Here is a 72,089-nt window from a genome sequence, read left to right as displayed (position 1 = left end):
AATTACTGAACCACGGTTGATGGAACTGATGTAGTTCACTGGTTTTGTCTGTCGATTGTGCGCAGTCACCTTTATTGTGAAGTAGAAGTAGTGGTAAGGTGACAAACTGAATTCTTGGATTAACACCGTGGACAGGCGAACGGATTAATTTTTTTATTCCACTTCGTTTTAGCGACAAACTGCGATCGGCACATAAAATGCCACACTCACTTCATGCCTTACATTGTTCGAAGACGTGGTCTACCAACAGCATATCAAGTGGCTTCAGTAGGATAGCGCTAAAATTTACGCCAAAATTCACTCTTCCAGATTACATTTGTCTGATCGCTTTATTATAGGTAACCCGAGATGAGGATAACAATCAGGTAAGCTTGGCGGGTTTTACTTCACAAACAGGCTGATGTACCGTGAATTGGACCGTTCTCTTCAGCCTGTCCAACTCCGTTATCTCAGTTCTGGTTAAGTTCTTACTAGTAGTCTTTCGAAAGAAACATTCCAGTTTCAAACCTTGTGCTGTAAGCGGTGTGACAGAGACCCTTTCCGGATGTCCGTATCCAGCATATCCAATGAGTCTGTTTGCTAGTGATTTCTAACCGATTACGCTTCGTCAGCTAACGTTTGCATGAGACTCCTTTGTAATTCTTTGCAGCCTTGGAGTCGAAACCCAAAGACAAAACTAAAGCTGCAACCCGATAACTGGCAATATTTTCAACGCACTTTAGGGGACAGAGGATGGTTCACTTTTAGGACACCCTACTTTTGTGCTTGGAGGACAATAATGCCTAATTTACTGGTAATTCAAGGAGCCCCCTTACAGAGCACTTCTGACTTCTTTCTGGGTGCTAGGTGCATTTGATCCATACCTGCCGTGTTTCCCCACGGAGATAACACTTTGAGGGATGGCAAAGTGGCGCAAAGAGTTTCCCCTCGTAAGGAATGAATTTCGATTTGACCCCGATCGGCCATCAGTTGAGTCCGTCGACAATTTTTATAACTGCTTCCCCGTTACGCCATTCGATCCAAATACTTCGAGTTCATACCGAGCAAAGGACATCCAAACGGCCATATATGTTGCCCAGCGCAAACAGAATGCTGAACTGACCTGGGGCGGGCGAGTGTCCATCTTCATAGTCTGATCTGACAGGCATATGCAGGAACATAAGCCGACTCACCATATCCGCGGTATTCGTAACATAGATGCAGACTAGCGCAGCAGTACTTGTGGTCTGAGTCATTACAAGTGGATGACACCTGTGCTAAATGAACACTCATAAGGTTGACCAAAACCCTGCCGCTTTCGTCCCCCTTAGGGTCTCCGAATGTCCATCAACCTCATTTCCAAGTTGACCACCAAAATGGACGCATGTTGCCATTCAGTTCTTATCTGGTGTTGACGTGGAACTTGGCTGAATTCCACCTGAACTGATTGTCCATGCTTTTCTTCAGTTGAATATGTTGTACAAATACCGTTTCATATTCAAGTCGGAATGAAATCCAAAGTATCAAAATGTGGTTCATAAGGTCGATGAAAAGTGCGGACCAACGGTTTCGCCCTTCTTGGTGCTCATCAGATAGTTGGATACAGATGAAATTCAGCTGAGTCTCCCCCCAGCACCAACCTAATTTCAAAGTGAATGGTCATCGCAACAGACTCGAATGACAGTCATGTGGGTAACAGATAATTCTAAGGGGAACACATTATTTTTAAATAACAATTGAACTCTTCTCTACAGACCACTTTTAGCCGGTCTGTTGGGGCTCCTATCGAATTCCAAGCCCTGGAGAAACTTATATTTAAACCAGTACTTGAAGTATATTTTAGATGTATTCCCCTCAGAATAGCCTAGCAATTACCAGCTCTTCTTGTCTCTCATGAACTCCGGTGTTTTGTTCTTCGTCAATGCCGTTCTTTACCGTTTCTGAAGAAAACCACAACTTATCCTGGTTGTCTTAATGGCCGTCCTATACATAGCTGACTCCCTTACATTCTCCGTGCTCCTCAGGTTCACGGACAATTCCCACTGCATGATCTGATGGTGGAAGAAGCCGAGCCCGCATATAGCTTCACCGTGTTTTCCGGAAATCGATGTTTTCTTGTGGCTGCACCTTCCGACTGGCAGAGAGATCGTTGGCTCGAGGATATTTCACGGGCCATACTAGCGGCGAAAACAAAACCGTCACAGGCCGCAGAGAAGTCGGTGGAACCGATGGGGATTTTAAACACGGACTTCAAGAACACAGAGCTCACAAGTGGTAAGCAACTGTTTTATGCTTGATTGTTCGCTTGAGACCTATACCTCGGTTGTATGGACTTCCGAAATTACTCGGACAGGATCGCCTTCTTCGGCCCACCCTGGATTCGACAAACTGGCCGCACTATTCAGTACCCTGTTAGCTAACGACACTACTCAAACCCATACACATACAACTCAGTTTAGGGACATATTCTACTTCACCGACCCGATTCGGGTACGAAACCATGTTTTCAAAGGTAACGCTGAAAAAACTACAAATCACTTAGATGATTCAGTCAGTGGTGCTGGAGTCGAATTCAGTATTTCAACCACACGTTCAATATATTGCTTAACTCCGATTGTACTACTTATTGACAACTAGACAGAGTCGTTATTGGTCCATCAATTGGGCCTTTTAATCCGGTTCCTAATCACTTTCTGTTCCATCGACGCTATGAAGATAACATAATTGCCGTTATTGGCTCCAAACCAACCACCGGCTATTGCCTCAACAGTCCATACTCGTCATGTAGATTTAGCGCAGATCAAGAGTCTGCAGACAGCTTTCACTGGCTTTTAAGGGAAACACCTGTGGTACTGTGGAATGAAGGATCTATATGCAACCCATGAGAACTGGTCAAGTAACAGACTCTCATGTCGACGAAACATAGTTCTCTGTTAAGCAAATGGGACCAGAAGGATTCGCTCACATGACATTGTAGACAATGGACGTGCTACTGGAGCAAAAGATCCGCAACAGAACCCGCACTCTTTGAACTACACTAGGATACATATGAAGCGGTATTGGAGAAACAGCGCACCGCCAACAAATAGCTCATCGTCATGGCCGTCAGTCGTACAGTGTTCATAGCTGTCACAGTTTCGTTTGCCGATTATTTTGGGAGGTAGGGTAGAGCGCTATGCAAAGGAGGCGATAACTGATATAATTTATGCGTAAATACAGGGGTTTCAGTGAACTTTCTATTGTGGAGACTGGTATGACAGCCATTCATTGAAGACTACAGTTTCCATGCATGAACACCACCAAGAGCGCGACTGGGTCATATCTGATAATGTCTCTAACCTTGATGTGTCTTTCAGTGAACTTTCTATTGTGGAGACTGGTATGACAGCCATTCATTGAAGACTACAGTTTCCATGCATGAACACCACCAAGAGCGCGACTGGGTCATATCTGATAATGTCTCTAACCATTGATGTGTCCCGTATCAGGGTCCCCATCCAGGGAGACGGTAATGATCAAAGCAGCCGAGTTTGCCGGTAATGACTCGTATTTCACTGCTAAGTGATTGTTTCAGCTCCCCTGGCTCGTTTCCACCCTGTGCTTCGTTCTGCGAGAAAGGCACTGCTATTGGCACACACAACACATGTCCATATCAGTGGAACTTATGTAGTGTGATCAGTTCAGCTCTCGTGGGCTTACTTCTGCCTTACTGATCCCATCAAACTCCGTCAATGCTCCAAACCCATCGATGTTCAAACACTGACAGTTTTTTGACGTCCTTAGCGTATCGGTCAGGTTTCTGAAACGTATAACAATATGGAGGGCAGCACAGCGCAGCATTGTAAATTCAACCCGTGACAGATAAGTTGTTGCCATGTCTACACCACGAAAGCTGGTCTGGCCTTCCCAAACCGACTACCCTTTAAGCAATAGCGATTCGGAATGCATTACAGCCCGAACAGAACGCTCCTTCAGAAGAACGTTTACTGCTGCTGAGCCAAATCTTTCGTTTTACGATTCATTAATGTTCGTTACGAATCTGTCCTCGATTTAGCATTTGTGGTCAACCCATTTGTTTCCGTGTCCTCCCCAATCTGTGTCGGTCACGCAACCGGTCGCTTTTTACAGAGGACCAAACAGAATTGGCCTAGTTTTCTCGGGATGAGGACTGAGAAATCAGGCAACAGCGCAATTCTGAATCACCGAGTTAACCTGACTCATTCATGTGGTGTCATTTATTGGGTTCCAAACAATCGATCGATAATAGTTCGACAGCTGATACCGAGCGCTGCCGAATCGATGACTATCCGGCTACTGAGCCCAACTCGGTGTGCGCAGAAACAACCCGATTGAACTGGCAATCGATCGACCAACGATAAACAAACGCCTGACCATCATTCACGCTTTTGGCTGTCTGATTACTGACTGCGTTTCTGTTTCCTCTTTCTGCATTAACTTGGAGCTGTAGAAGCCTGTCGAAATCTGCCGAAAACATCTAGTTTCGCTAAACCCCGTATTCTCGAAAAATCATTGTTAGCAAGTTAACTACTAGGTTTCGTCGCATCCAATAGTTTTAGTCTTTCGTATCAACACCCTCTATCAAATTGACGCATTGTTCATTGATAGATTGTCCTCTATCTTTCTATTGCTAGAGGGCCTCAGAATCTCACATCCTTGAACAACCGTTGAACCCGATAGCACGGGTCGGTAACCTTAGACCAGCGATTGGTATGGAGTTTTGAGCTCAGTTAAACGTATCCTATGGCTAAATTGCGGACTGGAGATTTCTCACTCTGTGACGCTCCGAACCTGAAATCACTGCTTTAACCTATCGGCGTCATGTTCAATTTGAAAGCTGTTTGTGTTCTGTTATCACATCATAGTTCATGGAACCAATTTCCTTGCCAGTAAGGTCATGCTTGGTAACCTTCCGGGTGATGTCGATCAGATTAGTCCTTTCCTACATTGTACTACAGACTATTCACCAAGCCAGGTTAGGCCTGACTGTGTTTGATGGAAGGTTTTAATCAGTAAATTTATTCTGTGAAAATGGAATTTGGGACATGGGAAGGTAAAATCCCAGCATTCCTGTCTCAAAAGTGTCAGCTGGAGAAACTATGTGAGTGAATACTGGGCAGATGAAATAGTCGACAAATTGTATGTTTGGCTCGACGATTTCCAGTGACTTTGAATTGAAATGACTATGTTATACTCCGCCCACACGAAAAACTCAACTGTCGTTTGGTCTCCCTACATACAACGGTTACACAAAATATATGCTATAGTTTCAGAGCGCAAACTTACTGACCGAGGTCCGTGGTTCTACACCAACCTCACGATCTCAACTGCTGCCGTCTAGGCCTGGACAGCTTGGCATTATCTCAACCTCCTTGCTTCCTTCAGGTAGGATGGCAGCTATGCACCGAAAGCGTGTTACAGCTGAGAAATTATGTCTATTATTACTGCCGTAGTTTTATAGCGAGGTGCATCCATAGAGTTCATCGGAAACAGGTTAACTCAAACAAACTTGGGATGCTCCATAAAGCTGCTTTGATACAGCTATGCTCGGGTAGCATCAGTCTAACACACATACCATAAACGGGACAGCGGTAAATCAATCCTACTTTTCGTAACTGGGTCAAAAACGAATCAGAGGCAATACAATGAGTACAACTAAGATGCGCTAGGTTAACTCAAACAAACTTGGGATGCTCCCCAAAGCTGCTTCGATACAACTATGCTCGGGTAACATCAGTCTGACACACTTATACCATAAACGGGACAACGGGGGAATTTCGCTAGTTTTTCCAACGGTAAATCAAGGCCACTTTTCCTAACTGGGTCAAAAACGAATCAGGGGTAATGCGGAGTACAACTAAGATGCGCCTACTGAAGTCTCGAAAGTCCTTCTCAAAAATCGGTTGAGTTTTCCACCTTTTTGTGTTTAGCACAGTCGATCACACACAAACATCGAATATATTTACATGAATCCATAAACCGAACATACTTCACGTGAAAGAAAGAGGGTAACATTTTCCATACGAACTCTTCCTGATGTGATAACCAGATTAGGTATTGATGATATCCAAAACTAAGGACAGTCTTGAAGAGACATTCGTCGGTCTTTCAACCAACCACGACATCTCTGAATGTTTGCTACACCGTGATAATCGCATCCGTAGCACACGCTTAAGTCATTGTCATCACCAGAATTCCTCTCGATCATATTTATCCCCAAGATCTTCTGAACGTTGGTGAAGTGCGGTTTAGCGTCTTCTGATTTGCATGAGAGTTCATGATATTCTCAACGCTCGGTACCAAAAAATTTAGATGATACAGAAATATGTTACCTTTCGTGATCATGTGGATCGATTCGACTTGAGAAATTTCTATTTGCCCTTAAATGCGTGTACTTTTCTGGTGCGGGATTTTCTGTTCCATCGAGATTTGTGCTTGATGTTCATGACTGCGTAAAACTAAATCCAAATTCTCTTACTTCACCCTCAAACAAGCATATTTTTTCCACATATATTTCCGCTTTCCGGAAAATTTTCTTGAGATGTGACGTATGGAATTGACGTTAGCGAATCGATTAATGCAGCCTGAATATAATGTCGATACTTTGAAAAAAATTCACTCATTGAGAAGGAAGCAAATTGGAAATGATTTGAATAATCATTTTTAATATGGTATGTAGTTTAACTAGTTGCTATTAGTTCCACAGACCAAATGAAACAGATGTTGTTCAGATTGGTATTTTTGGGGGAAACTGTGACACCTGGCTAATCTGCCTCAAACCAGATAAATTGCCACCACTCGCGATGTAAAGTCCGAACACTGGGCGTAGAATCGTGGGGAACAAAAAGCTCTAAACGACCGCTTATCTTCCTGTCAACACAGACTCACCAATTCCGGCAGATATAAGAGAAACTAATGTGTACTGCTCATGAGCTTGAGTCACAGAAGTCCGAGTCCCAGTAGCCTGGCGGACAAAAAGCCCTCCATTATCCTTCGCCAACTCAGGAGCACAGCAGTGAACATCTTAGATAAAGCCACATAAAATACAGTGGCAAGCGAGGTACTGCTCATCGTCGATTGATTTTGTTTCTTACCCTTAACGTACCGGTGTTAAATATCTTTGTCCACGTGTTCGAGATTAACCCCAGGTGAAACGATACTGAGGCACGCCGAAACTATTTTCTTTAAGAAGGAAGCTAGCCGCGTCATTCAATTAAGCTCAGCATTTCATACTTATGGGGTAACCACGACAAAGGATACGGGAATATTTGTGTTTTTCCTATCGAGTCATTTTAACCCGAAACACCACAGGTGATAGTATGTTTTAGACACCGTCCAAGGATCAATGCAGTAAAATCCAACAGGTTGGCGTTTTGCTACCAAAGATGTGTTGTAATTCGTCAAAGTGTCTGCATAATCTACACCAATCTTGCTTTTTTATTATAAAACTATCAGAAGTCAGTTTCATTTCACCTGAAGTTTATAAGCGGCATCTATGATGCGGTTTGAAAAATAAGAAGTTTGCGCTGCCTATCTTTGATAAGTTGCACATAGCTGTCTATTCAGTCCAGCGCAAGTAATTATCGTGCGAGACCGGACTATCCGAGGTCACCGGAACCAGATGCGATTAGGCTCTACCGCATCCACTAAGTGTATCAAGATGGCTTGACGCACCACTGCAACCATGTACACTGGAGATCTACAGTTAGCCTAGGGTCTGAACCGAACGATGCAACTAGACGGAGCCCTGACACTGGGGTCGATATTTTGATTGCATACCTCATGAGCCTGCCCACGCGACTGCGCGAGAACGCGAAGACTTGGTACGACAATCGTGGTTTCTCTAGTACTGTGTTGTCATCCACTATGGTTAGGGATTGTGACGATAATGCTCATACTACTAATAACATTTAAAAATAATGCACAACAAGTTGGTAGTGGTTATGAACTGTCCTGGCATCATCGGTTCGGTCGCGAGACGGACGTTGTCCAAGAAGGTTCTGCTAGCTACATTCTTTTGCATAATTCCTGTTGATGAGAACTGCGGTCTATACCACAGTGTTGGGCCGAACGTGAATCAAACGTCCAAATAATTATTATGGTGCTTTCGATGCTAATTTTACTTTCATTCTTATGCACACAAAGTATCGATTTGAAGAGAACCCCGGGTTATCTAATTATTAGTCTTCCATCATATCCACTGTCACCTAGTTGATTTGTGTGTAGTATTCAAACTGCTTCCGAGCATTGTGCCTTGTAGATCCCTCGAAGATATAATTGTACGACAATAACACAAAAATCTGAATTTCTGAATCAGGCTGATCAGCGTATGCTATGGAACCTTTGTTCCACAATGTAGGTCTTGTTTCGGTGGGATTTTGACAAATGTAAGAAAATGGTTACATGGTTGCCATATCATCAGCTTTCGTGGGCTTAGTAACCGCCGACACAGCCTGGGAGAGTCAGCTTACGACAACGTCGCAACAACAGGGTGCAGCCGCGAATGTCTTTTTTCCCTGCGACATCCCTCACGAAGCCATCGATCCATTTTGGTGGACTTGTTCGTTTGGCCGCACTGTGTGCTGACTGTGGGCAATGGGTTGAATACGCATAAAGCGCTTGGTGGACCGTGGTGGTGTGAATACTCGACTTTGTCTGTCCGAAACACCTGTCAACATGACGTCACGCTGGGTGTTTTCTAAAAGCTTACAGCTAACAGCCGTTTCACGGTGGAATTCAGCAGTGCATCGCACCTGAAAAATGAAGTGAATACATCCCGTTGTATGATGTGCCCCATTGTTTTTTCGCCGGTGCTGTATTCTACCTAGGTAGACAGAACAATATGATAGTGTATTAATCCTATCCAAGAAGCACCAAAACACCGCCTCAACGACAATTTTTCCTCGTCAGAATGTGAAATCGAAGATAAGCTTTTAACATTTCCTGCACCAATACAATAGAAACCTAGTCGAGTATTTCTCACGACTTTTATCTACGACAGAACATTTCGCTTTTTCTGGATCGTGTGAGCTCTGTATACAACAGCTTCTTGCACATAGGACAACCTATGGATTGATGCTGGTACTGGATAGTCCTGACCTATCCCTAAAGTACGACCAACTGATGTGCTTGAGTTACACAAGAGGAACGCGGAACGGGAATCGACGATCGCTTGTTACGCACATGCGCATTGATTACTACACAGGCAACAGACGACCAGTTGGAACGCTAGGAGACATCAAACGGCCAAGGTTACTTTGCAAGGTCACAGGTCCCGCTAACGGGTAGCAGTGTGATTGGGTGCGTGTGGTGGACTACATCGATTTATGGGTGGTTTGAATGCCGTGAGCTCGTGTGAACATGGGACTAGGTCTGACAAACAATTGACAATCGATGGGGAAGTTATCAAGACGCCAGGGATGAGTTTAAGAATTATCATTGCAATAATGTGTGAATGTATGAGTGTATGTGATCACCAGACCCTGTCATCTGGGTCATTCTCGCACCATCTACCTAGACTTGAAAAAAACCGCAAAACAAAACGACGTATGGCGTTGAGTTGTTCATGCATAACATCGGTAAAATGAAGTGGACGAACATCAAGTGCTGCATTGGGTGTCCCAGCTTCATTGCCTTCAAAATGTGTGACACTTGCATTGTATTGATAGAGAAACTATCACACCTCCCCTGTTTGAATCACTGCGTGCCTTGCTACAACCGATGCCGTGGTTTCCGATTCTTGTCCAGATACTTGAGAATATGGTGCCCGTTGAGGTCTGCAATCTCAATGATCTTTTATCCTAACGCTTATGCAATGATGCCACGTGGAATCAATAAACCGTTGCTGAAAAAATAGGCAAGATCCGTAGAGTCAGGATACTGTAATAAAGCACGTAGCGTCCGATATTCGAAGAGGATGGAAGGATATATTTTGGCTGCCGCGTGTGTAGCATTCCGGTATTGCAGTGGCGGATTGTGCGCAAATCTATCTAGCTCATGCACAATCTGAAGATTGGCAGATATTGATATTCCGTTAAGTCGCCCATTGACAGCAAGTTGGTGCTACATTGGGCCTATAACTCCACTTACGTGCAATTTTGGCGTCCAAGCAACAAGTGAGGCTGGGGAAACTGGAGGATCACGTCTACCTGGTGAACCTCAAGAAGGACGAAACCGATAGTGGTGAGTTACCAAACCTTATGAAACTTATGAAAAGTACTGTACTGACAAAAACACTTCGACATCTTACACAGCGTTACGCATGAAAAATGAGGCTATATTTGTGTAGCAAACTCGCTGGGATACTGTCCTACACGAGAGACTCAGCTAATATTCCGTTAGCACAGTATACGATGTAGTATGCACGGTTGTATAGCTTAGCCAATGAACCGTGAGTAGCATCTATATGACTGATGAACTGCTAGTGGTACATTTGGTAGGTCACCGGTTCATTCACAATGGGCTACCGTTTGATCACTGGCACAGCGACGATGTTGCATCGCTCAAGAACATCTTGTCGTAACCAACCACCATGTAACAGTTGTCGCAGTCTCTTGCTTTCGCTTACTTCGTAAATCGAATGGATAGTTTACCAATTTCCGTTCGTTTTCAGTGCGCCAGACAGGTAATTCTTCACAACTGAAGATCTATTTATCCCAGTGAACAGATAAGACTCGGAAAATTGTTTGTGCTTACACAGTGGATAGTTGGACAGTCGGTTGCCATCTCTCCTACTTTGGGCATTTGTCATGAAATTGCAGACCGAGACCGATGGATGGCGCACGATTCTTTAAGCTTCAATTATTGGTATAAGGCACTATCCGACTGCGCATGAAATCAGCTTCCTGTTTGAGCTACTTCTGAATGTGTTTCTATGCTCATTCTGATGGCCTCGCAGCGTAATCAACTTTTCAACAGGTGGAATAGCAAAGACAGGAAGGTGCAGAGAATAAAGGCAACTTCCAGGACTTCGGCTAATGTTCTGGAAGGACAACACTGAATTGACCCGGTATTTCCTTGTTTATTAGTTCACTGTCAATAGTCCCTTTGGAGGATAGGTTCAAACACACCCGCTTTGATACACTTATTATGGAACTGAGTCCATATAGAGTTTGTACATTGTGATTGGTAAACCTATCCGAGGTATACAACTGAAAGTTTCACCTACAGTTCTAATCCTGATCTCCAGCCTGTTCGACGTTCATAATACCCATGCCCTGTGATCCCAGCAACAAATAAGGATGAATAACACTGGACAGAAGACTGTCCCGTCCACATCTCCATGAGGTACGCCCTCATCGAACTGTAATACCTGATTGTTTTTTTTTGGCTTTTGCACCCAATAAAAGACATTGCGTCGTCAGAATTTTCCTCCCAAAGGAAATGTTTGAATGTCCTGAAAACTTTGTTCACATCTCTGTTATTTCATAAAACCCAACTCGATTAGCGAATATCGGTTCCACTATGCAAAGGTCCTTACAAAACCTCTGCTTTTCGCACGGAACGAGTTTACTCGTACCAGGCACAAAGTTAAACACATCAGTTCATCCTATTGTATGAGGAAAAATCAGTTTGGACCGAATTGGACAGGTCTAGGTCAGTTTGGTTGTTCGAGCTACACTGGTAAGCGATGGCTCAACATGAGGCAGAAATAGTGAACAAGCCAACCGACCACGCACTGCTCATTCGCTCGGTTCTGACCCACCCCAGTTAAATCAGACAGTAGTTCCAGTGCGGGATGAAGCTATGGGCGACGCAGTCGTCTAATCAGACGTCTAATAGATGCTTTGACGTCTGGAAGTTCACTGCATAGCTAAAGTGGAACTCGAGTATGCGCAGGGCGTCGACGGGCTGCTAAACTGCTGGACTGACTATGAACTGATGTATGCATTCATGAATGGGGCTCGACCCACAAATACGAGACACCACTAGTCGATAGCACATGCTGGGTAAGGTCAACCAGTGTCAATTTATTTGACGCAAGACGCTAGTTGTCACACCCAGCGGATCCGAACACACCTAGACGAGTGCGCGAGAGCACGTGCGTCATTGCCTGCTACAGAGAATTGAACAGTTGTGGAAGAAAGCGATTTGGGTAGCAGTATCAGCACTGACACGCATGCTTATTTTAAAAGTCTTCAGGGGGGAACTAGACAGACGTCAACAGGGAACAGGCCTGATGCTTTACTTTCCAGAGTGATCTGTGTCATCTATTGTTCGAGTAATAATTTGGTATAAAATAAAGGGTTGGCGCAGTCTAAGCAACCCCTCTATTGAAGAATAGAAAGGAAAAGGAGCTGTTGTGACGGAGTATGACATTCTCCTGCATAGCAATGGATATTTTAATTAGTATGGCGAGACTGATTAAAATTCACTCACAGCCCACTACCGGGTTTGCCCCGCGTTGGATTCATTATGTGAACATAGTCCCCAAATTTCCGTCAATCTTCTCATCTCACGTGTATATCGTTCATTGGAAGTCCGTTTAAACCCCTCGTTTTGATGTGCATATAGTTTTTTTCAACCGGGGAGGTTTTTTTCTTATTTTCTAGGACGTTTGGCCAAAGAGGCAGAATCTTCCAGCTGTATGATGACGGCCATTAGGATTCGGTAGTAGTTCTGAGACTACTTCACTTGGTTAAACTTGTCACCCTTCGCCCGAAAAGGATGATAGGCTATAGGAAGACACGTTCCATGAACAAGTAGGCCCTTATATACACTGGGAATGGATCTGAGGACTGGAAACGTGTTCTTTTGTTTGCCGACAACATTGTGTTACTATCCAGTACGAAAGATCACAATATGAAAGTAGTGTTCAGTATGAAGATGACGTTCCTTTCTGGGAGGTGAACACTACCGGACAGAGGGGGTCTAACTCAGTTGGCTGTGACACTCAATCTATGTGCGGCCGTTTAGCTACTCGCTGAAACTTGATATTTGCCGTTACGAACTAACTAATGAAGGGACTGAACGAGGACGCAATTCTTCCACGTCTGCTTACATTTGGACTGTACTTGCAAGTCTTTAGAATTAAATCGGAGGGTGAATCCTCTTCGTGAAAATTCACTTTCACCGATATGAGCAGACTGTTTTTCTACTGGAGGCGACAGCTCACATTTGGTCGCTCTGCCCTCTTTATTAGCCGTTTGCTTGCTGAAGAATAGTTTTCATCGCTGACTGCTGGCTACTGAGAGGTGTCCTGATTACTTAGTAGGTGGTAGTAAGCCTCTGGGTGCATTATAGACAAGAGGCGGAGACTCTACGGATCCATATTTAACTCTCATGGTGTTTGAAATCCCGGTTATTTTGCTTAGAAGGTTTGACTCATCACTGGTAGTTTAAATTAAACATCTGATTTATGCTACTGATGATGTGCTGGTATTTGTGGCTTGGTGGTCAGAGCTCGTAATTAGTGACCGGAATGTCCGTGCTTCGAATCCGACCTCTGCCTCTCGACTTCCCCTGTCAAGGCTTGGGCATCTGGCAGTATTCCATCCCTCGTGCTTCCTTCGGATAGCATGGCAGCTTGTCACCGAAAGGGTGTCACAGCTGAATGATTTATTTATTTATTTATATAGCATTTTTGAGTGTTTGACTGTTCCATCCTCCAGATATGACCGTCTTCCTACTACGACCGAATCCACTCGGCTTTTCGGAGTTAAAAATAGGGAGATAGTACTGTATAATTATTTTTCAGCTAACAACACTATGTTTAACATCTGTATCAGCTGACAAGTCCCGGCAGTCTCAAATAACTCTTCACCCTATTAGTTTTCTTCGGCACTGCACGTGCTCGGCGCTCACGTCAAGTGATATACTTTGGCTCGAACACCTACTCTTTGTAGATATCCAAACGGATTGATTTTACGGAACACCTTTAATACCTTCTGTCTACTTGATTTCGAGATATCAAGCGGGGTTTAGACGTGTGTGCTTAACCTGGCATGCATGTGTATGTGACAGTGTAATTGTACAGAGAATACTGATGCACAAACCTTTTGTCGGAACGGTCACTAGCTGTTTTCAATTTTTACTCATTTTCTATACACTGCCGTTCAAGGTTGACTGCGGCGTGACGGGTCTCAGCATAATTATTGATCTTATGTCTTTCGCAAAATGTGCAGTTTGACTTTGAACAGGTATATAAGACCGAAACATGTTTATTTTGGCTTTCTGGACTCCTCATAAAGCCTATCCATCCTTCGCCCCATTGTTTTCAGCTTCTTCCGATTCAGAACTCTCCCAACTACTGCAGCGAGCTACCACAAGCGTTCATGTTTGCTGGCACAGGTGTTTCACCGTCTCCATGCAGGATATTCTCCGAGCAAACGAGGTAAGTTGAGCCGGTCACAGAATACTGTCTCGGGCTTTCACAACTGCGATGCTAGCATCCATGTAAAGATGCCGTTTCACCAGGATCAGACTTAGCGAATATACACTCATTTGCAAACTAATTTGTTTTTTCGAGAGACTAACCTGGAACCCAGCTGAATCTCTCGTTTGTGATGTTCTCAGACAACTGAATGTGCTGCACCAGGCCGCCTCGTGTTTCAGTCGCTACGATATTCGAGATGTCGCGATACATGTATATATTTGTAATGTACTACTCATAAGGTTGCTGATATACAGGTTCAGACCTAGTTTGAAAGTTTGTTTTCCGCTCGCCACAACGGTTTAATCCGCTTTTTCGTATCCATAGACATCAAGTAAACGCCAACAGTTTTTCGAACCCGATTCTGGTTGTTTCAAATAGAGTTTTACGCAGACCGTTTCACTCATGTTGCACCAGTCTGAGCCGAAGAAGCAGTGTAGGGTTATTGAAAACGATACCTCAACAGCAGACACAATAAGAGCCACACAAAGTGTGCACACCCTCGGTTTTCCGAGATTTTCAAAGAGGCACCTTCACTCAAAGGCCAGCAGGTCAGCAGAAATATAAAAAAGAACCCTGAGGCGCCCAACCCCTCTGGAGACCCTACAACTCAGGCTGTTTAGGTGGATTGCAGCCGTTTGTGCCAGTAGAAGTATGGAATTTTAAAATGTATTTCCCTATGAATTCTTGTTGCTCGGGCACGTGGAGTAATTCAGCATAGGTAGTCATTCAGGTAAGTATGGGCTGACTTTACTCCCACCTCATTTCTCCCCGTATGCTTATTCCCAACAGCAGACTTGCAGACGCTATTGAACATCTAGATAGTCATCATCATCATCATCAACGACAGCATGACATCAGTGCTCAACACCAATGCTTCACTGCCGTACAGCCATGACTTATTTGAAAGCCTTATTGTAAAGAAAAGAATAAAGGTGGATGGGGGAGGGACTTAGTGCTAGCTTAACACAATCATTCCGAGGTGCCTACACCTCCAGAAATTCACTCAGGCAATCTGGACAGAAACTGACAACAAGAACGCCACTGACATCGGGTGCCAGCCATATCTTGTAGTGTCTCCAACCAGGCACAGCGAGGATCACGCGGTCCCCATCCTGGAAGAAGAAATCATGCCATCGACCGGGTCGCCTTAATCCCCGAATGCAGCAGGATGGGGAAACGAAATCAGACAGTAACTTGGTTCTGACACCATAGCCTGTTTTAGTGGCGCGCTCGCCCAGTCGTATAATAGCACTTCGTACTTTGAGGGTGAGAGACGCAATTCGAAACGCATGGTAACATCACTTAGGTTATTTGGTGTGTTTCTTATCTGAATGGAAACTGAAAGAAGTAGCGCAACATTGGCCAAATATTCAATGAATTTAAGGGCTTCCCAGGAAAGAAGGTCCAAAATTAGGGTGAAAGACAACAAAAGTTTCTCACTTAATTAATCCACTATTAGGTTATGGAGAAAAGGTGACAAACAGTAAGCCTGAAGGGCACCACTTTTGGTCATGTTGGGAGAGTATTCCCAGCAGACCTTAACGCGCCCGCAGGTATATAGTATGATGGTTGGAGGACTGTGAAGAAAATGCGTGGCACACCATTGAAAGATAGACATCCCCACAAAGCAGCGCGACCGAGCCGGACATTACGTTCAGACATGAGAACAACAATTATTGTTTTTCTGTGTGACGATGCTCCAGCAGTTGTCGTGAGGTAGAGATATGGTAAATGCAGCCACGACCCGAACGGAACTCTGCTTGGTTTTCACGGCTCTCCTCACAAAGGTGCTGGTATTCCTGCGTGGGATCATATCTGTGGGCAACTTGGAAGCGATCATGATCAAACGGGCACTCTGATAATTGGCTGATATTCAGATATAACATCTATTCCCAGTTGTCTGGGACAGACTCCTTTTCCCAAATGCAAGCAAACAGGTCGGACAGGCGCTGACTGAGGACTTCACCCCCGTCTTTGAACAGTGCAGGTGGAAGGTCATCCGGACCGGGAGCTCGGTGGCGCTTGAGAGAACATATGCAGTCGTAAACCTCCGAGGCCGTAGGTGGTTCCACGTTCACCGTCCAGGGTTCTACTTCACCTGTGGGCTGTAGATGAGTGCTGGCTGGTGGCCACGACAGTTGTTGTTCAAAGTATTCAGCCCACCGGTCAAGGCGTTCCTCCTTATTAGAGATGGTCGTTCCATTCTGATGTTTGATGCTTTCACTCACAGGTGGTTTCCGGGGACCGGATCGCTGAGGTGCGCAAACCGTCACACCACGGTAAGGTCCAGTCTCTTCGTGACAGATCTAGATAGTCTGGATGAAGTCGATGTTTCGTCCACCAAGATCTGTCCCTTGTTATGCTACGCCAATGAATATTTTTCAGTGTTTCTCCAGCTTGTTGATCCCCGTGTGTATACCAATAAACCCGCAAATTTCCAACGGTATCGTTAACCGCACTGACTCACAAAACCCATTTAAACACTGTCGCACTGGATGCAGCACCCGTTAAGCTTTTATAACACACGGCTCATTTGGCAATTGGGTTAGTTTTGTTTATCTTATTAGCACTTTTTTGCAAGTCCCAGGAACCTCCTTCAGTCGGTCCTGAAGCATTGGTTGGGGTAGCACGTCCCAGTATCTATTTCGGCCACCTACATGGTCAGCTGATTGAACTGACCATGGATCTTTTGAGTTCATGCAGAACGTTAATTCACTGTAGCGACCCGCACACCAACGAATGAATAAAGTTTTGTCCTGTGTTGAGAGAAGCTCCGAAACCGGGACCGAGCCCAAGTGTATACGAAAGCCACAAAACATCTGAGCAACTTAACGTGTTGCATGATTGATGCTCAAGCTGGCGCAAATCCACAAATCAACTGCTCAATGCCCCTTTTTCTTAGTACTTGTGATAACACCGCAGCTAGGGCCGACATTGATAGTTCAGTTCTCCGCGTTGTTGGTCTGACTAGCCCAACTCAGACCTCGTTTCATAAGGGCTTGTTTGGGCAACCTTTCGCTTTTGACACAAAAGCTTCATCAGGCCAGTTGAGCATGTCACCAAACTGGCTAGGTTATTAGCCAGACGGGGAACCAGTCAGATTATCACACTAGACCAGTGTTGAGTGTCATTCAGCGGCTCTTGTCGGTTAGTGTGGTTATCAAAGTCCTGCACTGGTGGACTGGGGGAGTTTCAAATTAATTATTATCGGGTTTGGTTCCTTGATCTTCCACTTTTTCCAACTAACTCAAGCCTATTTGCAAATGTTTCATCACTCATCAAGGTGAAGTTACCGGTGTGTAGCTAGCGGATAAATGTGGTTCGGCATAGCACTACGCTGTCTGCACTCCCTTGTGGTGGTGCTGACAACAATGCCAGTCTCAGCACTGTCAGCTCTATGCGGCATGGTAACTGGCGTTAGCCCCGTCAACGGGACTCAGGAACTCCAGGGCAGGGACGGACACTGTCCCAGTTACTGACATGAAGTGAGTCATGCCTTGATCACTCTCCGCATAGTTGCTACCCTTCTCATCGTAGTCTCAATAAACGAGGCCTGACTTGACGATGTGGCCTAGACACATGCGGATGCGAGGAAGGAGCTTTGTAGCAGTGGCAGATTACTTTAGACGATGACCTCACCTGCCCATTTGTCCATGTCGCTGGCATTTCAGGACATGCCTGTATAGTTGTCGGGATGGATGGTGGGGTGGTGGGTAATTAATTACCCTGACTAGATGCGGCATTGGTGCGCCATCATTTGGTCTCCCAGATGCGAACTAAAGGACTGCGCAACGGCACGAAATGCATATTTAAACCACTTCACTCACCAGGCTTTTTCGACATGCGCGAACTCACCTTCCGAATGCATTCTCCGGGCATTACGACCCATTTTTTCAGATCTTCATTCAAACTGCTCACAATAGATACTAAATCATCCGAAACTAAACTGACTGTATTCGAGATGCTTGGCTGCAGTGGGTTTGTGGAAACTCTAGAAGAATTTTGTAATGCACTACTCATAAGGTTGCTGAAAACTCCTCAGCAACCTCATGAGTAGTGCCTCACAAAATATATATGTATCGCGATATCTCGAATATCGTAGCGACTGAAACATGAGGTGGTCTGGCGCAGCACATTCAGTTGCCTGGAAACATCAAAACCAAGAGATTTCCAGGTGAGTCTCTCGAATAACCAAATTGGTTTGCAATTGGTTCGCCAATCTAGAAGAATTCGCCTTGGCTACACGGCCCTTCCATCTGCTTCCAGTTTTATGGAATCAGATCGCTGGGTTACTTTTAAATCACACAACTTAATGGTTAGAAAGACCTCCAAAATACCGGAGACTTAGTTCTGAGCCTAGGAAGCGCCCCCGGTTTCGGCGGCATCCGATAAGATCACAGACACTCCACCCTACTTCTATGCGCTTTTTCAAATTTCAGCGTACATCACGTTCGTGTGGAGTAGTAAATTTAAACTTTGAATTTAGATCCATATTCCAACACAGCTTAGTTACGTTTTTGCGCGTATGGTTCAGTAGGAAAATGTTTATCAACCCACTGAATACCAGTGACAGGAAACTACCGTCTTCTCCTTAGGGGTGAGGGATTCAAACATTTGAAAGTGGCTTAGCGTCTTACTGGCAAACATCTTTCCCACAGCTAAGTCAGCTAACCCAGGGACAGTCAGACAAACCTTAGGTTAGATCAATCCACAGAAAAGCCGTTTTAAACGAGTTGACAGTTTCGATAGGACACAGCTCCAAGTGTTCTACTGCTCCTAAGTGAAAGTGTTCGGCTGTCGTCGGTGTATTTATTGATGGTGTTATACCTGTGAAGTTTTCGTAACCTGCCATCGAGGCCTGTCCATGCTAGCCACTATCCGAACGTTTCGGCAAATGAGTTTGATACTGCCAAATCAAAAATTTCGCACACGATCGGAACAACACCGAATCCCATTTTTACATGATTTGATTTTTCCATGATCGTATCTAGCCAACCGAAAATGTTTAGATCATTGAGATGCTGTCTGGAGGATAACATCACCGCCACTTTTCCCACCATCTAGTGTTAACTATGAAAATATGGAGTTGTTTCAACATAAACACGACTCATCGGTCAAAGCAAACACATTCATCTCCATTGATCCGTACGCAAACAGGAGTATGTTGTCTGTGGACGTTTGTCAATGTTTTGGATACTCTGTGAAACTGTACGGTGGTGTTCCTCCTTCCCAAGTGGAATTTTGAAGTGCCACAAAAGAATCAGGTGTTCTGATATGATGATTTTGAGCTCGTTTGACATTGCGTTTGAAGCACATGACATTGGTATATACTACCCTCTCGTAAGTCGTAAGCAGTATGTCAAAAAGTTGTAGCTAGGCCAACGGACCAACCATCTATGGACGCCCCTGACACATGTCTAACGATTTCCGGCCATGTGCGCCTTCCAACTACCCTCTACAAAGCAGATACTATGGTTTCCGACACATACTCTCATTTGCACACGAATGTGGTTTTGACAGGTGTCAGGGCGCTCCCAGACAGAAGAAAAAGCACATGTGCAGAGAGTGACGCATCCATTACCATCGCTTCGACACGTCCGGGAAGTAGGTGAGTCGGCAGCTCACACCAAACACGGCCTAGCAACACACGACCAGCGTAGTGGGCCTGAGAGTGTTCACGACCGGAACGCCACCATTGGCTGTATGGAGCGAACAAGTGAACGACCATATTTGACCGTTTAGTCATCCTATATATTTACGCAGGGGCTCTGTACGTTTTTGTCCTGGCAATACAGCCGTGTCCCCAGTTCTCTGTCTTCTCCCCATCGCGTAGTCTGGCAGGCTCAGTGCAGGCGTAACTAGCTCGCTCGACCACCACTACAAGACACAACAACAGGAGACTCAATTCAATCCGGCTGAATCCCCCATTTATGGTGGTCCGCTCCAACCGAATATATTTCACCAGGCCACCTCATGCTTCAGTTCGTATGATATTCGTGATAACGCGATACTTTGTTGTCTAGACGTGCCACGCTACTCATTAGATTGCTGAAAACTCTTCGACAGCCCAATACCGGTTTCGCCCTTCTTGGGGTTCATCAGGTAGGCATAGTTCCCGATTTTTACGTGTAGACGACAACGTATCGCGTTATATGGAATATCTTGCCAACTGAAATACGAGGCAGCCTGGTGCAACACATTCGTTTGGAGTAGACCATGGTAAACGAGGGATATAGCTGGGTTCAGTTGAGTCTCCTGTCGAAACCAAATTCGTGTGCCGAAATCTGTCCAATTCGGGTTCAGCTAGAAAATAAGGTTGACGAAAACTCATGGATGGCACCTACGTGATGAGCGCCAAGAAGGGTGAAACCAGTAGCGGAATGTCGAGGAGTTTTCAGCAACCTTATCAGTAATATGATACGTCTAGACAACTATTATGGTTCCTTCATGATTGCTCACAGAGATATCTTAGTACATATTGCCTGGGCATATAGGCGTGATAGTACGAGGTAGAGAGAATATCGTAGGTAGTAATACAAGGCCCCTGTCTAAACATCAGTTTCCATTATTTTCACTGTAAGTAGTACTCCTCATAGTGATAGCAGTTTGCGTGAATTCTGTACACTCCAGACCAGGTGACCTTTGTTTGTTCACTAGTAGCCTTGGACCAAATATCATCAATCTTCATTGAAGATAAATCCGCACTTAGGAAAATCGGTAAGCGCTTGACCAAAATATCAACTCGTGCCTAATATTATCTGCGAGACGGTTTGGTGGTTAGAGCGATAATTTACTCACTGGAAGGTCCGTGGTTCGAACCCAACTCCGGAATCTCGACTTCTCCTGTCTAGGTTTGGAGAACCTGGAAGTATCCCAGCCCTCGAGTGGCATGGCAGTTAAGCACCGAAAGGGTGTTACGGCTGAACGACTATTATTATTATTTTGTCTGCAGATACCATACCAACCTTAGTTGTTACACTGGCTGGGTAGACCTGATAGTGATTCTGTGGTCTGCGATAGGTTCCTTTCAGAAATAACTACTACATAAAGTGGACATTTGTACCTGGCCGTATTTTATGTGTCTACTCAGTTCAGAAAAACATTGAGCTGAATTCAGAATTTAATTGTCTCCTACAGTATTCCCCATTCTTTCGAGGCTTGAAAATGGAAACTTGACTGAATCATGACAAATCTTCGTTTCACATCATTCTAACGTAACTTCCAAGTGAGAAGCCCACGGTTTCAAGCATGTTTGGTCGAACTCTTTTCACCCACATTTCTTGCATGAATCGAGTAATTAAGCACTGAGCACAATTTAAAAAAAGGTCGAATGTGAGGCAGCAGTGACGTTTGTGTTTTTGATCCCGTCATTCATCCGCATACGTTTTTGGTTCGAACCCAATGACAAGTATCGAGAAAGATAAATTCACTGAGTTATCATGCCACCGTAAGCCAGTACGAGTTCATGAGCTTTGATCGTGGATGATGAGGCGCCCATGTGGGATCTAACCTGGGTCACCCAAGTGGAACCCCCTGATCTCATCCACTTGGCCACCCTGACCAAATCAACTAGATTTTCTATCGAATCGTCCGTCCACACTGGTTTCTCCAACCTTCTTGTTTTTTGTCATCTGGAAATGCTGTTGCCTGGAAATTGAGAATTTTAGCATCCTTTCGGTACCTAGCTGCTAATTCCCTCAAAAGAAGCACAAGGGCCAAGATACTTCCAGGTCGCTCAAGCCTGGACAGGAGTAGTCCAGATGCAGAGGTCGGGTTCGAACCACAGACCTGAGCCGCTGAACCAGCTCGAACGTAATATATTTATCTAGAGATGTATACTTGATGGAAAATAAATGATACCCGTGCTGGACCTGTCTCATATGCATTATCTAATAAAGTTGATTAATGGTGAGGACTTGTATATTAAAGATGGACTACCACTAACAGTTGGCATCCGTAGTGCCCTCCTAATCTGTTGGAAACATTCTTTCCCACTTGCTTTTAAAAAAGTACGAGACAAGTGGATATTTGTTGCGGAAATTCAAGAACAGCAACGGTTGGCAACGCTTGTGGGTTGTCTTCACACAAAACTGTCTGTTCTTCTACAAAACCTACCGAGACGACTGTCCACTTGCCAGCCTACCCCTTCTGGGTTACACAATCACCACTCCGTCAGCCGGTGACCAGATCAAGCGGGATAATGTGATCAAAATGCAGTTCAAAAATCATGTGTACTTTTTCCGTGGTGAAACACATCATTCTTTCGAACGGTAAGTCTAATATGTGTTTGTCACGGTCTTCCCCAATGTTCTATTTGGAATAATTGTTCTGAGGGATATTGAAGGTAATCGGTTGGGCATTCCGAACCATTCACAATCCTTATGAAGGACGTGATAAACACCAAGCTAGTGAAACCTGAAGTGAGATATGGTTTTTGTAGAAGCGGATTGTGGTTGGCCCCAAGGGGCAACCTATCGTGTGTGTTTTATCATGAGTGCGACCCGTCGACGGGACGAAATTGTTTTTTTTTCGAGACCAATCGTTATTCCCTCTTCGAAGTTCAGCTAAGCATCCGGAATGCCCTTTGATGTGTAGCCGTATGCCAAATGACCAGTCGTTGAATAATGCTTGCCTTTGCACCACTTTGCACCAGTTTAGGTGTGACCACCAGGTGACAGTTGAATACCCAGCCTCAGCTGGCTGTGTTGCTTTATCCACTTGACTGGTATTGATGCTTTTCTACAATTTTTTCGCTCCATCGACTTGACGATTGGTCTCTCTCTCTCGAAGTTTGTGAGTTTTGTTCGAGACGTTCTCGTAGTTTTGCAGCACATCGGACAAGATTAACTTCATTTCAACATGTTATTTACTTTACAGCTGAGAGGGTGTTATCAAAACAGCCATCAGTAGTTATGTAGTGCTTCTCATCCCGATATCATCTATAAACTCATCCCAGACCAACTCGAACCTCAGCAGCAAAGTTTGCTAAAGATATTCAGAATTCAAACCAGACCCCCGAGGAAGGCAATGCCCAGGTGTTGTTCCCAGATCCCGCCGATCGGTTCAATAACAGCCGCATCTCGAAAGAATGCCAAAGCCCAGTGGTCTTTAGTCCCCTAAACTTTGTTCGCCTTTCCAAAATATTGAACAAGATCATACCCCTTCTGCTTTGTTGACCACCTGAGTGCTTAAAATGATCGAGAAGAATATTTCTCCTCACACTGGAACCCTTTGACTATTATTTTGATATAGGATTCACATTCCACCCCAAAAATATTCTAAACACAGTTGTAGCATAGCAGTTTTTCTCGACTTCTTGGCTTTTTGATCACCTGATATTTATCAAGTTTCTTAGTTTCCCTTTTCCTCCCGAGAGCCGTGGATCAGTCGTGTTCGCCCATGCCTTTCACTGTACACTTAGTTCCATTTAGCCAACCTGAGTAATTTTCAGGACATTGCAGTTAACGACGAAAAATCCGTGTCTGCGTAGTCCCAGGGATTAAGCACAAGTTGCAATTGATTCAAAACCAATGCAGGGGAGGCCTAAGCATTCAAATCTGTGGTCCTCATTCCTCGTTATAATCTCAAAACTTCCCCTTATTGGTTAAGAACCACTACCATCGCCTTTATTGGCTTTTAGCCATCCACTCCACAAGAAACATTTAGATAAACGATAGTCTTAGTTTTTGGAATAGGTATTCTCATCAAAATCACCTTTAAGGGAGAGAATATGCTGGATGTCGCTGGCATGCTGTGGGCACATTATTGAAAATTTTGGGTGAATAATGGTCAAGCTGTAGCGAGGCCCTATTGAATTGAAAGATTAGTCTAGGACCCAAACTGTAGAACGCCGTTCCTACCATGATGTTTGCGTAAAATTCGACCGCTTACCTTTCAGCTTTGAGGACATCAACTGGTTCATGCTACTGAAATCGATTCATCAAGTCCTCTAAAATAAAATAAAATCAGTGCAGCTGGATAGCGCCGTCTACAAATGATCTATCCTTAAGCCAGGTTGTGTGGAATATTCCGCATTTTTTGTGCTAAACTAAGAGTAATTTTTACAACTTGGCGACGGGATGATCCAGGGGAAGAACGGGGAACTATGCCAGTGGTCATATATTTCCTGATTTCGTTGATAAGCATGAAATTTCATTAAATCTTTATTCAATCGATTCTTGAGGGACACTGTGACAGAATTTGGACAAAGTTTACAAAAAGTGAAGTTGATAAAAATAGCAAATCTGTAATTGTATTTTGAATAGTAACTTACAGCTGTATGAGATGCAACATGCGTATTCCCATGTTCACTGGTGGTAGTTAGGTTGCAAGGAGTTTGGAGTTTCAAACGAACCGCTACGTCCTACCAGATTGGTTGCTAAAGTGCTGAGTACATGCGATTGTGATGTTCGTTCCACCAGAAGTTCACTTCTGTCAGTCAAAAGTTCCAGGGCTTGCTTCCGCAATACTCAGACGTGCAAAACAGTGAAATTCAGTACACCTGCCTGCTGCTGCATAAGGACTGTTAAATTGCTCTAGTATTTCTATGGGTTTTCCCATCGAAGGCTGGCTTCGTTTTCCCCAAGGTTATAGTGTGACATGTGGTGGAAAGCAAGCAAACTGTGCTGCTTATCTTCGAATGATTGCTCTTTAGTAACCGTTCACCTTTTTGAGTCCAACGAATGACTCCATCAAGCGACTTCCAAAGGTCCGAAAACGAGTTTGACGAAACTTCAGGTAGTATCTAGTTTGTGCTGTGAATTTGCAAGGTAGGCCGAGCAAACGTTGTCACTATGGCATGAGAGTATCGCAATCTTCTGTCAGCCACACAAGATAGATACAGGTCTCTGAGTGTATGGAATTTTGCTGTTTCCTATCACTGCCTGAATATTTCCACAAAAGGTTGTTACCTAGACCGTAAGAGAGCCACAACCGTAGTTACCTTTATTGGATACCCAATCATCCCACTGCCACACCAAACCACCCAAGTCATCCTGACTGAAGTTTTCATCAGAGAATTTCTCTCGTTCATCAATGACAACTGAATCGCCAGACAGGCGAACGCTTGTCGTCATTCACACTAGATGTTCTCCGGGTAGTGTAACCGCTTTTTCGCTGCATGTGGCTTTCCATAGTCCCGAACAAATTGAGCACTTGCGAGGTCCAGTGTCCTGTAGCTAACAAGACAGTGACTCATCAAGTACCATTATGTATGTGTATTTTAGCTACTCTTTGTTCTAACACACTCAGTTTCGTCTTTCTGTTCTCTAGTATACGTCATTGTTAAAAAAGAAAGGTTATAAACCACACTAGATCAATGGACTCGTCAACCAGCCGGTTTAAGGACTTTATTACATAATGAGCGTCACTCCTCAACTCCTCCTTACCTCATTGCCAATTCCCAGTAGACCACTGAACATCACTAACGACATGGCTTGTGTCTTTGAGGTTGTGGGTCTGACTGCAAATCAGCGTGGCTTTATTAGCATTTCGCTCCCCACCTCCAGGAATATGGTATACATCAATGGTCATTATCGGAGAACAAGACATCAAATGCATGCTCCATATGGTCGATAAGTAGTAACTTTTGGTGTGTTCTTTCAGGTAAGCTGTTCATGGGAGGGCGACTGTATGAGCAGACTGCTGTGCTCGGTGTCACAGCGGCTGTTTAGGTTACAATTCAAGTCCTAATGTTATTCGGATTTTCGCTTGTCTCTATTGGGTTATTTTAGTCGAACTTGTTACCAGTTGTGTTGCCAGCTTTGCTTCTGACATGTCACTGCAAGACCAACAACCTTATCTGCTATATGTAGGACCATGGCTTTTCATGTGACCCAACAACAGGAGCGCGAAGCAGCACGGATGTTCACCGATAGTGTTACTCTCACTGAGGTTGGCTCAGATTAGCAACGCAAAACCAACGCTGCTGATGATCGTACTTACCTATTGAGCATGCTATGGATCCTTTTACGGGTATCTGTGTCGTTCGTTACTTGTTCGTAGCCAAAACCTCCCAATTCGTGCTTGCCGGAATGCGGAAAGTCACAGTTGAAAAATTGACTGCTGGTATTCTGGAAATGCTTGGACAACACAAGGATCAGGCAATTTTCGAATACTGGCCTATTCGCAAGTAATCGAGGATGTTGTTGGCTTCGTGAGACCACGAACAGGACAGAAATACCTTCATCCTCAAATCTCAAAGGAAATCCAGCTGTTTTGGCATTCTTCTGTACGACGCGGCGAATCTTTCACAGGAGCATTGCTCGTCACTGATCCCCCCGTTCAGGAAATTTTCGAACCTTGGAAACATTTCGAATCTTTCCAGCTTTCTATATTTCTATAGGCTTCCAGAATGGACTAATTCAGGTCTATTCAGGTTGATTGTATGACGACTGTCTTGGCAGCTTGCGCATTGTCACCCCGGGATCTCTGCTGTGTCAGAAGTTGCTATTATGCTGCAAAGAACTAATAACAAAGACATCAGTGAGACAACGAAGGGCTTACAGCTACATAGGTAACGACGTCTGATTGATGGAATACGTACCCGGTGAATCCAAGACATTTCTCCCAGACACAGTTGGACAAAGACGCTGTTCTCCTCAAAAAAGAAATCCTCTCATAAGGGTAGGACTTCCCTCGCGAACGGTTTTTAGCATAAGTACTGACCACGCGTCAGGTTGTTTGACTTAAAAACCACTTGCAGGCTTAGTGTTTACTGAGAGTTTTCTGGACAGCCAAACTGTCTAGACTTGACGGATATCAAGATAGTAGGTCACAGGAGCCTTATTGCTAAAAGTCCCTAGCAGACACGAAAACGAACCCAAGACGTTCAGCAAATGTGGAGAACACCCGTATCTGACCAATTGAGAGTGCCGGGTGAAAGCGCTTGACTCACGGTTGGACCACAAATTCACCGAAACAAATTTCACACCACACCAAATGGAATGGTGTACACGGGCAGGAGGATGTTGAACCGTAAGCTATGCTGTGAGCTTGACGGACGGTCCAGGATGTGTCCTGATGTAACCCAGCTTAGATCGGCCCACGATGAAGCGAGTAGATCAAAGGTCATTGGTTCTGTTCCTAACTGCTGTTCCGTACGGAATTCAGTGAAGGAGTAAACTTTTGACGGCTAATGAACTGAGTATTGGGAATGACAACTCCTGTCATTCCAAATACAAAGTGCTGTTTGGTTACGTTTTTAATGTTTTTTTACTCAAAAGCAGATCACTTGTGCCGTTAAGCTAACCTCCTCCAAACCAAACACTTGTTTACTTACATCCTTCCTGCTGGTATCAAGTGCTTTTTATATGAAAAACAGCTAAATGAACGGTAGCGGAATGGTCCAATGGAACCTTCACATGGGAAAGTGGTATTCTTTTGAAATAATTTGTGTGGAACGAAGTGATATAGTGATATGAGATATATCAAAAACAGCTAAATGAACGGTAGCGGAATGGTCCAATGGAACCTTCACATGGGAAAGTGGTATCCTTTGGAAATAATTTGTGTGGAACGAAGTGATATAGTGATATATATAGTGATATATATAGTGATATATCACTTTTGGCACTAGAACTTGCTGTACAGACTCTTTTTGGAGGTCAGCATGTGTCATCTGGACACTAGAACTAACCAGTAGTCCTACTTAAAATAACATTAATCTCAAAACTCTCAAACCGAAATCACTCACTTGATCCATCTGTTCTATCCTGATGGAATAATCCGATTACGGTAATTGCATTACGTCTGAGGAATCCTGACATTATCTGCCTTTCTGAGGAAAGTAATATACTAATCAACATGCACACAGACACCAAGCCATGTAATGTTTAAACTTGAATTGTCTTGGTTTTCAGATTTTTTCTCCCCCCTCTATACATTCACAAACTGGCACAGTATTTTGACTGCCTCTAACTTGTTTGATCGCCTATCGAAATCCCCATAGAATGAATCTGCACAGCCAACACTTTCTCAGGTCAGTCAGAGTTATACCTGCGGATGATGTAACCCAGAATCATGGAAACCAAGCAGGAACTGCTGCACTTTGTCTTTCACTAGTACGTGGAGTTTCTAAACGGTTCCAATGGTCGATAGACAGCATTGTCATTTCTCCCGGATTATATAACCGCTGTCGCATCATCATGATCATCAAAGACAGCAACATCAGTGTTGACACTGATGCTTCAATACTGTATTGCTCTCTTCATATCTGTTGTTTGCAACCAAGCTGAGGATAGCACTATACTAAAACACAATTCTGTCACACATTTTTTACTTCTGAAGAATTTCTACAAGTTTTCGACGCAAATCGTTCGTATGCTTTTGTTTCTTGAGGATGTTGCTGTGTGGGAGGATACTGTTTTTACTGTACATCACCCTGATGCATGGAATTGTAGCTAGAAAAAAGATCACTGAAGATTCAACTTTCACACTCTTTCCCATCTATAGGTGGTTCGAGTACTTGAGCAATGCGGCAGGAACGAGTCGCCGGCCGAAAGTTTGACGCATGGACGGACAGCGCCGAGTGTCAATTTCACACCCCTTGCTTCCTCCAACAACCCTTCAAAACACAGAGCAAAAGGGAAAGAAAATAACAAAATACTTCGTTTGGTTGTACATGCGTGATTAATATTACCAACAGTTTTCATCAGTTTACAACGTTTGTTCTGCTTCAGCTCATTGATGGAGGGGGTAAGTCCATCTAAGACTCCGGTACCATAGCCCACAGTAGTAGTTAACGTTGATAATCCAGTCCAGCATTACGAAAAGTAAACTTACTGCTAGTTGAATCGTATAGAAGATGGTGACCGGATGGTGACTAGATAAAAAAAACAAGTAAACCAAACGATGTGTGATTTCCCCCTATTTTCATGACAAACCTATAATCATCTCTATCATTTTGTCGCAGAGTGATTTGAAGACAATAAACCAAATAACTAATCTGAAGCAAGTCTGAAAATTCTGGTAAAACTACCACCATTCCCCTGAGTCGAATGATGTACATATCTCCTCATTCCTACTTCAGTTGATCGTCAATGGCCGCAGAAATTCATGGGGACTACGACAGATGCCACTCGCGTAAAAGATAGTTGACAGGCTAGAGAAGCGTTAACCGCAACTTGGATGTGAACATAGAACAGTATGGTTTCAGAAGAGCTTTGTGGAAAATCGGTAGTTTTCAACTGGATGACGTTTCGCTTCTGACACAAAAGCTTCATCAAGCCGAGTGAGCAGGTCACCAGTTCGGCCATGTTTTTTCGAAAGTAGACGGAGAACCACTCAACAAGGCCGCTTCAGATTAGCACACTAGCTCATTCTTGGATGTCAGTTGGCGTGGTTGTCTAAAACTTACAGTTGGGGGCTTTCGAATTACTTTGCTCGCGTTTGGTTCCTTAGTCTTCCGGTTCAAGTTTCTTCACTTGATGATTCACCTTGCTCGCTCGTGTGGGCTTGTAAGTGCTACGATAATTTAGCGAGAGGGGATGGGTGGGTGGGTGAGATCAAGTGCAGATGAGTCTCTCGAAAAACCAAATCAGTTTGCAAATGAGTGTACATTCGCGAGATTAAGTGCACTTTGGATACAAGCTACGTCTAGTGATAACCCCTCTTTCCGATAACCGCACACCAACAGGTGTCAGCTCGACTGATCAAAAGCCGTTCTCCACACGCTTGCCAATTCCACACCTATTCTATTCTATTTGCAATAGGGTCTTCGGCGATTTCCACCGCCTCGGTCATCAGTGTTTGTGGCGTGAACTGTAGTCCCCGCCTCAAAAGGTCAACATTTTCCTTATCTATTTTGTATCCCGTGTCCAGTGCATTCCCGTCATTGCTGAGCGTTTCAGTAACACTCGATATTCGTCTGTGTTCCTTGGCGGCCTGTTTATTATTATCCTGTGCCCTCCGATTCTGAAGAATGGATTGGAACTGCTGTTAGTTCAGATAAAACAGAGACGTCGGAAGTTATTCGAAGGATACCAAACAGGGCTGACATAAGAGTATCATTCCAGAATGGAAACACTGCACTATGCATTGGTGCAATTTAAGAATCGCCTCCCAGCGAACAGAACCAGGGATTGTCTACAAATGCAACGCTATATTGGGCAGACGATCAGGGTTCTTCACACCAGAATTGGAGAGCACAGGTTGCCGAGAAACGCAGACGAATATCGAGCGGTTTATTTTCATGAAGTAGGCCACTCAAAAGGTTGCTGAAAACTGTTCGACAGTCCATGATCGGTTGCGTTCTTTCTGGGGCTCACCATTTAGCCACAGTCTCCTACTTTCCGCCAGCCTTATGTCCTATTTGTAACCAGAATGGGTAGATTTCAACAAATATTCTCGTTCGGATATCGATTTGATTTTCACGGGGGGAATTATTGCTTGTGTTATTCTTCCTTAATGAGAATATTTATTACGATATCTCAAAAGTCTTACCCCTAAAACATGGGGCGGCTTTTGAGCAGCACATTCAGTTGAAGAAAGAATTAGCTGAACCTCCTGTGGAAACCAAATTGGTTAGCGGTTTAGTTCTTTTTTACATTTACACCAGGATCCAGGAAAGTTATCTCAAAGGATAGCGATGTGAAAAGGTTGTGACCGTCGACCAAAGGTAACAGCCTGTTGTGAAAAACATATACGCCATCTGTCCAACTGAACTGGTGCTATGATTCTGGAAACAGGTGGTGGTGGATTTGGTAACCTCATCGTCAGTCAAATAGACTTGAATAGTTTGAAAATGATGTCTTCATAAGTACAGATCCAAGGATGGAACATTCTCAGTCCCCACTTTTTCTCCAACGTAAGTAAAGCTGTACTTTGTTTGCCTATTGTCAAAAATATCGACAGGGATTCTTGCTTTTATGTAGAAAAAAAGGTTGGTGGAAAATTAAGGGCTGCGACTGCCTGATACATCTCAAGAAGGGCAAAACCGGTCCTGTAGTATCAAAGAGTTCTCAGTAACCTCCTGATATCTAGTCGTGGCACACTCATTATTTCAGGACCGTTGCCTCTCATCAAATTCTCATGAAATTCAGACAATCCAACAGAGCCATACCTTCAGGACCTTTTCATACACATGGTGTAAAAAAAATCCATTAAAATCACAGCACCGATATATGATTAACTGGGTGAACACTTACTGTGGTCGTGTGAGCCGAGAATTTCAACAGAATTCTCCGGAATTCCCATTTATTGATCGACCTCCCAAGCTACTAGACATTCAAAGGCATTTTTAGGGTGACTTAGAAACGGAGTGCCGCTAAGATGGCTGAAACGGTAAAACGTTAAACAGTTTACTGATTTTATTCGTTGTGTACTTAGAAGGTTTTGCTAACTTTAGCTGTCATTCGGGTCAGCCAATTCGAGTGCTCCCTAGCAGTAAACTGACTGTGTAAAACATCCAGCGCGAACGGTTCTGTTTGCAATATGCATGCTCTGGATGAAGAATTCGTAGGTGTTGAAAGATTTTCTTCATGAAGTTGCTGAACGATACAGTACACCCGACAACCAGTTTCGTCCCTTTTTAGGACTCGTTGTCAAATTTTCATCACAGCCTTATTTTGTACCTGAACACCTCTATGGAGATGAAAAAACTCGTTCGTAAATTGGGAGTGGAGACAACTGAGTATCTTGAGGGAGTATACGTTTCGACTACTCGAAGATGTAATCGGTGAGGAAGTAATTTCCTGGTAGTAAATTGATGCTATCGAAAACTACATCGAATTTTACGGCAGAGCTGTTTCGGTTGGTACGCACTACCTGCGTAGGCCTGCACAACAATGCTCCGCGAAACCGCTACACCACCACGCACTGATGGTTTCAGCTAAATTGGTGACAAAACACTTTTAATGTGGATGCCCCACTCAGGGAAAAATTTAGGGCGTTCTTATTTCGATGTCCATAAAACATTTGGAATGTCACCAGTCAAAGGAAACAGCAGACAGCGACCGAAGAACATTGTGTATATTGTTGTCGCAGCACAGCACACCTATCCGACAACAGGGAGAGAAATTTTCGAGTTCTATCAAAAGTTTATTCAATAAATTCTGGCGATTGGTTAGTGTTTTATGGTATGAGCCTTTCATTTTTGGACTATATACACCACCAGTATTGAGTTTATGGTCCTGATTAGGGGGGATCGGTTAGACGGATATTCGCTTGTTCTTCGAATCAGATCGACACAAAAATCGATTCACTTGATTCGGGAACATTGAATTACATGTGAATGATTAGTGCTTTGTCATCAAGACACCGTTATTAGGTCTAGGTATGTTGAACCATCAGATAGGAAGACCAGTAAACCATTTTTTGATACTCACAAAATCTTTTGAATTTGATGATATAAAGGACCGCATTGAACAGCAATACAGGAGGCGGTTATACCCGAAATTAGAGTTCATTTTGCACCCGAAGTGTTTGTTTGACAAACATCAAGGCGCCTTATCACCGTAACTGCTAATCGTTAGCCCCATGCGTGCCGGATTGCTACTGGGTAGGCTTCATCAGCTACTGACTTGTTCGTTTAGCATGAGCGAGTAATCGCAGTCTCTTCGTCATTCTAGACCACTACCCATGTAACGGTTTGTGCTATTAACGAAGCGTGCAAACGATCTTTGATGAGATGCTTGACTTGTTCGTTTAGCATGAGCGAGTAATTGCAGTCTCTTCGTCGTTCTAGACCACTACCCATGTAATGGTTTGTGCTATTAACGAAGTATGCAAACGATCTATGATAAGATGCCCAAGCTCCGCTCCCGCATCCGATGGAGGGTGAAGCCCATCATAGATATTATGGAAACAATTTGCAGTGTTCATTCACCACTGTTTAGTATTCAATGAACGTCCAAGAAGGTCTAACAGGACGCTTGAGTATGTTCACTTTTCACTAACTCCGTGCAGCTGAAATGTTTGCTTTATTGTCTAATGATTTGCAACCGCTTACTTCGTCTTTGCTAAAGCTCATACTAAAACCATTCCGAAGAGATTGTCGGCTTGATTGACTTATGATGTAAAGTAGCCGTTCCACTATTGGCAGACCGGTTCAAATGTGGTCTGAAGGGAATTCCAATCAAAGGTAGTCAGCATGGGTACACTGTGGGGAAAACTGACCACTTACGCATGTGGGAACAAGTTTGTAGTACAGTGTTACCAACTCATAAGGCATTTCGTACTGCACGCTCAAATTCTGGCTACTACCATGCCACAGCAATCCAGGTCGAAAGCAGTGTAGGTAAACAGCTTGTCCTCTACTCTCTCACCACGTCCTATCAACGGAAAACACTTCATTGTGAGGAGTCCAGCGCTGTCGCCTTCACTGTCATGTTGTTCCGAATCCAAACGTGTTGTAGCAAGCCCAGGTCCTATCACATGATTGAAAAGATGACCTTGACACCTGTACATGTCCAGGGGTCACCAACACCTTCCATGGAGCATGCCGTACTGTAAACATGGTGCTTTCTTTTTGAGGGGAACCTCACTGGAGACGACTTCCGCTGTTTCAACTTTTTGTGCGAAATACTCAAAAGAACTTTCCTCACAAGGGAACACAGGGCAAAATCAGACTGTGAATAGTGCACGTTATGGGCCGTCTTAGTAAACAACTACTTGAAGCATAACCACCGCAGTGGCAATCTGAGTGTCTAACTAGCCGGACAGATATGGCATTTTCACGACCTACGAATGACATTCTCCAGAAACAAGGAATGAGCAAATTGTCTGAGAGTTATCAGACTGCGCGGTAATGTGGGTGTTAGCCGGTTTGCATTAATCAGACATAAGTCGCACTAGCCAGTAAATGGTCACATGCAGGACTTCGTAACTCACACGAAGACATTTCTGGGAATGCAACTTCCGCCACTTTAGGAAAGGGGGGTCACTATGGTTGGGAGGAGCTTCTTAGTGGAGGGAATGCTGTAATGTCGCATGTATGTATGTCGTCTGTATGTATTGGAAGCATCCTTTCTAAGTTCAGTGTTGTACTGAATGGATTCCCACACATTGGGTGGATAAATAGCCTAGCTTATTCAGTTCACTTAATTTTATCACCCACAAACCATGTGTCCAGATTCCAGCTTCTAAAGTTCCCCGTCCACCAGTATTCTTTTCTTCACAATAAGGCCTTCAAATAAATCATGGTTGTACGGAAGTAAACCATCGGGTTTGGAAACACTGACATCATGCTGTGACGAAGATGACTGTGAAGCATGGAAGATATAACCAAGAATCGCAGTGATATAATCAACCAACTGATGTCGGATCACACACGGGAAACTGGGCCGTTACGCTATGAAGGCGAGAACTTTGATGCACAAGCGCCACTGACTACGCGATTGAGCCACATCTACCAGTGTCAATAACCATTAACATGTTGAGTCTTGGGTTTCCAGGCTAGGAAGTCACAGTACTCAATACGACTGAGTTTTCTGCTTTGATACTTCACTACTAGGTCAAAAAATATCCGCCTGTGTTGCTTACGTTCAGTACAGGGCTCAGCAAAACAGATGGCTTTCTGACATGCGATCTACAGGTTTTGAAAACCGTCTGTGAATTCCTCGGTGCTCCTAATGTTACTGTAAACAACGTAAGCACACTTTTCGGGAGAACGCTACACCAAAAAGAGGAATACCTGTCCAGACAATCTTATACGACAACGTAATCTCATGCAAAAGTATATCTTAAATTTGTCAGGGCTTCTAAACCCAGTTCTCTCGCCAAAGTACTAACCTTGAAACAAAAGACTCAGGAGTAACAGGAAATCTATGTATATGGATATACGAGTTTTTGTAGTGACGACTAGTTTTCTCAATAATCCCGATTCCAGGAAGGACAGTGAAAGGTGGAAGCAGGACGACGTGATGAATAGCCTGGAAACATGAGCTGTTGTCACCCGTGCGACAGTGGCATCAGACAAGAAGATGCGGACTGCACCACAGAGGTAGGCCGCAAGGGGTGAAAGAAAATTTGGACAACAGAAATAACCAGGAAGACAGGAAGAAGGAGACTATGGTGTTGGAATCGTTGTAGTAGTAAAAGTTAAAAAATGCAGCAAAAGAAACCAAATGCAACAAGAACGTGAGGGTCATGTGCACTCTGTGTGCGTGTGACCTTTCAAATGCTTGATTATTTATCCTACCGACCTCATCTGAACCGGGAACTGCGACAGAAGCAGCTAAGGAATGAAACGGATACAGGGTTCCAATGGAGCTTTAGAAAATAAATCACAAGAGGTTCTTCGAGCAGGGCGGCAGGTGAGAAAGAAACAAAGAACACGAAAATGGGAATGGCGATTCGGTAGCCCGGTGTTCTGATGCTCTTTGGTAATTGGCTCTGGATAGTAAGTAAAATAGTAGTAGTCTCACATCTGGTGGGTGGTGGGAAGTTGTCGACGGTCTGAATCAGTCTTTCGCGTAGTTGTCTGTAAACAGAAAAGCAGGTGATCGGTGACGGCGAGGAACAGTTGCACATAACACAAAAGAAACAACTACTATTAGCACGCAACAGTAACCAGTGTTGTGTGCGAAGGCGAACTTCTTTCGTGCGACAATGTTCTTAGATCCATTGACAGGAAACTATCATCTGTCATCGTCAATCGATGAGGGAAACGGTCTGTAAAACCGTGTCCAGAATGGATCACGGACTTCATTTCAGTCAAGATTCGTCACGCTGTCAATCATGTAAAAGTGCGGTCCTCTCATATGTCCTAGAGAAATACACGTGAAAAACTTTGGCACGATAATAAAACTTAAGTGTTGTACAGTCCGGTACAAACGCAATTGATTACTAAACAGTTGATAACACCTATCTTGTGAAAAAATTCTCGTGACCTTGCTGAAAACTGGTCCAGAATCTATGCGAACTGCAGAAACATCACGTGTTCCTTCCTTACGCACGGAAAACAGTGGCTTAAAATTCAAACGCAAGGAATACAGACTGATGGCGTGGCAATAGGTAGCCTGTTTTAACATTTATTAAAAGATTTCATGAATTTTTGGGTACGAATGAAAGAGAGCTCTATGACCATCTCCGGATATGCGAGAGAAAATTTAATTTCCGCAGACTGCAATCACTTCAAAAACCTACACGATTCAATGAAGATCCAGATTCAAACCCCTCAGTAGCTTGAGGCAGAAACTGAAAATAACCTCGCAGATTTAGATGCTTTCTATCGTTAGACTCCCAGATAGCAATATTCACAGTTTTCCAGTTTTAGTCCTTCAGCTTAGAGAAATTGTTGCGAACCGGAAGTATTTTTACTCCTAACTTCCTCCGGAAAAAGTTCAATTGAGAATCACTGATTTCCAAAGGCTATCTAGAGAAATCTATCAATTCCCACAGCACGCTACAGCCTAAGTGGGAATCCAATAAAAAGGGGAGAAATTACTATCAGATTCTAATTAAAACAGCACATATTATGTGCCACCCAACTAATCCTGCTGTTACCAACGGGAGAAGTCAATTTCCGATAAGCATCGCGCACTGCATTCGATCTCTATGCAATGTCAACTCGAAATTACTACCTTCAGTGAGGCCACGTTGATCAATCAGTAGGAACTCAGCTAATGTGCACAGAACAACACTACTTTCCTCACTTAATACCAAGTATTAGGGTATACAGTATAATATTCTAAGCTCAGCTGTAGTTGCCTGGTGGGACTCAAGTGAAAAAGACCACTCGCAAACTTGTATTCTCAAATCTGTTGGGAATAGATGAAATAAATACAACAGCACAACAAGCTCCGAATAGATCTTAATGGCAGCTGTAGGGCAGGGAAGTGATCAAAAGTTTATCCGCTGTTGATAGGCAAAATCACACCAGATAATGACTGACCATGTGGCAGCATCAGATACATTTTCGGGACAAGTGGTCGTCGAGAAGCTTCGCATACAAATTCCGAATAATGAACCCTAATGCTCCTTTCATCAATCCATCCAGCAATAAAAGTCGAGGAGTCAGCTGACACTGTATCACGTGATAGGGGACTAGCTGAATTAAGAGGTGAACCCAGCGAAGAGAAAAAGATACCCAAATGATTATGTGCACGGCAGCGGCCTACACGCAAGGTTCACTTTTACAACCTGTTTTTATGGTCTTTAATTGTTACACAACAGCCAAAAACATGAGCGAAGGAGTGTCAAACACTGAAAACAAAAACACAAAGGGTAAACAAGAATCAATTTAGCGACAAGACACAGTACACCAAGGAGCACTGAGCTTGCCAAAGTAACCCGGTCGATTTGAATATTCCAGAAAATGTGTTGATAGTTACTGGTTGAGGTGACGGAGATGGTGAAGCCACATATGAACATACACAATGACGCGCCACTACGCAACGATGACTTCATCTCCACTGGCTATGAAATATTTGCAATAAAACCGCCAAGCTCGGCGAACTACTGAGCGGAACAGTGCAAAACTCACCAGGTGTGGCGAACATTGACCTGCATTCCAGTAATGTGGCAAGCTCAAGCACGAGTTTATGTAGCAAGGGAGAATTGATCATCTCCGACTCCGGAAGCGAAGGGGAACAAGAAGGGTAGAATGAAGGACCTGTGAAGCCTCGATGAAACTGGAGGACTATGCTGCAAAAACAATACCGCAAAACTAACAGTCGCAAAAAGTCGTCAACCAGGAACTGCATATAGGAGTAATCTGAAATTACAAGAATAGATGAAAGAAATACGGGTCGGTTAGTCGAATATCAAGATGGACGCTCGGTGAAAAGCTCATTATCTAAAATCTGAGCAAAGCATACGGTTGGCTGGACTTCGATAGGATCGTTGGCCAACCCTTGACTTGGCAGGGGTATGAAGGAAATCACGAAACGCTTGGGTGCTGTCGGTGCTACTCGTCTTCCAGGATGGTGACCACGTGATCCCCACTGCGCCTGGTTGAAGACACTACAAGATATGGCTGCCAACCGATGTCAGTGTCGTTCATGTTGTCAGATTGCCTGAGTAAATAACCGATGTCAGTGGCGTTCATGTTGTCAGATTGCCTGAGTAAAGGTCTGGGGGTTTGGGCACCTCGGAATGACTAAAGTAAGCCAGCACTAAGTCCCCCCCCCCCCCGTCCACAAACCTGAAGGAGTGAGATCGACGAACGAAATCACTGAAACAAGCAAAGCACAGCCAAGAGAATGCCTTGAAGAAGGGGACGCTTCCAAGAGAGCGAAATCGACCAGTCCCAAAATTATTTGCATTGCGACTGTGTCTCTTAATACAGGATGTGACCTGCTCATCCTATTACAAAAGTATTCACTGTGCATATGCCGATATGCATTGAAAAAGGGATCGGCATTGAATGCTCGTGAATTTAAATAATGAATGTGTGATTGATGACGGCAGTTCATTTTGGGGGTTGTATCGATACGATTGAGTAGATGCACGGCACATCTTTAGGTCTGGTTGGGATACGCTACCCCATGCACTTACAGCTTTCGATCATTCACTATAGTTGAAGCGGAGATGATGTCAGTATATTTACTCCGGAGCTAGCAAGTGTCAACATCATTAGTCAACAGCCTTGCCTACTTTTACACCGCGAGCAACACAGTTGAGTGCATTTCTACTCACTTTCAACCCTAACTCAGTGGCTGTCGTGAATTACAGTAACGCATAGTGAGGCTCAGAATAATGCACCAAAAAGAGAGCAGTATGGCCCAGATCCACAGAGCCATAAGTAACAAGGAGTATGTTCAGCTGTAGCGTCCTTTCAGTGCCTAGCTGCTGTGCCACCTTCAGGAGGCACGAGGACCGGGATACTGCCAGGTTGCCCAAGCTTAGACAAGAACAGCCGCGATACTGAGGGCCCAAGCTTAGACAAGAACAGCTGCGATACTGAGGTAAAAGCATGAACCATGGACCTTCCGGTCCGTAACGTGGCGCCTTAACTAATCTCGAGGTCTTTTTCCAAGGGGTATATGTTCCACCCAGGAATTAATAGCACCAGAAGTGGCATCTGACTCGAGCGAGCACTGTTTGTGTGTGGAACTACAGGTACATTTCTTAGAATTAATAGCACCAGAAGTGGCATCTGACCCGAGCGAGCACTGTTTGTGTGTTGCCCGTTTGCTCGGTCCTGTAATGTGAAATGAACGGGATCAGTTACAAGACACCCGAACATTGGTGAAATAAATTCACTTGGTATTAACGTAAGTTTCCAATGAATCCCAGCTGAATGTCATTTTCAAGTGTGTTTGGTCAACTACGTACCGTTTGGTGGTCAAGTAAAACATAGGGAACTCGGGGACTGTGCCTCCTTGAATAGCTCTACGAAGGGCGAAATCGATTATGGGCTGTCAGAGAGTTTTCACCAAACATATTGGTGTTCCATCAAGGAAATACATCCACACATCTTCTAAAAAAAGTTGACAAGTACATGTCCAATATATCCGATACGATACCAGTTACAGTAACCTCAATAAAAAAGGCCATAACGCATCGACGACTATCAGGCGCAACGCCACTTCCCCGAAAATCTCGCTTTGCCTCCGGTATCCCTCTTTGAGGGATGCGTACACTCAATTTTTTATTACTTCATGAGATCTAGTCCAGCTGGCTAGTTTCACTTGCACCAAGTGAACTTAAAACCACTGACTGACAGGGTGCATGAACCGGATTCTCGGTAAGAACGATGCACCACTTTCTAGTCGTTTCAGTAACTATTGCAAAGTACAGCTGAGTCACACTGATCGATGATGTCGTGGACACCGTCATCGTACGCTGCAAAACAAGGCTTAATTAGTTCCGAAATGACTAACAAGCGTGCTTGGTTCATTGACGGAGGTTGATGATAACGCGACAGAAAACATGAAAAACAAACAAATGCTATGCTGCGAAAGGGCCACATACCCAAGTTACGGGACCGTGTAAGGATGCGATAACACTCGGTCAGGAATGAGTCCAGGATGGCTTGAGCTCGATCCCATGTCTTATACTGAATGGTGGTCAGTCCACATATATAGCAGAATGCCGTGATGGGGCAGTGCAGGAATAGGGTAAAAACATTTCCCCGATGACGCATACTTTCCAATTTGTCCGGGACTACTTCGGGTGAGAGAAGGCAGACGAACGGTTGTCCAAAGAGGCTTGGAAAGTTCTACCGTAATGAGCAGCGGGAAAACAACGCAACAAAATACAAGTTTAAATATGACTTAGGTGAAATAGTGAGAAAAAGGGTGCAACAGGTTATCTTAGAGCTTGAATCAGTGGACAACGAACTGCAAACTATCGACAACTGTGTCTGAAACTCAAATCAGAGATAAGTTGGTTATCCGCCAGACAGTGAAAAAAATTACCAGCGCCGCACCAAAAGACGCCACTGAAGATAACTACGATCGAATTCCAACTTTGTTTTGCAGCTACAATGGGCTAATATCGAACTCGCTTCACAGTTTTTCTACGACGCGGAATAAGAATTTATATGCAAAGATCTTCCATTCACCAATGGGTAGCACGACACTAGGATGATGGCCCAACGATTGAGCCATCTAAATACGAAAAATTGACTATTGAAGTTCCTTTGTGCTACCAACAGTTAAATGAATGCGAATGGATACTGAACCGGATGTTCGACTTCCTTGCTTTAAATAGGAAACATTTACAGACTTTTTAATTGAAATTTCAACTTAAAGGTGAACAGAATCTGCGCCGAAAAGCTGTTTTATTCTTGCTGAGGAGTGTTGCGCCTTTCACGAGCACTGATGGGCTCGACGATTATGGCCCGATACCAAAAGTGTGACTGGTGCATTTCATAGCTCAAATTAACAGATCAGCACGGCTGACTAGAAATCAACCGGCTGGCTATTGCAGGTACAAGTACAACAATCCAAATGACTAGCAGATCGAATAAGACACACCATCCTGTCAACTTGGAAGGAGCACGATCGAACGTCAACTGTTATGTCAGTTTTATATCGGATTTGCCAACACCCAGCTTTATGATTATACTCCCCTTCGACCACGCCGCCTAAAACGATAGGTAAACGCTTGCGGCTGACGACTGTACAATATGCGATTACTTATTACCTCTAGCCGAAGTAGGGGCCACGACAGACGTACGCAGTATTTCCGTCGATATAGATCCACTACACTGTGGCACGGCCCATATCGATGGTGCATGCAATATTTTGCTCACACAGAACCAAAACACATTACAGATTCACTAAGTCGGATATGTGGAGTCCACAAAGGAATGGTCCTCATCTGATTCAGAAGTTGCACAGGGCATATTACCAGGCTTCATCGTAGCGCGATATTAAGTCTTAGCTTTAGAAATGAAGATCGTTTATAGCGTCGGCGGAAACAAAAGTAATCCAACTGGCTATACACATCGCTAAATAGTGGGTAACAGAAATGGTTTCAGAGAATCCGGCGACTCTCGAGAATGCATTATTCTGATGCGCAAGAACCGGAACGAAGCAACTATTCAGTTCTAGTAATATTCTTCCATGCGCTGGTAAAAAGTATCGTCCAAGCGAACTTAACCCAAACACGTCTGGTTGGTAGAACTCCAAACACGTATCAACTACACACAACACCGAAGTCCATGATACCGACGGTCTTATGGGAGAGCGATTGAAGAAATATGTGAAAACGGAACAGAAAAACCGTGGTTCAGGAAAAAAACTTACACGAAATGCAGTGCTATTATCACTGTCCACAACGAGGAACAGTGGTTTTCGCATGTATGGATAGATGTCTCCTGGATGAATGCTGGAGAAGGGAGGAAAAGCGACGAAAGCGAGCAATAACAAGAAAGCCATTCAGAGTCGAGATGCCGAACATCTGAGGACCGATGGTGGCTAAATTTCACGCAATCTGGATATGGTATAACACCCCACACTCCTAGCGAAAGGGTCCCGTATAAACAGGAACGATACAAACATTCTAGATAGTAGGATCCAGAAGAATTCTTGTGGAGAAAGCGCTGACCGTATATATACAACAAATGATCAGCAAACCCCCCTCCTAGTCCTTTATTGGTTTAATCGCACCGCAATAATCTTCGACGTAAACCTATTCTGCATCCACAACAATACAAAGACATTTATCGTCCACGACGATGTTGCGAAATGACCCAAGAGTAGACTATGCATTTGGGGGGTGGGGGGTGGAACACCATCATTATCAAAGACAGCAACACTGGCGTTCACACTGATGCTTCACTGGTACAACATTCACTCCAACTCTTGTGTCCGACTTTATAGACGCACGCAACCTCATGGCTAGTGATAGTCCTACAACGTTCGTAACGCAGACAAATTTTTGGTGAAGTGGGGAAGTCAAGAATTGTTCCGAGATACAACCAAGTTTGGTTTTGATACAGTATCATTAATCACCAGAATTTTAACCTGTGTATGAAAGCAGCTTCGACGAAAGAATTGGTGTACATGCTCCCAGAACCAATAACGGTTATCCCTCCATATAACCGTGCATTGAACACTGCCGATTTGTCGTAAGCATAAACTTCCAGTATAAACATGAACATTGCATCGCATGGAATCCTCCCGACCGTAGCTACTCGAGCGCCCAGACTGACCACATGGCAATCAGTTATAGACGATGAACTTGTGTTCAAGAAGGTTGTCCCTTTTCGAGCACGTGTACGGAGTCAGATAATGCCTTGGTTTGCGCCCCTGTTGCAGCTAGTCTCGCAGTGACCAAGGCGAAAACCAATCAGCCACACGATATTCACTGCCTGCAAGATTTGGTCGTCAGATGTGTCTACCAGCATTAGCTGTCTAGACAACCCAAGAACATGAAACAAACCGATCGGGAAAACGAAGACTGGTTTGACACTCCATGAATTCGGCGTTAGGCTGTGGGTCAGAAAACGAATTCACCGTCAAATTCAAGTTGGATCTCACCGGCATACCTAACCCCGATCGAGACAAAAAAAATGTGATCCTGCCGAGTCAACAATACAGTTCAGGAAGATCTTTGAAAGGGTACTTAGCCCGCAGTCTTAAGAATGGTCAGAATAACTGGTGACTAAGAAAAGCCCGGTAGACGGAAATGAGTGGGCGATAGTAAATAGTCGAATTCTTTTCAAATTTTTGTTACCATCAACATCAGTGTTCAACACTGGTGCTTCACTGCGGTAGGTGCCCATCCAATAAATCGAACTGCACCGACAACAACCAAACATTTCGTAATCGATTTCATTTCCCCCTGTCAGGTTAAGGGTCAACCGTCTCCCTGCATGTGTCAATTTGAGTTTGGCACGGAAAACAGAACTATTGTAAGCAAACGATGGTTCGCAATGCGCAATACGCAGCCTAATCACCACACCCTCTGGTGCTGGACACATTCTTCAATGGAAGTCGCCGTTGCACAACCGAGCCCTCATTTTCAAACTTCCACAACGAAACTAACTTACATCAGCTATGGTTCTCGTTGTCGAAGTCTTGAAGACGTCTCAGTTCCGCTGCTCGAACAGGCCAAGTCTTACAGCCATACACCAAAACAACCAATATTGCAACCTGAGACACCCTGACGCCATAGGTGTCTCAAATTATGAAACGCAACCCGAGCGTTTCAGATTCGTGCATCATTTTTGTCCGTCACACTATAAGTGGAACTTATACAACTCCCAATATGGGTGAAAAAGCTCCACAACTTCGAATGCCTCTCCCTGGGTTGTGGGTGGCGTGTGCAGGGATTGTAATAACCTAGACTTTCTGGGAACGAAGCGCATGTCAAAGGACGGGATGACTTTAACCGGTTCATTCAAAAACGTTTGGACCTTTTTCTACTCTTCGAAGACGAGAACGATGTCCTCTGCATATTCTAGGCAGCAGGTAGCCACGAAACTTGTTCAAAGTCCTCGACCCAGCAATCGAGGCGTCCTTCTTCAGTCAAGAAAGCCCCGTCGCTATGATCCTCAATTACCTCAGGCACAGGCGGTTTACAGGGGTCCGGACGCACGGACCAACTGCAAAAATCTTCGACCGTTCCCTTGGGCGTTCCTTAGGCTTCCGTGTATGATAATACGTGGTGCTGAATTGTAGTCGGTACAAGCAGGAACATTTCTTCAAGGTTCAAACATGCGGTACTTCTGTTTGATATCCAGTGCTTAAGCGGACCTGGTAGCACAGTGACACAGACAAACTTCCGTTAGGCGCTGTGCAAAGATGTGGCGATCCCGTTCCAGCACGAATTCACATCCGAAGGTTGAACATTTCGAAGACAGCCCACAAGACGATTCTGAGTAATTGCCCAACTTCGTGATCTGCCAGCCTTTCAGCTGCTAAGCCATTTGTCCACCTCTTACGCGACCCTGGAAAATGAAGAGAAAAGCGACTCCAGACTGAAGCAATCGTTCGTCGTTGTCCGTAAGTACCGAGTCCAATCCACGTCTATGAACAAATCGAGTCTCAGATGGGCCAAGGCTCACTTGTGCATTCAGATCTTCGGCAACCACAGCAATATCTGAGCTGCCAGTTCGCCCTAGGAGGGCACTCAAGGCATTATAAAAGCCGTCTTTGATGGTGGTAGAGATAGTCTGTTGGGGCGTACGCAGACACGATGAACATACAACGATCAACTTTCGTCTGTGAGGTTCATACAAGGGCGTTGCCAGATAAGTTACACAGAGGCGACTATCAGTGGTATCTGAGGTAGCAATGATGCCGGTGACCTAGAACGGTAGCCGTATCTAAACAGTCATCACCTTTGGAACCCCTGGATCGCCAGAGGTGCACAGCCGGAAGCGAGTGAAGAGTGATGGACAAATTAGCTCAACTATGCGTGGATCAATCATTGTCCTTGATATGCAGTACAAGCAAGAGCAGCTAATCGTCCTGCCTGTTTGAGAGTGCGAATATCAAAAGCAGTCAGATAAATCGGACACGGAGGCTTGCAGTTGATTTCGAAACGAGTGCATTTGTCGACGCCTGCTGACCGGCGGATGCTGTGGCCAAGACCGATGTAGGACGAATGGGGTGGATAGTCCTACCGGATGGGTGCACGGGGAGATGTCACACAACCAGTGATGGTGTAGTATGTTGAATACTGTTACTGATTAACCTGGTGGTCTTTTTCTTCGAAAAGCTTTCCTATTTCTTTCCCACTGCGATCCTACAGCACTTGCTGGCATGAGCAGTGGCAACCCAAAGCGCAGCTCGTGATCGTCAAACTGAACTAAATGTCTGTTTGGCCGGTGAGCGAATCGGAATTCGGGCCCGTTGGTAGTAAGTGTAGAGAGATCAGTCGGTTATACAAAACAACAATATAGGGTCATCAGTAACTGACTCACCAATGCGGTTCCTTGAGAGTGATCTTTTTCGGTTTAACGTTGAATTCCTGTTCACGACGATTGTTAGTAACTACACCACCACAATCAAATCCCACCGTGCCGGCATGAGCTGAAAGTTGGATAGGGATGGAATATAAACACCCAGTTATTTTGTACAAGTACGTAGTAAGCCCCCAAAAGTGACTTCGCTTCATTCCTATATAAAAGAGGTTTATAATAAATCGCCCAGCCAGATGATACCTTGATTGAGACAAGTTACTCACAGAATAAATCACATTCACCTTAGTATGCGGCAAAAATATCCGGAAGTGAACAAACAACAATTAGAAAGAATAACATGACTGTAAAACAAAACGATGAATTCTTTCCTTATTGTTGTATGTCAGATGAGTGCCAGCATTTACTGTCTGTTGTGATTTTGTGAGCCCGATACACGGAACACTGTTCACTAGGACCATGAAGTGTCGCGTTAAAATTGCACGATAGACAGCTGCAGCATGATTACTGCTATTGAAATCGAAGGACCAAGAAAATTGGTTCGGAGGGAGGCACTCACTAGAGGTATGCAAAACGAGGGTGGTAGTAGTAGTAACGATAGTACAGTGGATTTCTTCAACTAGTTTAACCATACTTTGAGTAGTAAGGAAACTATCATTGAATTTGCTTGCGTCACTAGCTTAATTCGGCCCTTGAAATGTCTATTTGCCATAGCACACCTATAGCATCTTCTATTGGGAAGTTGGAAACTCATCAGGGAGGTGAACGACTGCATGAAGAAATCTGGCGTGTGTGATTGACATGGGTCCTTCTAGAAATTGGCCTCTCCTGAGCAGCTACCGTAATCAACCCCAAATCGTCCGATCTTCCAAAGGGGACTACAGGTTTCACTGAAGGAATATTACTACCCAACCGTGACTTCCGCTGTTTGAGGGAGATTTCACATTTTACATTGTTACCTCATTGAAAGCAAAACTATGCATTTTTGGTTCGTTTCTGGTTACAGTATGGTTAAGCGATGTTTAATCGGCTAAATTAAGACAGTAACGTTGCTTGGATGTGGTATGGGTGCATTCAAGACAAATATGCGCAGAAGTATGTTAAGGTGTCGCACATGCACAACCTGTCCTCTGAATATGTCAAAAAGAATACGGAGAATTCCGATACAACGTTGTAGATATCGCAAGACCAGTAGTGACCGATGCAATGCGCACACACGCGCTGCACCCTGGACTGGTTGAACAACACAACAAGCCAAGTCCGGCAGCAAACTATCTGCGGGTGGTTACGGGCAGCCAATCGATTAAGACAAGAAGTCCGGGCTCAGATGAAGCTCCGATCCCAAACTAGCCGCGCGCAAACGACCACAGCCAGTGGTGAGGGTGGTCGTTGAATGGTGACTGAGTCACACAATGGCACAGCCCGCCCCATGTGTCGCCATGGCAACTAATCCGATCCAAACACGCCGGTCGCCTAGCCTAGTAACAAGCACACGATGCACTCGGGTCAGCATGGCAACCACTAAATAGACACCATGTCGGACCATAGTTGCCGGGCTGACCAGGTACAAGTTGGACGTGGAAAGCACAAACCGACGGGTTAGCAGGACACAGCAAAGACCTGGCGAAATCGACGCATGTCCCATAAGTCGTCGTAAATATGATTTTTACTCTCTGAACGGTCGCAGCGGGTGGCCTGTTCATTGAAAAAAACGTGGTAATTGCCTTGAACATTATTTCAAGATCAGGTAGCCATTCCAATCATATTCAAAAGAGGTGTCCAGACCAACCAAGGACATAAAGACAGTGGGCGTTATGCATGATCACGAGGCGATTTTTAAACTAAAGGATACATCGCTTTCAGACAATCGAATGAAGAACAAAGGGCGAAACTTCATATTGGCCAGAATGGATTGTACCGGATGTTGGTGAATTTATAGGGATAGCCAAAGTGAGCCTGTTGTCATAAGGCATCAAAGTCGAATATTGCCGACACCTCCATATCGGCAAAAAATTTCAAACCGTGAAACGAAAACGTGTGGTCGACAGTATGATGATAAAGCGATGAGAACATGCACAATCATCAACTTGAACGTGACCTGCGGTGTTTTTGAAAAGCTCAATTCCTGAGACGGTGAAACCTAATAATCAACAGTAACGTGAATTCCGTATAAAAATCGTTCAGCTGTAGCACCCTTTCGGTACCCATCTGCCATTCCACCAGAAGGGAGCACGAAGGCTAGGGTATTGCCAGGTTGCCCAAGCCTAGACAATGGAAATCGGCAGTAAGAGGTTGGGTTCGAACCATGGGCCTTTGGGTCAGCAAATTCGCTCTCTAACCACTGAGCCATCTCGCCCCCGTATAAGGACAGGTACTCTGTTATGCCATCGGATTAAGTATTTATTTGCATTATCTGAGACCAAGTCTAGGAAGAGTAACCACTCAACCACCACTATGGAGACGAAAATTCTCATAACAGCCTCTCACAAGAGTTTCTGGTGCCGCAAAGATGAGGAAAAGTAAATAATCGAGTTCCTCAACAGCACCCACTTCGGCTCTTTTCCTTTAACGGGGACAACAATGTATAACCCAAAAAGACGGAGGAATAGAAACCTACGTTCATCCCCGTATTTTGCGGAAGGGGCGCGGATTCCATCAGCAGATATGTACAGCAGAACGGCTCCAGTGGCTGAAACATCTTTGAATGCGGCCGCCATAACGGTGTTGAACTGGGAGAAAGTTGGTTTGTACAGCAAATATTTATGCGGATTGGATGTTCGGGAAAACGGGCCATTTGTGTCCTCATTAGAAGTTATACCATTCTCCAAGGGGCCACCATCTGCCGATGTTGTTCGAGGGTGACGAGTGTGGGGCAACAGCGGGTCAAGCGGGTCACGTTCGAGAGTCTGCAACATGCGATACATGTCAAGCGATAACTCGCTAAATCGTGTCTGTTCATAGCAATTGCCCACTATAAGCACTTCTGAGAGCTGCATATAGCCGGAACCGCATTTCTCCACTTGGGGACTGTTGTACTGATTTAGACGATGTGTGATCACAGTCGGGGTAGAGTCGGCACTGAGCACAGTACACAGGGATTCACCTTCGACAAAATCACGAATCTCTTGCACAACCATATCCCAACCCAATTGATCTTCTGGGTCATAGACTGCAGTGTACTCTTCTACCTGCTTCGTAAACTCCTACAATATACGTGAATAATGATCAGAGTGAAATGGGAAGAACTTACGCGAAGCAGTTCATGCACCAACTTCATTTTTCGTAATAATAAGCAAACCAAAATGAAACGAGCATAGTAACGTAACTTTTTCACCATCAAATCTGGGCGCTGTTCTTTGCTCGCCTTAGAATAATAACCTCGCGTGCGAATCGCAGAGAAAAAGGCAAACGATTCGTTCAGATAATGTACCTCGCTTGTTCGAAGACTAGGCAAAGGAATCGGAATGGATGAAGTTCCCAACAGAAACCTACTAGTAATGATGATAAAGTTGGCCTATCTTCGATGCCACCTCGCCTATCTGCCATCGCTTCAGGCCGTATACTTCGTCCAGTTGCTGTCGGTGTTGTTGTTGAAACTTCCACAGCTTGGTGTATACATCAAATGTTCGACCGAAATAGGCCTTCCATTGTTTATGCCCATGCTGAGGTAAATCACTGCACGAATAGATGAGAAACGATAAAAACGTGTCTTAGTCGTGAATTTATCAGACAAGGTTTTCAAGGCGTACACAAAATGCACAGACATTTTTACACTGAAGGATACAGGGACGAAGACAATCTATCCGCAACAGCAATATTTCGAACACTGGTTTCTAGGCCATAGTTGAGACTAGACTGATTAGGGGAAAATCGGATATCCCTCACATGTGAACAGCCAAAGCTAGAAACAGAACATTCAAATGTTGATCGGTACTACGCGGGCATATAGGGCGCCAGCGTAATGTAGCGACCGCAGACTAATCCAATGGTAGCCAAATTGGATGGTGCACGCTACGCTTCGGCTGGCTCTGGATGCTGGACCACGCTTTTGCGTGTTTTATACAACAGGACCAGCATGGGTGGTTGAAAAACGGAGTAAAACATTAGAAAGGACAGTGGCCAGCTTTCCGGTATGAACGACGCTTGGAAAAATTTCACTTTATATTCACCACACGCATATATGGCTTTTGCCGTACTTAATAACCTTACTGGCTTCTGCATAAAACGGGTGTGTAGTCCCACTTCGCCCAGGCAACTAAGTTCATATCTGGTGCACTTCCAGATCGATTGTCCCTAGTCCTTGTAATGCGCAGCGTGACAGGCACCAATATGTAATAATTGCATTATTCACTTCTAGCCAGTAACTAAAAAGTCTCTGTGCTGTCATACAGAAAGTCTCACCACCCGATCACAGCGGCAGTGACAGCGAGTTGCTAGACCCTCTGAAGCAACAGACAATGTCACGGGACGTAAAGTGAATTTTGTATTGAGTTAAGGATAAGCTAGAATACGTAATCGTGACCCATGGTAACGGGGTGATACTAGTAGTATAAAGACTGTTGCCTCAAGCTCCTGCTCCATTTTTATCCACCAGACATAGCTACCAACCACTGACCGTTCAAAACGAGGTGTTGACCCAATCTCTAGGGCTGAAAATTTGGGGTAAATCAAACCACATTAGTTGCCGTTGGACAAAGTAAAACTGTAACACGCTTCGCACAACTGTTTCAGGTTCAAATAAACCGAATGCGAGAAAACAAACCGCAACAACTCAAGGATGTGACGTGTCACCGAAGTCGACCGATTCTAGATAAGCGGATGGCTACTACCTTGGCTTATAACCTTAACAACAGAGACATCCGATCCAAGACAAACAAAATCAGAAGACATATACGTCTCCACTTGCTCACGAAGGACCGCAAAACGTCACATCGGCAGTCCACAAAACACTCCTTTTCTCAAGCCCAGGAAGTAATATTGGTTACCACCTACCCTGATAGGTGTCTTTGGCCCTGTTGGATGACTCATATTCAAACTGGTATTCCACCTTTACGCCGTATCCATTGAAATCAAATAAAAACATGCCTTATTAAAGTACGTTAATCATTAGAATGCACCTTGCTGAAAGCTTGCATTTGAATTTTCAGTCCACTCACAAAAGTGGTTATTTCTACCACTTTTTGAGAATCAATCAAGAAGTGCTTATATTAAATTGGGTAAAACCCCACCCAATATTTCTTGAAAATGTTTCTTTGCAGTAGTAATGTGACAGTCCGAAAATGTCTTTCTGATTATTGCTCATGATTTCCGTTTGACCTACTTTCTTCTCAGGGGCGTTTTGTCAACTATCCTGAAGCTGTTTTTATTTTGCCGTGCAGGCATTCAGCAGTCTTATTTGAGCTACAGAAAGCTCGGCAGTTAAGGCACAAAGTCTCTATCAATTTGTGTGGACCACAATAGAAATAGTCTTTCAGATCCAACTGTCAAAACTAAGATCGAAGAATATGAAGCGCCGAACGAAATGTTATCAAAGTAATGTTACCAAAGTAATGAATTCAGGTCAGTTAGGTTTCCTAGCTCACACCCGTGCACTGATGTGCAGTGATTCCGGCTGTTACGGCTTCGTTCACCGAGGACGAGGAAAATAAGAGGATAATAGTCACGCATTGGAGCCAAATCTGTGCATTGACGGTAAACAAATGTTCGTCTAGTATGGCACGAAGTGAGATCTACGCAATAAAGGCGATAGCCTTGATGTAAGAGGGCCATTGGCTGCGTAACACAGTCATTCGTCAGGGTAACTAACCATCAGTTTGTCTCGTGGGTACGAGGTGGCTCAGTGGTTAAAGCGCGAATTTACTGACACCTGCATCTAGATTTCCCCTGTCTAGGCTTGGGCAACCTAGTAGTATCTCTGCCCTTGTGCTTCCTTCGGACGGCATGGTAGCTAGGCACTGAAAAGGAGTTTGTCTTATCCCGCAGTCCCCACCTGGGAAGACAGTTAACAACGTGAATTGAGGTGACTGGTAATAGCTTTCATGATTCGTTGCCAAGTCATGGACTGAACAACACTGGATCGTCTCCATCTGGCACAAGGCTGGGCAAAAAGAGCTATACAGGGCAAACGATTCTCTGGCATAAGTGCATGGCCTAACCAACGTAACATGTGGGGTATGACCAGCAGATCGATCGGAGTGGACTTTCCTGATCCATGTTCCCACTAGACCTGTGCAGTGGTTTAGAAGCTCCAATGGTCAAACGCAGTCTCCGATGATCTTCCGCACTCACCGGACAGATTGGACCGCGGCATTGTATACTCCGCCCCTGAAAGTTAACCAGACTACACATTGACGCTTGTTTCAGAGGTTGGCAAACGCTGCTTTGGCCTTCTCTATTCGGGAAGTGGCATCACCAGTTCGCCGGGATGTATGTGGCTGCCCATATAGCGAACTCATCTACCACATCGATCGGTTCACATGCAAGTATGAGGCTTATTTTTGATCACTTTTCATCTTACACATGCGAGGCATAAACCGAACTTTGCATCAGTCGTCTAATTCATTCAAAGTAGTTTGTGTTCCCACAAGGCGTGATCCTAAGGGTGTAATATTACCGATTTGCGAACATCCCGGGAGTATTCCTACCTATGACATGTTATAGGCGGGTAAACGAGATTCAAGCAGCATATCGATCACGAAATTGAACAAAAGGAGCTACAGAGAACATCCTAGTCTGACAGCACTGAAGTTGGTGAATTCAGGAGAGAATTTACCGTGGACATGAACGAGGCCACGGGTGGAGACGTATAGAACATTTATAGACGAATTTAGGCGGACACCCTTCACCGTTAGACACTGCCACCGTTTCTGACGATCAACAGAGTTAAGGGCAGATGTAAAATCAAGAAATACGGCCATTGTTGGTCACTGTTCGGGAGGGATGGGTCAAGTGGTTAGAGCGCGAACTAACTGACCGGAAGGTCAGTGGTTCGAACCCGATCTCTGCCTCTCGACTTCCCCTGTCTAGGCTTGGGCAACCTGGCAGTATCCCAGCCCTCGTGCTTTTTTCGGGTAGCATGGCAGCCGGAAGGGTGTGAGCGATTTTTTTCGGATTGTTGGTCGCCCGAAGGAGTGGCTAATCTAACGAGTGAGGTACCATTAAAAACTGCTGCCGTTGTGCAAGGTGTGGGCGATCCTTATTAAAGATTAACTGACAGTCGGGTGTGTATCACGTCCGACTACCACAACTGAAATTTGTAACAGTATTTAAAGAAGCGATTGCGTTGACCCTACACTTGCTGATACAGTCGTAGAGAAACAAGTGTGACTACATTGCGAAATTCACAAAAATATGTTGATGACATCTCGTTTGTTCTTTTTTGGTCTTAGTAACATTCACTTCCCCTTGAGAGTCAAACGACAGATGAGCACTCTTAAATATTTTACGCAAGACGTCCGGATAACACATCAATATGTACTGTATGCCGATAACAACCTGGAGTGGCTAACACATCCACTCTTGTATCAATAACTTACAAAGGGGGCTGACTCCTATAGAACAAGAAATATTTATACTCTTGGTGAAATGCAAGAGTTCCGGTAATGAACACTACCACAGAATGGCTACTGGGGACATGGACCGAGTCACCCTAGCCGAAAGGAGTGGTTTTCTTGGAACTAGGGGATAAAACATATTTACAGACATTAAACCGAAAAGAACAGCTACTAGGGATAGCACGTTCCCGATCGAACTTTAGCCCTGAGACGAGACGAACATCATCTACCAGTTAACCTGACATATACACTGCTGTAACAGACTGCGGTCTTTCAGAACTGCTAAAGAAAACGAAACAAATCCGGTGTGTGGTGAAACGAAAACTCTGGTTGTAAGTGTACAACATGGAACCTGGCACCATCAACTTCGTATAGAGTGGAATAACTTAAGCAAAATTACAGAGGCCACTGTCTTTTAGGCAGCATATGACGATCACCGGGATTCAACTGACCTTACAGTTAGCATGTCTAGGGAAGGCGCACTAAATACACTCAGTGCTGGTAGCAATCGACGAGCATAAAAATTTGGTAAAAGCCAGTTGAAAGTATACGGGTCCCAGGCCACCGAATTACCTCAGATCTATTGAGTCTAGCTTATGGTATTCTCTACATGAGCCCAATGATCACCAAGAGCGATTGGTGGAACATCCGTTAGATTAAATTAAAATTTACTTTGATAACAGTTGTGGTTGCTTCTTTCCAATAACTTGCCTATATCCAATCTCATGGGACTTTCAGGTTGGACTATCGAAGAGCACTGAAAACCTAGCATACATACATACATCGTTCAGCTTTAACACCCTTTCGGTGCGCGGCTGCGATGTCACCCGGAATGAGCACGAGGGCTGAGATATTGCCAAGCCTAAACAGGAGCAGTCGAGATGCTGAGGTTGGGTTCGAACCACGGACCTTCCGGTCCGTAAGCTGACGCCTTAACCGGTCAGTAAGTCCTTACCTTAACCACTGAGCTATCTCGATCTCTGAAAACCTGGCTAAAATCCGTGCATAGCCATATATAAAACTGATAGATCACTATGAGCGGTGCCTAACTGCCATTCCACCAGCGGGAAGCACGAGGGTTGAGATACTGCCAGCTTGCCCAAGCCTGGACAGGGAAAGTTAAGAGAGTGAGGTCGGTTTCAAACCACGGACCTTCCGGTCAGCAAATCTGCACTCTAAATACTCAGCCATCACGCCCCCACCCCACACTGCCTAGCCATCGCGATGTGATCCACTTGAGTTTATCCTTGTGTTGACAGTGGACGCCAACTGGCTCAGCGACATACTGCGTCGAAAACTTGTAATGCCTAGACAGGGATGCTGATTGGAGCACAGGCCCAGTAGTCTCTCTATAATCTGAGAGAAAGAAGTCGAGATGAAGAGGTTGGGCTTGGACTACGGTCCTTCCGGTCGGCAAATTCGCGCTCTAACAAATGAGCTATCAACTCGAGTTGATTCGGAGTACAGTAGAGGTTTTGGGGCATTACGTCCTTGATCTTCCGTCAGAGCTGAACTGAGGGCAGTCAGTGCATAAACGCAGACTGCGAACAGGATTTCACAGCACACTCGACTCACGTTATGTGACGCCTGTAGCACAAAGTAGACGATCGCTGGTCATTAGGTTCCATCACAGCACTTGCAACTTCTCATGCCGTTATCTTAGCATCTCCTGACGTATGTAAATGACACCGATTTCCGGCAACAAGCAAGGTATTCAGCAATATTACTGAGTCTTGGATACCAGTCTCCGGGACGCAGGAAATGACATCTGGAAAAGCATCAGGTGTGGGCGAAAACTGGCTTGCGTTCTAAACTAACAAGGGCAAGCACACTGGCGTTGTTCGCTAACACATGGTGCGGAACCGGACAAACAGTACAAGATTTTCGCTTTCAGGACTCCATGGCTGCAGTAGTGGCGGTGAGTTCGTTTTTTGAAACAGGATTTAGATGGCCATTATTGAAAGCACTCAAGAACAGGGGAAGGTAATTACTCGGCGGTGAGGAAACAAATTTATATTGTCAGTTGCATAGTTGAGAGAGTAAGAACAGAATAAGTGTTTCCTTCGGGCTGTATGGCAGCTATGCATCGGAAGGGTGCTACAGATGAACGACTATTGGAATAATAGATGAAAACATTTTCTGTAATTGGTTGGAGTTTCGTGATCAGTTTGTGGGATTCCCAGAATAGCTCAGGTGCCGGCTTACGGACCGGAAGGTCTGTGGTGCGAACCCAACCTCATCTAGACTGCTTCTGCCTAGGCTTGGGCAACTTGGCAGTATTTCAGCCCTCATGCATCCTTCCGTTGGTATGGCAGCTAGGCACCGCAACTGTGCTACACCTGAACGATTCTTTTAATTTTTCTGTGTGTGGGATGCATTGTACCCAGCTACCCAAGCCGATGCAGATTTCTAGGGTTCTGGGGTCTTCATTTGACGAATCTGACTGACAAGACAGTAGAATGAAGCATGCAGTGAGCAGTCCATTGGGTGCTGGTGACTACGAGAGCAACTTTCATGTCTTTTAGACAGTAAAAAACGTCTGGGATGCCCAGTGCACCAGAGGGTCAAGTGTGGCGGTAAACATCAAATCGTACGGTTCAAAGCTACGTGAACTCACCAAGAGATATGGCATCTTATACGCTTTGTACGTCGTCTGCTGAGAAGCCTAGTGGAATGACATATCCCGCAACAATTCCGATACGCTGAAACTGTTCCTACGCCTTTTCCAAGCCTAGTGGGTGAATTCATTTGAACCCCTCAGACCATCATCAATGGGCGTATGCAGTTTTCGTAAGGAACCGGTTGACCAGACTAGAACCTGTTGCTTGATCACGACTGCTTATTCACCACGAATGGTTTCCTCACAGCTAACCCTACAAGGGGATCGGTCGTTCTTCTATCCACGACGTGGGAATGCGGTAGCGAGAATACGGCTCCCACCAACCCGAGTGCCAGACAATCTAGGCGTAGGCAATAGCCTGGATGCATGCCTTGACCATGTTAGCATAATAATAACACACCAGTTGTACCACCCTTTTGGTGCATAACTACCATTCTACCAGAAGGAAGCGTGAGGCCTGAAGTACTGCTAGGTTGCCCAAGGTTAGGCAGGTGCAAGCAAGATGCCGGGGTTAGTAAGCGCACATGTTAACCACTGGATAATCTTGAGCCCGAGCTTTTCTATAGAAGTTTCTAGCCGTTGTGTTCAATCCGAGATTCTACATCCGGAAAACTATGACTTCCCTACTTGGTTGGTGCCGAATAATGGTCATCACCCGGACATACTTTGATTTCACAGGCATCACAGGCCCGTAAGGAAGCTTTTATGATCATATCATATTATATCGCAAAGCCGCGCCTGTGGACAACTGGTTCATACTAACGCTGAGTCCCATTACTATGGAGAAAAAAGAAGTATTAATAATAAACTGAGGCAGCAGGAGCTAGCTAATGACTGCGGTTGGATCGACCAGTCGGAAGGTGAGCTCTTGAGGGGTTCATATCAAGACTGGATGAAACATATCAGGTTGACAAGATTTATCATCCGGTTCCTAAACCGGCGGAAATCTAGTTTTCGCTTAGCGCTGCGGTAGAGCTTTTCGTGACTCGATTCCGTATCACCGGCTGACAGCACTCCAGTCGGCTGCCGGTTTGGTTGGGCATCGCAGACAACGGTTTATTTGAGTCGCTCCCTCAGCATTGAAAGTACGTTACTCAGCCAATGAAGAGTGTGCATCTTCAATAAACCGGCTAGCAAGTGTGCATTCGATCCACTGCTACATATGTCTCCACGTGCAATCTCGTCCCCGACCCGATCAATTGGCTTGCTACAACTAGTTACGGGTCAACCATGGTCGAAAACCGAGGTGAAGCACCTGAACCGAAGAGCATGGATCGCATTTGAGAATCATGAAGTTCACCTTGGATGACATCACGAAATCCTTTCCATATCACAACCAAAATTGTACAGCGAATGCAGAGCGTGCTTCTACTCTGAATGTTATTGCATTCGCAGCACACCTAACACTTACAACGTAGGAGAGAATCGCGACAGCTTGCCACGCAGAACATCAGAGTACTTTCCACTTTGAGGGTGTAAATAACGGTATTTTTTCTAAGGGCCCAAGTTTGTCTTCTGTTGGAAGGATGAAGAACCGTCCGCATACATAGTGGTTTGGCATACTGGTTATTCTGATCTCATGGATTCAGAGGGGAAGAGTGCCGCTTCCACTAGATACTCACTCACAGAACTCAATTCGATGTGTAAAAGTGGTCGAGACCTTCATCTGTAAACCAACTGCATAAGCATACGGTGCTCCCAAATTACTGACACATTTCACGTTCAAAAGGGATTGTGGAGGGACATTGTCGGACACTTATCTGGCGCTTTTCGATTGGAGTTTCGTAAGATGCCTCAATCAGCTGAATCGAAAGTCATCAACTATATCGAAATTACATAACCGGTGTTCAAACTTGGCTCCTCTGTCATACAACCATAAAATTGAAAGACTTGTTGTGGGAAAAATAGAGGTAAGAAAGGGACCTAGCGTTGGTCTGTTACAATCTAGACACTCAGCCAAACAATATGGGTAGAAAAAGACAATGACCTCGATCGGCAGCTATATACTGCAGCGTCATGTGGATTGCGTTCTGGATGTTAGGTCGCAGACTTTTAGGAAGAAACAACTCACCCACTGTATAGATTGTGTTGGCTTGGCCACGTGCTCCATGTCAATCAACCGACTTCCTTGAAGGTCTTTTTTGCCCAAATACGCGAATGGTGGAAACTTGGCAGTGAAGCATGAAAGCAGCAAACTCAACTGCGTTGGTCCCTGCCACCTCTCTGAATGAGGACCCCAAGATGGGCCACACCAATGGTTGAGAGACTGACGGACATGGCCCAGTCGCGCCCTCAGTGGAGCTTGTGCATCCAAACTATTGCCTTCAATGTACAGTCCCCTTCCCGATCTCCCCACTTAAAAGTCCACTGACAGCCCATCGATCATATCAGCTATCGCCTCCAATGCGCAACTACCTATCCCACCTCCCGAAATCACCGGCTAAAGAAACTGCTATAACCACTGTACGACAAGCAAGCAGGTTCTTACAGCTGAGAGTGGTAATGGTAAACAATAATCGTTCAGATGTAACACCCTTTTGGTGCCTATTAATAATGAGGACGACGAATCATTTCCATGCCCCATTGTCAGGCCAAAGGCCGATCAACTCCTGCACACATGAACTATGGTTCACACACAACTATTATCGAAGACCCGAAGATATCTTAGTACCGTTGCTCACGGAGGCCGTTTGACAAGCACACAACAGGCCCATATTGTAGCCTGATATACATGTCCCTTGAGATTCAAGGATGTCCATTAGTCACCAGTGGTGCCTCAAAATACAAAACATGATATGAGCAATTGGGATTCGCGCAACGACTTCACCTGTCACACTGCAGCCGCGGCTCATATAACTACCGCAACAGCAAGTGACTTGTCTTCGATTGTAAGTGGTGTATTCAGTGAATCTGCCACGAAGAGACTCGACCTCGCCGTGGTGTGACGGTGTGCGTACCTCAGCGATCCACTGAGCTATATTGGGGGATGTACCCGCGACACTCAAGTCTCTTATGCCAGGTTGGTCAATGGTTAGAGGTCTGATAAGCACAGTCTCCTGGCCCTCCGGGTTGGGGGTTGGAACATGTAGTGACTTGTCCCGTAGGAATGGTAATACATTTGCATTTCCCGCCGAACACCGCTGCCTGGCGGTTAGGCTTTTGAGTCAAGGGCTTTGGCTGAAGACCCTAATCGTCCTCCTGTCTAGGTGTGGGTGCCCTGGCAGAATCCCAGCACACATACAACCATGACACTTACAACTAACAATATACGGCAGTGAAGCATCGGTGCTGAACATGATGTCATGCTGTCAATGATGATGTTGATGTTCAGTGACTACACTTTACGAAACCTGACCCTACATCTTCAGGGAGCAGTGTATGCCGAAAGACTGCAAGGAATACTTTAGTCAGATATTCAATATTTCACCGTTTCTTTATGCATACATTTTCAGCTAATACTACTGGATTGACGAGTAGAATAAAGCCTACCCTAGGTGCTGAAATCCGGGAAATACACTGATTGTCTGCATTTGAAAAATGAACTTGTTAAAATCATCCAAAAACACTTGTACATCTCGGCACATTCTAGGTCGAAAGTCACATCAGCATCAATATGCACACTATGGATTTGAGGATCTAGCGTTCGTCTCATTATCGCGTCGAACAAGAAGTCCAAGAGAAGTGGAGGGCTGGTACCCTTCTCGGAAGTTACTTTTGTACAAAAGCTGTTGGTGACCTTCCCATGTAGCTACACAACCGCAAATCTGAGGATACAAGGGACTCATTGTAATCAAACTTCCGGGACATGCCTTGGTTAGAAGACACGCTAAGGTGAACAAACTGATCAAAGTTGGAAATACAGGAATATCAAAATCGCGATATGACGATATTCTAACACCTGATGGGATATGAAGATGTGGTCAACGCAACAACAGGCCGAAATCTCGACCGCTGTTCTCTGGCCAGTGCTCTTAGGAATCAATATAAAACGTAATGAGGTGACGTCACGAGTTTCGTTACGGCTGGAGTCAAGCAGATCCCCCCTGACTGCCACATTCAGTGCGGGGCATTTTCTGAAAATGCTTACTGGAGCAGCCTGCATCCTCCAAAAAGAGGCGAATAAATCGGGCGAAATCTGACTGAAAATTTGGTCATCATCAGTGGACAGTGTGTAGTAGGTTATCGAACCAAGAGCCCGGGAGTTCCAGGTTTAATATCATTCAAAATGATCGGCACAGTGAGGGGTCGTTTTTAATTAGAGGTGATCGTGCCATGCTAGTTTCACTCATCAACATCGACACCAACCGATAGTGGCACAAGATGAGGCCAATAGTGCTTCACTGTCGTACAACCATGTCAATTTGTTTCAGTAAAGGAAAGAAACAGAGCGCAGATTAGGACCTCGGGTTACCACATGCATCCGAAGTACCTACACCCCCAACACTTAATAAGATAGTCTGGATAGAAATCAGCAGCGCGAGCGCCACTGATATAGGTTAGCCGACATATCGTTCAATTCTCCAGTCAAACCCATGTAGGGTCTCGTGGGTCTCAAGTGAACAGCACTCAAAATTTTCGTAACGTCCTTCATTCCTTCTCCTCTCTCATTTAACACACGTCCCTTGAGATGTCATAAGCGCCATAAATTGGCCAACTCAATTATGACTCCTGAGATTCATGCCATCACCTTGCCTGTCACACTACTATCAGAGCTGACGCAATTTCGAAGATACGTATAGCGTTCCAGATCCTCCAGTGTTACCCGTTGAATTCTTAGAGGTACGTCTTGCAGTATTACTCTGTTTTGTGGGCGCTAAGGAAATTCTGAAGGACTAGATTAGCTTTCTAAGGAATTCCTGCTCATTCCAGGTCAACAAGGTTTTCACTCGGAAAGATGTGAGCGCACAAATGTTTTGGAGTCCTCCAGTGTTCGCCATATTACCTCATCGATTGCGAAACAAGAAAAAGGTGGACATGCTGTAGGTACCAAGGATTATAGGAGAGCTCCCCATACACTCTCACACCAACATGTAAATACAAACAGCTCATGATATTCACGGACTTCTGGGACACCCTTCAGCGCAAGTAAGTTGACAACCGGTTGACAGAATAGAATGCACTCTTGAAGTCAAGGCAGACGGTGGTTTCACTCACCGGCAATCACCCGAGACCAACTGCATGCAGTTTACATCAGTTCAGTTTATCAGCCATAAACCATGTGGCAAAGGTACGTTGGTTCCAACTGTCACAGTTTCGGTCATCGCACGGAGTAAACGGAATAATCTTCAAGCAATCCAGATATTCGCAGCTTCTCCCGTTTCATTTGCCTCTGGTATCCACTAGCCTTTACGGTCGCTGCACGAATGAATTTTCTGACAATTCGCCGGAATGAGTGATGCTAGAGCTGACGGTTCCTTTCGTCGACACTCAAACAATATCCGCCACCATCATCAGCACAGAAAAACCCAATACTTTTGTCGCATATTTGCTGGTTTCTCAAAGCGCCCCATCGTTAATTGTTGAATCGTCATTTTTCGTTTTAGCTCGCAGTGTCAGTGTTTTGGACGAATAGAGCCTAGCTTCTGGGCCATCGATATCTTCCGTTCTTACACCGATTGTCTCCAAACTCCATTCCTCACCAAATACAACACTAATTTCCGAAACAGCCCAAGTCGTCTGGTCGCACGGAGTCTTCAAAAGGACCACAGGCAAAGAATTCACACTGATCACATCGCCATCAGTTACCAATACAGCGTATCAATAATTGACTGCTGCCCGTTTTGGAACACATTGTTGGTCCTGACCACGCCGTCACCCCGGGTCGATTCACACTTAGTTTCCAAGGGCCGCGTAAAGTACGGACAAATCGATTAACAACTGAGAGACTGGTAGATCCGGATGCTGAGCGAATTTATCAGAATCGTATTCTGGAGTCTTCCAACTGCTTCATCGTCAGATGTGAATTCATACTGGGACGAGATTGCTACCATACCCGCTCAGTCACTGGGTATCAATGGCACTGCTTAAATCCCGGAGAAATGTCCCAGTCAGTCCCGACCATAATTCGGCCCCACGAATCATCAGAGGCACAGAGAGCAGGTAAGGCCCGGAGACTTTCAGCTGATCAGTGCGACCGGTCACCGAAGACCAAGGATAACAGTGGGATGACCATTTTGAATAAAGGATTCGACCGGTGGGCCAAATACTTCAAATAATAATCCTCGTGGCCACCAGCCGCCATCCAACTGGAGCCTAGACAGTGAATGTAGAACCCTTACGGCCGTGGAGCTTCATGACCGCATATGTTCTCCCAAACGTCACCGAGTTCCTGGTCCGGATGCCCTTCCAGCTGCATTGTGAAAAGATGGAGACGAAGTACTCAACCAGCGCTTTTCTGTTCTGGTATTTGGGGAAAGGGGACCGTCCTAGACAACTGTGGAAAGCAGGTGAGTTCCTATTTCAAAAACGGGGCTCGTAGTGAAAGCGGCAACTACGGGGGGGGGGGGGTCAGCTTGATCCCGGTCATAACCAGACTGTTGGCGTCCCTCGTCAATTTATGGTGGCTCGTGAAACATTGACTAGAGAGCAGAAAGTGGGACTCCCGTCAGGTAAAAGTTGCATTGACCATATCTTCAAATTCGACCAGGTGCCATAAAACAACGGAAGCAAAAACGACCCGGAATTTCAATGTTTATGCTCCTTATATACGTGCCCATTACGGGATGCCCCCGAATTTTTTGAGCACAATAACTCCGTATTCTAAGACTTCCGGGAGTGTGAGCGTATACGGAGACCTTCCAAAAAGTTCCCGTAAATAAAGTAGTGTCCATCATGAGTGTGCATTCTCTCCATTCCTATTCACTTGCGTAATCGATAAGATGAGGCAAACTCTAGATCCTCAAGCACTGGTGGTCATAAATCTGCTGACGAAAAACTTGTCGATCCAGAGTATGCCGACATCGTTCTCATCTTCGAAGAGAATGTACAGGTGTTCTTGGAATAACTGACCAAAGACATTCCATACTTTGGCGTTTGCTTTGCAATAACAAATCTTAAGACTATGCTCTTGGACATGCAGTCACTAAACTCACCACTTAGAATCGGAGTTATGGAGCGTTTTTGTCTCCTTTTTCATGATACAAGCGAACAAATCAGGCAGACGCTAACTGAGGACTTCACTCCCAGCCTTAGTAGAAGGCAGGTTACTCGGACTAGGAGTTCGGTAACGCCTGGGAGAACATACGCGCTCACAAACCTCGAAGGACGTAGGGGTAATATACTCAGCCTACAGTTCCGAGATCTAAGTGAGTGGCAGCAGAAAATGGTTATAGTGCTAGAGTCACTCTCTAGTGAGGATGGCCGCGCCACCCTTGTCCTTCATGTTTTGGTTTATGGGCAGCTCCCGGGGGCCGGTCGGGCAGAACAGTTTAACATCCGGTGAGTGGTGTGAACGCCTTATTGCCTAAAGGCGTATGCCTCGGCGTGCGTGTTGTAGCATGCGATCCACCCCCAAAAGCGACTTGTATCCAGTGGGTTCCCAATTGTTGGAAAATGTGGGCGATAATTTCAATCTAATTTTCACGGGCCAGTGGCGCCGCGAGATGGCTCAAGTGATTAGAGCGCCAATTTACTGACCAGAAGGTGTGGTTCGAATCCGACCTCGGCCTCTTGACTCCCCCTGTTTAGGCTTGAGCAACCTGGAAGTATCCCAGCCCTCGAGCTTCCTTTGGGTGACATGTCAACTAAGCACCGGGGATGGTAGCTAAACTATTTCTTCTAGTGGCGCCAACGGTGGTTCTCTAAGGATCTATTATCTCAGGCACCACTAGGCAGTACTTGGAGGGATCTGAGCTACCTGGAAAGCAGCCGCCAGGGGTCACCCCTGCTCCGAATCGCCACCCAGATGTAGAAATCTGTCCAGTGTGTCAAAAATTACCCAGATTGGTCCACAGATCTTGTTGGTGTCTGAGGTTGGAATGCGGTTTCAAGCCCATCAGAACCGTGTTCATTCTTCATAAGAAAAGGTGTGCCAAGATCCAACAAATAGGATGAAGCTACCTGCGGACTACTGGCTTCTACTAAAAGCACTACTGATTAATCTTCAAAATAGATCACCTCGGTATTTTGCAGTAGTGCGTATTAAAACTCACCGTAGGCCATTGAACAATTGCTTTGATTTTTCTAGCAGGTGGCAAAATTCCGACACCACACTCCGATCCCTCTGCTCTGAATTCCTGTCCGACGCCATCGACGCCGACTCCGCGGGGTCAGGGTACGCACGCGCGCTAACCATTTGACTTTGATTAACCGATGTGGAAAAACTATCAGCTGGCCGTTCAGTTCAAAATGAGCCGTATAACAGATAAGAAAGTTTGGTCAGTTGCATGCACACTACTAACTTTCAAAGTTTAGACATAAATACGAGCGGTTAACGGTGCCTCTTATAATTGTAGTTTTCCATCAAGTTCTGCTTCATCGGCTGCTCTGTATTTGTGAAAACTACGAAGTTTTATTGTTTGTAATTTCATAGTTAGGAATATCTATGCATTTTCCGAAGGTTCTCTGTATGTGCGCTTTTCAAATGAATGAAAGTAGAAGGTCAATAATCACCACTAATTGAAAAAATGGTTAACAGTTATGGATATCACGAATTGCGCTAAAGCGTACACCGCTTACAATGGACAAAATTCTAAGTAGAAGGTCAATAATCACCACTAATTGGAAAAATGGTTGACAGTTATAGATATCGCGAATTGCGCTAAAGCGTATACCGCTTACAATGGACAAAATTCGTAGATGGTTCCTTAACTGAAATAATCCGCTGAGCTTGCTGGAGCCTGGATTGTGCCCAATGACATACAAATATGATGAAACGTCACTCCTGTGATTAAATTTTACTTTTCAAGGTTCTGGGACCTCAAAAATTGCTATTCTGAGTTATCATTGTGGACAACTCATACGGATATGAATTACATGAGGATTGCAGGTGATAATGACCTACTCCAGAAGCAAAGTTTTGTGGCAAACTTTAGAAGGGCTTTACACTGCCACTGGCGGAACCTGCCAGATTTGCCATATCCTGCTCCGTAGAGTCGCCAGATAGTTTGTGCCCAGTGGTGCACAAGGTGGGTAATTCATCACAACGCTTACCACTGAGTCTCAACTCAGGTGAACGAGCCCGCTGTTGGCTGGACAATACTGCATTGAGGGATTAGCTGACGCACGTGCCTAACATGAGGCTAGGGTCCAGTATACCTAAACACCTAGTCAGATATAGTAGACGTCAATCATGGAGGACAGCTGACGCGTACTAACAACATGCGCTCATTCATCCCCATTGAAAAAAGTCAAGTGTCTGACTTGGGTGAGGTGGAAAGTTGGATTTTTCGTGAAACCTGATTATCACATATGTCCTGGAAGGATGTAGGCGGTCTTCTCCGTACGTATTGCTCGGCGAACTATTGACATCCCGAAGCGACAGGGGGACCTAAGTTAGTTTGTCGATACGCCAATATAGGGCAGGCGCCTTGCACACTGGAAACATTTCTCACTCTCTAGAGTGAATACTCCAGCGACAAAACTGTCGTAGGTTCTTGCTTGGATGAATTCGTGTTCACTGGGACCGGGATGCGACAAGACGGTGACCACCAATCTGCAGTAGTGGTTAGATCGTTTCTTGCAGAGACCGTACGTGGTGTCTTGCAAGCAGTTGCTGCTTGCAGGAGCACCTAGCTAGCTGAGCGTGGAAGAGCTGGTGCATCTTGCACGAGAACGGACCGGGGCGGTACCGACCACGCTGTGGTCGCAGAAAGAGAGGGAGGATTCATCAGTGGACAACCTGCAGAATCGCGGTAACGCGCTCGAACGAGGCGATGTTACAAGTGTATCACGCCCGGCAACTCGAAGAGTCAGTGTCACCCTACTTCAAACTTGCAGATAACAAATCTATGGATCGTCCGTCTTTTCCCGAGTAGGTCGCCATTATTGTTGAAACACATGCTGCAACATAAGTTGTCATCGAGGTAGGTGGGAAAATATGTGCATGTCTGACTGACGCAGGAGGTGGGTAGCTAATGAAGTAGGCGTAATAAGGCTGAATACAAACCTTGAGCATTGGCCGAAAACTGTCGGATTGTCAGTGTGCTCAATGAAGTCAGGCAACAGTTCAGTGGAGCACCAGCTTCGAGCGCATTTTCTTCGTGGTGTACCTAAATCGGAAAAATTGATAGTAAAAGTATGGCTCAGTCATGGTTTATTGTCATCCAAGCACTGTCATGATAGGACTACATGTTCATGAACTTCCGTCTTATCGAGTCGTCACATAGACCCCAACCTTGTCACAGATGAGAATCCGTTTTGCTTTTGACTATGGATTAAACAAAAGTTTCTCTCTCATCCGAACGCCCTCAACCAAATGGCTCCCATTGGCTACCGCCCCTCTACCAAAAGGGGTCCATAAACAGTTTCAACAGGTATAGGAAAATGGCATAATTGATAAAACCAACAACGCGTACAACTCGTTGTTTGTGTTTGTAAGAAAACGGACGGGAAAACTCGATGGGTGTCTGGCGTTTAAATGAAACAACTGTCAATCAGGTTGCAACTGCCCTTCATTTCCGGAAATTTCCGGTTTGCTCCAGCGATCCCGATATTTCGTTATGTTTGACTTGCGCTCCGAATACTGGAAGCCAGCTATAAAGTCAAAGGACCGACGGAATGAGAGCAGAAATTGATTTACAAGAGCGGTGTTTGTACTGTCGGGCAGAGTGTTTACATTTAGAAGCCTTGTGCTTTGCTTGACGTAGGAACTACAGAATGTTGTTGTGTGTGTGGACAACATCGTCGTGTATCGCGACTGAAAACCACGGCGTACAGTTCACCTGAAAGCCATATTAAAGCGTATTCGGCAGGCTTGTCTGCGGATAATTGCAGCCAAGACTCAGCGCGCTCGGAGTTTGATGACAGTGCCCTTTCATAAAGTGGCCCACAGTGAGTTTAGCTCACTTCCAAAATAGCTGACAAGATTCCGAAAATACGGATTCCCCAATTTGAAGCAGTCCCCACGGCACTTTCTTGGACGAGCAGCACACCATAGTTGGTTTGTCGAGAGCCACAATACGCGTGCTGCTCAACTGTACGACTTTCTGCAACAGATTTGGAAGTTCAAATGGAAAAGAGATGCGCGTGATGTATTCAAACGGGTCATAGCGGGGATCGTAGATAAAAAACTGAAGTATAAGCTTTCCACGGTAGCGCGGATGTTTACTGTTGCAGCGGATGCTGGTGATGGCGGTGCGGTCCTAAAGCAGAAGAATAGAATCATCAAACATGAATGTGTGTGTGCGCCCACCTGAAGGTGGTCCATTTTCATGGCCCGCTCCGACTTCTTCTGTCACGACATTTTGGGCGATCATACAGCCACTCGGAATCACATTGGTGACCCCGGGAAAAAGGGTCACAGTCTCCGCAATCTGACTATTTATAGTCTCACCGTTGTCTAGCGTGTGAATCTTGGCACTTGGTTACGCCAGTCAGTGACAAACTTGCGCAAGCGCCTACGCCAAAAGAGTGGACAATCAATTTTCGTTGCACAATTTTTATTACTTTTTCGTAATTGTTACCGTAGATAATAAACCTAAGCTTTGCTCCCAATATTCAGGATCATCGAACCTGACTCTAAACGTTTAGAAGTGAAAGACAATGCGTTTGACTGAGACATTGCACCATAAATGAAAAATTATCGGCAGTCTCGTCTCGTGAACAAAATATGTAACAGCAATACTAACAAGTATCGCGTGATCACGTGCCAAGGACAGCGCTCCATATCTGATGGTGCAACTTAATGGGTGATGCAAGAACGTGCATGCCGCAGCTTTTTTGATAACAATGATGTTCATTTCCAAATGTTGGACGGCATTAGGTCAACGATTGTCGGAATCAAGGCCCGATTGAGTTTGGTACTTAATTCTCAGCAATGCGTGAAGGCGGTATAGTCGTAAATACTTTAATCGCCAGGTCAACAATGCTTTCTTAACAAACTATCATAAAAGATGTGGTACGAAAGCTATGGAGATATTTATTAATGTCAGATATCAAACGGTTGCCGGTGACTTGTTATAAATATCGAAAGTTAGTTTCACTGCAGATTCGACCGGGCCGACTCTGAAATTTGACCAGTCTTGTCGTAACCACAATGCCTTCAATTCATTTCCGAGAACCGAAACCATGAAATACAAAGTAACATTACAAACCCCACACCAGGCAAGAATGCAGAGGGGCATTGATTCATTGAATAAACGCACTGCATTTTACACCAGCACATACCGCTCAACAAGTTTTGCAATCCTGGGTTGTGTAGGCTGCCATCAGTTTGTCATCATCACGGTGTTTGCCGAGCTCCGCCATGAAGTCCATAAACGTGATGCATCTTTATACTGGATCTCAACCCTATTTGCTGTGAGTTTTGGGCGACCGGACCGGTTGCTGAGTAAGCGGTATCAAAGTTGCTCACAGATGCTTTAGAATCGGCGTAATTCCTGACGTACAGAAGATGCAAAATACACCGTCCCGGCAAAATTCGGATTGTGCGGTGATCATTGTGCATTGTCGTCGCCTAATTTGGAGAAAGCAAAGCTTGGATGTCAGAAATAGGGGATTTTAAAGGCATTTTCTTCAGACACCGGACTTAGCTAAAATCCAAAAATATGGTTGATTCTACGTCGTTCATTCCACCGAACGTGGAAGCTTCATCCAATTTTTCAGTGTTTGCTTTTATTTTTGCTCCTCTAGATTTTTCACCGGTTTACGTATTGTAGTGAATGGTTGTAGGGTTAATTGCAATACGATTTGGTCGAACACACAACCACTCAGGCTCAAAACACTCCTTCAATTAGGGTGGAGCAAATCGACTCGTCTCCGAGTAGAAAGTTTTGTGTTATTAGCTCGTTGGTTATTAAAGTTAAGTTGATAATAAGGCTGCTACCATAAGACGGGCCGTTGATGAATCAGTGACGTCAGTTAAAGGCGCTGGTCCCCGTAAAGAACACTCTTACCAACCATAGGTGGAGATAATATTCATCGGTTCACGTAATGGGAAACCTTGCGGCGCAACAGCGGTAAAACAAATGAATTCGACAGTTGAGGCTGCAGTCTTGACACCACTGATCCGTTCCTTCCGAAAGGCATTGAACAACTGTGTATTCGTTATGTGAGTTCTTTAGGGAAATTTTTCATTTTTTCGGGACATTTTCTGCCGTCCTCAAAATTATGTTTCACAGTACGGTCAGGAGTTTGTCCATCAAGATTTTGCAATATCATGCGAAGTTCGTGGGCGAAAATCAGTCAGGTGACCCTCGAACTTTTATTCTTACCCCCTTTGGTTCTGATGACACCTCGTGCACTTATTTAGTTCCAATGAGGCGCAAATGGCCGGCGAAATGCAAGGCGCGAGGTCCTCCCATGTTACCGGCCGATGTCCAAACACAGAGTCTAAAGATTCGATGTTTTCTCCGTGTCCATATAAAAAGCTGAAAACGACTTAGACAACTGTAAATTAATTTGCTTATATAATGAATTATCGGGTGCCTGATCACCGATAATTACAGCTATATCAGCATATGCGGTTGCATCCCGCTGCAATCAGCCAACTCGCCGGCGATGGTAAAAGAAAGTGAAAACCAGTTATTTGCCTTTCATTTAATTTCAGGCTTATGTAGATGATTGCATGTGAGCTCATAGGCGGATGATCGCGCGTGGTCGTTACGTCAATAAAGAACATTGGAAACCCGAAGACTTAGCGGAGAAGTTCACGGACGTTTGTAGTGAATGCACCGCAATCACGCTTTGCGTTGTCAGGTCATCGCGCAGCAACCTACAGTTTTAACGAGCGATGAACAAATATGGCTGATATCATATGCAACTTCTGATTGTTCGCACAGAGAATAAGTGAATACAGTCCAATGGTGCAAAATTACGATCTCCAACGAGAGGGCCCGGAAGCCGACCAAATATGTAGTTGAGATAATTTCTGAGGACGAAATGATAGCGTTGTCCAAAGGTCATCGGGAAAGTGCGCTAGCCTGATTTTTGCTAAGAAGGTGATTCAAAAATTCACCAATCAGAGGGAAGAACGCGCTAAGTTGCCTGTTGCCTAAGTAGTATATATGTGGTCCGTACTTGATTAACACAACGTAGAGTAAAAACCCGTAAGACGTTTTCGTAAGTTTGCTTGCTGAGCGCCTTTGCTGCAAAAGTCTCGTTCCCACCCAAAGTGTCACCATTAGCAGGTTAGTTGAGGGAAGCGATGAGTGAGAGGCCAACCATTAGACAATCTTGCTTGTGTTAGTCTGTCGGCCCTCCGACAGAAAAGGTTTTGGTCTCTGAGATTCGTGCGTTCACTTCATCATTTACAGTACCATCAAGGCAAACGCAACCTTGATTATACGTATGGTGTACCAAAAACGAGTGCCAGTCCTTGAATCCATATCTTTTGATGCAGGACGAGGTGCTTCGTGTGAGTGGAGCACATTAAGCAAGCCGCTAATCAAAAGCGATCCGGGATTGAGTTCGCCAAAACTAAGGGTTTTGGAGTTGCAAATTTAACTGAAAGTTAGCCTAATCTGCTTGCACATTTCGGTGTTAAGCCACCAACGTCATGGGCTAGCGGAATTTCAGGGTCACCGACCACCCCTGATTCACGTATAGTCAGCAGTTTACAAGAGTGAGTATGAAACCAAATCTTGGCGTTTCGAAAGCTTCCGCGGATTTTTCAAATGGCGGGCAACATCTACAGAATATCTAATTCACGTTGCCATCTTAAAAATACTTGGTCACCTTATGATTCTGTACAAGATGATATGTGGTTGTGGTTCCTTGGGCAAAAATGTTCTTGACTACTGGTGTTTTTGCACACTGCTTTTTGATAACCAAGGCGCTATGCCTACTTTTGTTGTCATCGTTGTTGCTAGATTCCTTGGAGTCCTTGACTTTCTGCCGTTTTTTTCCGGCCGCTCACTGAATTTGACGTACACCTACTGGTGACGAACAGCGTTAGTACTCCGATTACTCAATGCGGGCATAAATGACACAGCTAGCCTTCGTAATTCATTTAACACACCCTCAAACGTTTTAAAGGATGAAAACTACACAGACCCTTAATTTCTCAACAAACATGTCTGAAGCAGGTACTGAAGCCACAGTACCAGAAGTTTGAAATCGAATGTCCGAGAACAGGTGTTAAGAGAAATTAATATAACAGATGAGAGGATGAACGAGAAACAAAGTAATTTTTGGTTTGAGCACACCATCAACAATAAACGACATTTTTACGTGAGAATGTTCATTAAGGGCACAGGATTTTGCGAGAGATATGCGCCCGCCGGCCAAAGTTCAGCACGTCCTCATCACCGAAACAACGGTTTGCGTGAAAGAAAATTTCACGCATGCTTATTTCATTGAAGGACATTTAATCGACATACTAAAATTTTCTCAGACAGTTGCAGTTTTGCTGAAATCAGACCAAGCCTACTCAAGGTTGGACGCGGAACTCATATTTTCAATGGATGCAGTGGCTAAATAGCTGATCACTTGAAGTTAACCGAAATTAATTTCGCCCCCAAAAATATGGGGTTTCAAAGACGCAAACTTTATGGATGTTGGCAAAATCCAATCCCCCTTTTCGTTGATGTGTTCTTAAAAGCGTATTGTTTGATCAAGCGAGCGTACAAGGCCACGAATCACCACCCATTCGAATAAAGCATAATACAAGAAAAAGGATGAAATCGAACCATAGCATGGTTTAAATTTCCTTGATTTTCGTCACATAGGAGTTGGCATTCGCTGTGTAGTTTAAGCAAATTCTATCCACGCGGCTATCTGAATAACGTTTGTGAGCAGTATACTTGTCAAACCTAACGAATTCAATGAGAATCTTCGGAGAAATTTGGCCTTTAAATTGCTTCTGAGAAACACCACTTGCATTTAGTATAACAAGCGAAGACGTTTCCAAGTATCGTGCGGCATGGCTGCAAGTATGCCCCTTTGTGAATGACCACAAAACTCAATCGAGTGCAGCTTGGCGGGAGATAGTGCAGCGTTACCAGATAAAGAGGGAGAATACACAAGTCACGGGGAGATATCTTTCCTCATTGGAAGTCAGATATTATTAGGCTGGATGACATCAGGAAGCGCGAAAATATTCTCCGAAAATGAGTAAAACTTGGAAGGATAACCGTTAATGTGGCCGCTGACATTTTCAATTACTCATACATGTTAGAATCATGCATGATT

The 72,089-nt window shown here is 44.7% G+C and overlaps 3 protein-coding genes across 3 annotated transcripts in view; 1 reads left to right on the top strand and 2 right to left on the bottom strand.

Moving 5' to 3' along the window:
• The window catches only part of T265_13660 (hypothetical protein), a gene marked incomplete at both ends in the record, with an annotated part of 81,160 nt that extends 52,283 nt beyond the window's left edge, over positions 1 to 28,877 (top strand). Inside the window, 4 exons of the mRNA XM_009169917.1 lie at positions 2,004 to 2,253; positions 14,217 to 14,329; positions 22,382 to 22,641; positions 28,823 to 28,877. Coding sequence (XP_009168181.1) covers positions 2,004 to 2,253; positions 14,217 to 14,329; positions 22,382 to 22,641; positions 28,823 to 28,877 — 678 coding nt within the window. The remainder of the gene's footprint in view (positions 1 to 2,003; positions 2,254 to 14,216; positions 14,330 to 22,381; positions 22,642 to 28,822) is intronic.
• Positions 5,321 to 14,581, bottom strand: T265_05013 (hypothetical protein; the record flags this gene model as incomplete). Its single annotated transcript, XM_009169903.1, has 3 exons — positions 5,321 to 5,418; positions 13,414 to 13,521; positions 14,473 to 14,581. The coding sequence occupies 3 exons, from the start codon at positions 14,579 to 14,581 to the stop codon at positions 5,321 to 5,323; spliced, it is 315 nt and encodes a 104-aa protein (XP_009168167.1).
• Positions 28,878 to 35,126: 6,249 nt separating the features above from the next.
• On the bottom strand, positions 35,127 to 64,095 carry T265_05012 (hypothetical protein; the record flags this gene model as incomplete). Its single annotated transcript, XM_009169902.1, has 8 exons — positions 35,127 to 35,789; positions 37,794 to 38,024; positions 40,226 to 40,472; positions 42,007 to 42,088; positions 45,633 to 45,741; positions 48,247 to 48,832; positions 48,880 to 49,117; positions 63,953 to 64,095. 8 exons carry the CDS (start codon positions 64,093 to 64,095, stop codon positions 35,770 to 35,772), a joined length of 1,656 nt encoding a protein of 551 aa, XP_009168166.1.
• Between the last annotated feature and the right edge of the window lie 7,994 nt (positions 64,096 to 72,089).

This window comes from Opisthorchis viverrini, assembly GCF_000715545.1.
Source record: "Opisthorchis viverrini unplaced genomic scaffold opera_v5_88, whole genome shotgun sequence".
Lineage (NCBI taxonomy): Eukaryota > Metazoa > Platyhelminthes > Trematoda > Opisthorchiida > Opisthorchiidae > Opisthorchis > Opisthorchis viverrini.
This window is presented reverse-complemented; position numbering and strand designations above follow the sequence as displayed.